Genomic DNA, 72,089 nt, shown 5'->3' with positions numbered 1-72,089 from the left:
ACATTTTTAATTTCTTTAAATCAATTTTCATTTCCCGAACAAAATTGTCATCATGATTCACAGTAACGAAAAAATACTGTACTTAAATATATGTTTAATAGTTAAAGTATGGATGAAGCATCGTAATTTGATTTGATCAAACATATGTGTCATCATAAGAAAAGTTTAATATTTAATATACAGTATGATTTACGATACATTTTAGCTTCCATTTTTTTATTTAATCATAAATTTATTAAAATTTGGATTTTTGGAATTTTTAAATATGCATAACAATTAAAAACTATGTTTTCGAATTCTTGAAATTTTTGTACTAATTAAGAAGTGTCTTGTGGTGATATACAAACTTCTGTTTAATTAATAAAAACAACTGCCTCCCCCTCTATTTTTTACTATAAATTATTAAATATATAATTGTTTTGAACATTTTTATGAAATATCTAATTAATTCAAAATTCAAACGAGTATTATTCTAGTTTTTAAAATGTTTATAGTAACAGTAGTTGTCTTAAAAATAGTTTAACAGAAATATAAGATAGATATAATATTGGATCCAGTATTTATTACACTGGAGCCATTTTTAGAAATTATAAATTTTAATAGATGAATAGCACGTCTTATTAAAATGTTCAACTCTTTATTTTCCTCATATTTTAACAACCATCATCAAGGCCATATTATCCTGAGTACACAATTAAATAATTTAAAAACTATTTTATTCGATTTTGATTTTTATACGTCAACATTTATAGAAAATAATTTCACCTAATGACTCACAGTAAAAAAGGAAGTGCTCATTTGAAAAATAAAAGTTTTTATCTTCTCAAGACGTTTTTTAATTAGTAATAAAATCATAAGAATTTGAAAATATGATATTAAATTTTTTACATTTAAAAATTTTCAAAAACCCGAATTGATTAGCTACATTATTGAATAAAAAAGATCGATAAGTATGGTGGATATATCACTCTGTATGTATCTACATATGGGCGGAAACGAACAAGTCACTCATAGTGACGTACAATTATTATTTACGTAAATCGTTTTGGAATATAACATGCTATAATCTATCGTTACACGTATAGCATTACTAATCGGTTCGAAGGCGCACCGCAGCAATCGTGTATGAAAATCGTTATTACTTATTATTGTAATTGTATGCAACAGTTAACAACTTACATACATTACATACATGACTAGATACATTAATCGTCGATCGATATTTTCTAATTTAATTCCACATAGGAATTCACTGCGCCCAAATGATCTATTCTAATGTGCAGTATAGTTGTATCTCATATTTGTAACCTAACTTATTTTTGACAATAATTTCAACTAAGGATAGGTCAAACTTCAATTTTCAAGATCTCTAACTTGAATTTACTAAAAGTTTTGTTTTTTTCCGATTATTTGAAATTGAACTTAAATCCATTTTTATTTAAACTTTTTTTGAACTTCTCAAACATTTTGAATTTAAACCAGATAACTTCATGGTTAAAAAATTGTTAAAACTAATTAAGGTCATATAAAAAATAATAATAGTGTTTTAGAGAACAGCTATTTATATTTTATAAGAAATAAATTATGTGTATAATATTATTGATAACGTACTTGATTTTTCTCGACTGTTCGAAATTCCCGAATTAAAAGTATTTGATTTTGTGTATTAATTAACAACAAACTTTGAATTGTTCAAATCTCTTAAACTTTTGGATGTTAAGATAAGTTCATAAATCATAATTTTAGTATACATATTATATTATTGATTATTACATATGTAAATATATAGTAACTTACGTTTGGTATAACACATTAATGATGATTTATAAATCAAATAAGATATTAGATAATAGTTTGCTCTGTTTCTTTCTTTTTTTTTTTTAAATGATTAATAAATATTTTATTTTATTTGAATGACGATTTATACAATGAGCATAAATTTGTTATTAGCCACATAAATATATATATATATATATTAGACTTAGTAGTAACGATCACGTGTTAGATCATTCCCCTGTATTGTAATTTAATTTTATATTTTAAATAAAATCGAATTGATCGAAAATCTTTTATTTTTAAATTTCATAATAGGTATATATACTCTAGAATACAGTCTATTAGCATAACGCATAAGTAAAGCATTATTAAAATACTATTTCCTATATATGTTTATATATATTATATTGATTCATTTTATGAATATCGTACCTATACATAAATTAAAATATGATTAATATATTTTTATCGCTTTCGCAGGTAATTTTAAAGCCGGACCGGAACCTGGTACAATTCTCAAGAAATTATGTCCTAAGGAACAGTTGTGCTTCCAAGTGCTAATGAAGGATGTGCTTAGACCGTACGTGCCCGAGTATAAGGGCCACTTGACCACCGATGACGGAGACCGTATCCTTTTTTTTTTTTTTAAATAAAAATCAACTATTATAACATTTCTATATTATAGTGCATAACACTAAATCTTAGGCAATTGCCAATTATTGCTGTCCAAGTAAAGTATAAATTAATTTTGAACTCACTTTTAATAATTCAAGTACGAAAATCATAATATTGTAATATACTTTACGGCTTTCAATGCGATAAAATAATTAAGATTTTAAATTATTGGTTAATTATTGTCGCTTATCACGTGTAACGCATTATAATAATAATAATATATTGTATTCGAGCGTTTTCATATTCATAAGAGAATGTACATTAAAACCACTAATGAATGCTGCTGTGACTTCCGAATTCCAGTTAAAAAAGCTAGTATCTATATATTTATTGCGTACGTTAAGTTTACACACACGCAAATACAATAAGCTCATTGTAACGTAGTCGTAGCTGCTTAATGGGTATATTATAATAATACTATTCTTTTTTAAACTGCATTTCTTTTTTTTCTTTTTAAACATTCGATAACTAAACAAAAATATAAAATACATAATTTAAATACCAATTATTATACTGTAGAACAAATGTTGAGTAGTGATCTTTGTCAGACCGAGTTTTTTTATGTCTTTACGCACGCACATGCATACTCACACACATACATAGTTATACACATCAAACACTGGGTCAGCCCTATCATAAGTCCATGACCTACTCTGTATACTATATAATTGAATTAAATACTATTTTTTTAAACCAATGGTGCAGGCAGCGACGAATTATGTTATTAATGATTATTATTAATCGTTAGAAATGTATTCGTTGAAATATGGTCGTTTTTCCTTGCATCCAGTTTGACGGACGTGCGCGCCCACATCCGCACCTAGTCTGATACGATAAGGATGCGTAAACCGATGATATAATGATATATATGCGTTGTCATCGCAATAATAAAATATAATTTATCACCTCAGCCGATTTTTAATCTATATTTCTTACGTTGACTATATCTTGTCAGAACACGTAGCTTTTAGATTATAGATTTTAGCTATGTGTCACTCAAGTTTCCTATGTAAAACTATATAACCTAAGTATATAACTTGTCATTATAATATTATATCAACAATTTATTATGTTTCGACAGACTGTATTCACTGTATTACTATAATTGAACCCCATGTACCCAAATTGTCTAATAGTTTTATCCAAAAAATAACTGAATTGAGTATGAAAAATAACACCCAAGTTAGTAAAAATAAATATCAGGCGTGTTATTAGACGTAATTATTCAGCTATAAAATACACAATTTTAAATTTAGGACTTAAGTGTTTAACTCTTGTACAAACCTGTGACGGAGTGGTTTGGTTAAAGAGATAGTTTTTAAATATTGATATGTTTTCTTTAAAATATACTGTTATAGTATTTTGTAACAGCAATTATTTGAAGAAAATATTTGTATTTTAAAAACACAGCAATGAATTTCTAATATATTAAATTTCAAATAACCTTTGACAAAGCACTGGTTAAATCGTTTTCTACCTTATAATTTCAACAGTGTGGAAGTACAAAAACTGTTTTCGCTGTAATATAATATACTCTGCTTGTGTAAAATAGGACGATCAGCTAGATAGCATTATGACTAGAAATAGGATTTATATACAAAAAAAATATTGTAAAATATGCATTTGGTTTATTAAAAATATGCAAAGATATGCAATTAATATAAAATTTGATAAAAAATATGAAATATACCTACTTAAAAAAAATTTAATACGTTTTAAAGTTAATAAAATAATATTCTTTACTATTCATGCTATTCAAATGTATTATACAAAACAATTACATAGTATTAAAAATGTTCAAAACTAACCGATATTCTTTTAGATTTTAATATGTTATTATATAGGTATTTTTGAATACCGTCAATGCTGAATACATACTGTCCACGATAAAAACGTCTAGTAATAAAATATACCATAAAACATGCATTTTTTGCGTTTTTATACTCAAAATTTACAATAATCTGAATTTTGTCCAATATATGCAAAATAAAAACACCACTATTTATTTTATTATGAGGTGATTTGTGGACATTATTGACAAAAGTAATAATCAGAAGTTGCAAAAAGATAATATATACTGTTGCATATAAATCCTATCCCTAGTTATGAATAATTTTATTTCACTATTAAGCCAATTCTTAAACTTAAATTACTTTTTTTTTTTTTAATTTGTGATTAATTTGTAAAAAAAATGCTATTTTAATTTAAATTTGAATGAATATCATAAAAAAAATTGATTTTGATTTCTTAGTAGATTTTTATCGATATTTAAAATTTATTTCAACTCCTGATTTAATTTAATCTAACAGAACATAATATAACCATCACAATAGATGTGTGGGCTTTAATAAGAAACAGTTATGACTTATGATAATATGAAATATCCATTTTTTATCATTATTCATTGAAGTACGAAAAATATTGCAAATATTTTTGGACAATTTTATTATTTTTGTTTATTAGTTAATTTGTATTGAAATTTTAAATACTTACCATTTGACCATTTCGTTAACAATTTGATTTATCTGAAATAAATTTAATTAAACCCACGCGTATTTTCGATTACATGTACATTTTTTTTTAAATTTATTACTCGAAAAAGATATTATAAATAATCGATCGCTTTCATATAATTGTTTATTTTATTATTATTATTTTAGTTGAATTTACTGATCATCTAACTATCGCAAATCTCCACTGAATTCAGATCATACTTTGTATGCGTATGCTTAATAGATTTTTTTTCTGACAAATTTCGTGTCGTACATTTCACGTTACAGTACTTTGGATACCCTTAGCAAACAATACATAATAATATATAATTATGTTACTATAAGAACCTCGTAGATACAATTTTTTTTAATCGTATAAATGTTTCAATTTCATTTATTCAAATTTTTTTTTACACCATTATAAATTATATTAAAGCTCATCGTTATTAATATAATTATTTAAAATTTATTATAATGACTTCGAATTCTAAACGTCTGAAGGCCCATTGCCAACATAAAATATCTATGATTTATTATTTTTTTCCATACATTGGAGAAAATGTCAAATAGCTCACTATATTTTATAAACGCAATCTTCTACACAATTTAATTTGAAGTTTGGGCTGATGCTACACAAAATATCAAATAATAGTTTTCCACGAAAATTTTCCTTTTTTTATTAACGTACTTCAGTATACGCAATAAGGTATGTTTACATAGGTAACTCTGGACATATAATATTGTCATGACTTTTTCACGTTAAACAGTATTTTAAATACTAAATGTATAACTTTGATATTATATTCTGTGTAACCTTGACGTTCGATTTCGATTTCATAATTTGTTATCGTACAACGATGAGAAAACATAAATATTATAATATAGTGTGGTGGCGTCTGAGCGTCATCGCGTACCCGCATTTACGGTTGTTTTAATTACCTATTATAATATTATGAAATGTTTTAATCCAGTTTTAATCATATTTATTTTACTCAAGCCTTGACGATAGTTCTATTTTACACTTCGATGATATTCTTATTCAACCGCGAAGCCTAATATGCATGTTTGCGTAGAAATAAACAGATTAAATTTTTTCCGCATTTTGTATCTGTCACAAGGATTGGACCGATACTACAAAAACAGATCTCGATCACTCAACTAACCTAATGAATCATTTGTCATTTTTAATCATCGTTCAATTAATCTCAATCACTTACGTAGTATAAATCTGTAGACAAATCATAAATTATAATTATAATAAAAAAATATGACAGGATAGCTTAAAAAATGGAAAATTCCGTTATTTATTTTAAATTATTTTAAAAACTGAAGTGAGTTAGCTTAATGTATTATTTTGTATTTACTACATAAGAATATAATAAAGTATTAATATTGTTACCATATTGTTTATAGCCAATTAGTAGGTACCTTTACCACCAATTACATTGAATGTCTTAAAATGTAATTATAATATTATCTATTTGTCATGCAACAAAGTGTTAAAATGACTAAAATATTAACTAAAAGATATAGTAACACAAGCGCACCAAAAAAATTAAAAAAAATATATTTATTGATTGTGCCACCCAGTTTGTAACATTGGACTCCGACAATATTATATAATATAATAATAATGTAAATGCGTAATTAGATACCTATAACGCGTATTCGCGTGGTCGGAGAATATTTATTTAAATGTATATTACACATAGCGGTGACAACAACGATGACGAAATTCTAAATTTCTGGTGTATCGGAATACACGTCACGAGAATAGGTAATCCACGTATGTAAACATATACAGTTTTAAAGGATTAAAAATCCTATATTACAAAATGTATACATTAGACAAAGTACTGACCCCCCACGTTTATCTAAGGTGCCATAAAAAATGTATTGTACATTTTGTTATCAACACTGCAAATCGTTTAAACTTATTATTGTAAAAAATGATGCCAATTTGGAGCCGATCAGACAAAGTCGGAATGTCAACTTCACGTACGTCATTAGACAGCCCATTATAATCGACGATCAAACGCAAATACGCAATGGTCTGTCGTTAATCTTTCATCATTGTATAAACTGCATTATAATAATCTACATTATATATATATATATATATATATATATATATAATTTTTAAGGAGGTAATTAAAATAAATGCAACAATTACTTATGTATATTAATATAATTACGAGTAGTACGATTATGCTCGTATTTTCGTATTTATGAGCCACGATAGATCATAATAAAACAATGATATGATTATGATAATGGTAATAGTATGAATAATGTATTTTTTCCTTCACTCCCAAATTACAGTATATCTTCAGCTGGAAGACTTATTGGGTGACTTTACTTCACCGTGTGTCATGGATTGCAAGATTGGCGTCAGAACGTACCTGGAAGAGGAACTAGCGAAAGCCAAAGAAAAACCTAAATTGAGAAAAGTAATTACAAGCAACTTAGCATTATTTTTTATTGTTAACATTTAAGTCTTTTAATTTTTTTAATGACGATTTAATATTTAATTTCATATTCTAAAACAAAATATTATTCAAATTATTTTTGTTATATTTCAAACGAGTATGGTCTTGTCTGAAATTTGATTCATTTAAATCGTACTACTTTATTATACTGTTCTGTTTTGAAATAAGGAATCATAAATATATAAGAAGGTCATTAAAAAAAAAGCTTGAAAAATAATTTTTTGAAAAAATAAGTGTTTTTTAATAAAATAATTATCCAGTTTAAATTAATTTAATACGTAGGCTCGTCAATATGATATATATATTATAATTACTGTTAAAAATGTATATCTATGTGTGTGTGTGACAATGTTTAGGACATGTACGAAAAAATGATTCAGATTGACCCGAACGCGCCGACAGAAGAGGAACATCGATTGAAGGGTGTGACAAAACCGAGGTAAGAAAATTACCGACAAACATACTTGTTTTCAAAAATCTTTTTTTGCAATTCATAATTAATAATAATTAATATAATCTACCTATATCTATATGGCTAAAATTGAACTATATCGTTATGTATTGTTATATAAAACTAAATGTATTGTAATATATTATATGTTTCGCGTGTGTGTACAAAATATGCGATTCTCTCAAACACACGCACACGAAAAATCTAGAAGTTCGCGAGTCTTATAATATATACGGTTATAATTATATCGTAATTTATAGTAGCCGAACGAGTTTGCGTGTAATATAATAATATATATTTTATAATATAATATACGAGGCCGGTTGCGCCGTCACCGAGAAGAATGATTTCTAACACTTTTCTTTTGATCGAGAAAAACTCGTCGTGCACAATTATAATGATAATGTGATGTATAATACAGTCAAATTCGCTTATAACGATCTTCGAGGGACCTAGAGAATCTGATCGTTATAAACCGATCTTCGTTATATCTGGATTATAAAAAGTAACTGCACATGAGATATAAAACCAACCAAATACATTGCATGGAATCGTTTTACCCGGAATATCTTCATAGGTACCTATACGGCTTCGCTATAAGCGAATTCGACTGTATTAAAATGCAAATATAGCAATATTCGTTTCAATTGCTGGCTCGCGCGCATGTATAACAATTACGCGTGCGCCACACTGCTTTAGTCTATATCGGGGGTGGCCAACGTGAATAGGTTCACGGGCCACATAGATAAATACAATGATATCAAGAACTATTAACACATTTTATGTAATTTGATAATTTTTTTTTTTTTTTAGCTAATAACTAAAAACTTAAAATTCATAATAATTTTAAATATATTTTGATTTCGTAAATAAAACACGAGCTGCGTTTGATAATGATGAGAACCACAAGTCAGCCACCTGTGGTCTAAATTATTGTAATAAACATAATATACACTCATATAATATTATGTTGTATTTAATTATTGCCGTAATAAAATTAAGCGCAAAATATATGTTTTAATTACCCGCAAATTTTTGTATTTTTCGAAAACTGCACGTCGTATATTATCTTAAAACATAGCTTACAGAAGTTCAAAGAGTTATGCTCACATAAAGATATCCATATCTGTATCCAAAATTGTTGATGAATTTATATTTACCTGTGGTCATACCGATTTGGTATTTCTAGTTGATTATGATACATATGACGCAAATTATTTTAACATCAAAATTAAAAATGTTTACATAAGTAGTCCTTTAAAAATTATTTGAATCGAACCTTAAAAATGATAGAAAAAAAATAATGTTAAAATTAAAATATTTTTGTAAGAATTTAATTACCAATTTATTATACTAAAGTCTATTTTTTAATAAATACTTACAACTGTATTTATAAGAAAATTGTTTTTAAACACAACAATTCATTTGAAAAACAAGTATTGTCAGTTAAATAATATAGATCAATTATTTATTTTTAATTATATTATCTAGCCGTAGCTTAACTGTATAACGCAATAACGTCATCTAACAATATTTCTAATTTCTAATGCGTATTACGTAATCACCATAAGGTATAAAAAATACTTGTACGTATACCGCATACGTACCTATATATATATCATTATCGGACAATAAAAATATTCAGTAACTTATTAATAATATATTATATTAATTATTAGGTATAATATTAATGTGAAATCGCTGTTTACTCTGATAATATTACCTTATATAGGTATTAATAAGTGATATATACAGCATTGTTTAATGGAGCCTGCTTATAGTATGGTTATTATATTATTTTGTACATCGTCTTCGTTAGTTTCTGTTCAATACCGTTTGACTTAAAATATCGATCATAATATTTTAGGTTTCCGCGTAATCTTTAAGCACGAATTTACCGGATTAAAAATATAAGATATAATCTTATATGGGACAATCTGCATATCCGATATCATCTTCTCTATAAAAATCGAAAAGAAACTATTAAAAAAGCCTAATAATAAATCAGTTAATGAATACCTACAATTTTAAATTTTAATTCAAACTTCCTTAAATGTTTTTTTTAATTTTTAGTAACATACAAGTATACAACTAAATGTTGATGCATGTGATTTCAGATAAATTTTCTCCAAAGATTTCAGTTACCTCTCAAAACATTATTTATATTTTATATACAGATATATCTGATTTATCAATTTTATTATTAATATTTTCTATTGTAAATTGCTTTTACATCATACATCGTTTATTACGAGTAGATCACTTATGGGTATTTTTTTTTCACATTATGCTAAAAAGATGTAATTTCAATTGTCAAAAATAAAATACGCATAACATACAAATAAATTATTCAAAATCCAATTTTCAATAACCAAAAATTTTAAATATTCAATTCCAGCACTTGAATTCGATATAACAACATTTTCCGTTAGATACTTGATATTCTATGAAACAAATAGTAAGTGTCGTAGAATGGTGTTTTCATACCTATTTATTCTTGAAGAGAAATTATTCGGCATAAACGATGCAAATAGAAGAGTACTAATAACTATTTTATTTTCGAAATGACGTTATAAATTACAATAGTATTTAATATTTATGTATGTATTTGTGCAATCAAGAACGACAATGATAACAGACTACAGCTTAGATGCAATAGCATCTCAAATAAAAAATACAATAATACAAAATATGTCGTTACCTAATTACTGTATTTAATCGTAATATTTTAATAGAATAATAATATTATGACGTTTATTTTTTCCTCCGTCGTTGACTGTTTAAATATAGGTAGTATAATCTCGATTTATACAGAGTGAATCACTAAGCATGCTCACCTCATTTGCTTAACTCAAATCCTAAATTTTGAAATTTTCAAGCATACTCTAGGACCACATTTTAAAATACTTCGACCTCTTTAAACCATATTATTGTAGTGATACAAGCTTATTTTTTCAAATTAAAACCCACCTTTTTTTTAATGTTGATGTATTTCGAAAGAGTAGCTTATAGACTAAGAATAGTCCTAAATAATGCTTTTACAAAACTATAAAATATACCAAACTGTCATATATATATTTAATCTTGTACATATTATACTTAGTTAAAATGTTGTACAAAATATAAAATGTTGATAGATTAATATTAATTTTTATAATTTTTAAATCATCGTAGCCTCTAAACCTAATATCTTTAATATTCTACAAAAAGTTATACAACTTCATTATTACTCATTTCAATATTGATTTGGATTCATTTGCTTAAACGTTTACGGATAAAAAATGTGATTCTCATTTGAAGAAAAAATGGTATTACTATATGACACTCCTTAAATGGTATATAAAATCCAAATAGTAAATTAAAGATAAAATCATTAAATACACTTTCAAATTTCAAAAATAAAAATTTTAATAAATTAATATTAATTATAAATAAAAGGAGGCAAGCATGCTCGATGAATCACTCTGTATATTATGCAGTTCGAGTGCGAGCGCATACTAATCACGTGATATAGACGTCGCACTATAAACGTACATAAATATGAAATTACGTTTGATGTATACCTTTTATATAAACATGTAACATATTATTATTATTACTACCGATATTTTATCTCACCTTATTTGTACAAGTGTGTGTTATTGTAGCCATCGTGTTTAATATTATTTACTGTTAATTAAACCTAGGTACCTACTTCCACAGATGACGACGATGTGTTGCTGTGACGGCTACCGAAAAAAATTAATAAAAAATAATAATACCTAATGATAATTATAACATATAAGTATTCGATCGCATAGTAGGTGTACTTATAAAATATCCATATCATGAAAATTAGTTAAATTACAAAAAAAAAAAAACTAATTAATTGTTACTGTGACTAACTTAATATATTTTATAACTAAAACAGCAATAAAATAATATATTGGAAAATATTAACTATTGTTAACATAAAAGAATCAACTTTGAATTTTTCATTTTTATAAAGTTTAAAAAAAAAATGACAACATTGAATTAGAATTATAATAAATGTCAAATTGTTATAGGTTAAATAATAATATCCTAAATAATTATAAACTTTATTATTATAATTATTTGGTAACGTTACATAATATTACATGTTGATAGTTTATTATTAATCATAAAAATTATATTTAACATATTTTGTTCAATATTATTCAAATTTTTCTACTGATTATTTGTATTTTATTTTTCATTATACAGTCATAAATTATAAAAAATGATGGTAATAATAATATAATTCACTGTATAATATTATGTACAGCACGATATGATATACATAATAATACATAATGATGCATATGCATTATACTTGTTTTTAATAATGTGAGCATCATAACACATGTTGTATTTTATTTGACTACTCGAATAACATCACGTTATAAATATTAGACTTGTTAGAGAGTAATTGTAAATGCAAATAATTGAGTCGTGTACTCAAAGTCGTTATTATATAGTAGATCTCCTTGGAACTACAATGTTCAAAATGTCATGTATTTCGTACATCATTAATTGTACCGATTGTACCATCATTTGTATCACTCATATTAGGATTTCTAAAAAAATTTCTGAGGGAAAATCGTTTTCTTTTATGGATACTAGAGAAATCTTTTTCAACTCTCGGAGTTACATCAATAATTGAACTTTTCCATATTTTTTTCACACCATTAATTTTGTCACACATAATTTGTACCTATATGATGACTGATGAATTTCCGCAAATGGTATAAATCCAAGAGCTTAAAAATGGTTTTTTTTAACACCCGTAAATGAAACCCAATTTTTTTTTCATGTAAAATTTGGTACTAAAATTTTTGAAGTGATTAGTACAAAAAAAAAATTTTAATTTTCAAAAATGTGGTGCCAGGAAAATCTACTCTGATTAAAATACATATAGCCTACATATTGCTCGAAAATCTCCGTACAGATGATTATATTGCATAGGTATTATCGACCGAATATATGAATATATCCGAATGTCTTCCTACTGCTTTTATAGCCTGTCTTCCGGCGCAACAATGCAAACGTGTATGTGGGTATTTAACCATAAGGTGTATTACGCCTCTTAACCGCGTGTAAATAAAATATTCATACATCAGTATCTTGTAATTATTATAATATATAATATTTGTTACGTAGGTACCTTTATTTACAACACTGAAGTATCAAAGTTCACTTTATTCACCAATATAATATGTATAGGTTAAGTTAATTACATAATAAATTAATAACTTATGAGGTGAATACGCATATACTTATATGTTTATTCCCATTTTTCTTTGATAGTTGATTTATTCAAATTCTGATTTTTGCAATCTTCAAAATGTATATACCCACCTATTTAAGGAGTACCCTGTGACGATATCTACTTTTATTTCTAATGATAATCATCTTTTTTCATATTGCGATATAGTTGATAATTATATATTATATTCTCGACGGAATTGCAAAAAGTAATGTGTATCTATATTAAATATAGTAACAAACGGTAATATTAATTAATTTATAGTGAGTATAAGTATTAATAAATTTATAGGAATTCTTAACAAAATTAAATTAATAATACTATTTATTTTATTAACAATAATTTTATCAAAAAGATAAAAAAAAAAAATCGCTTATAATAAACACATAGAAACAAATAAACTAGCAAAGAAAATTATTTACTTATTATTAATTTCTTCACAAAACAATAATCGTCATCTAACATGAATCATAAATAATTCATTATAACAATTCTAACGTACATAATAGGTTAAAAAAATGAGTTCAGATTACCTATGGTTTGTATTAATATGACGATGCCACCATCAATATAATCTAAATGTAATGGCTTCGATTTCTTATCATCCGCTTATTTTCGTTTACAGATACATGGTTTGGAGAGAGACGATTTCATCAACAGCTACGTTGGGCTTCCGAATAGAAGGGATCAAGAAAAGTGATGGCAAATCGAGCAAAGACTTCAAGACCACTAAGAATCGCGACCAGGTGATCGAAGCGTTTCGAGATTTCGTCGCCGGATTTCCGCATGCTATCGTAAGTATTACCTATATTAATATGATATCCGTATTCCTAGTACACTCAATAGAATGTTATCTTTAATAGTTGCGCGTTTTGCGCACATTATGTATTGTAGCCCAAGTACATCGCCCGGCTGAGAGCAATCCGAGACATGCTGATGGAGTCAAAATTTTTCACCACTCACGAGGTTTGTCACAAAATCCGTATACGCGCCTATTTGGTGTTGTAAAATATTTTGAGTATTGGTATCCAAATCATTTTTTTTTTCGAGTATCTATTAAACAGTATCGATCAATAATCTATTTCAGATATTATATTTTACAATTTAATTCACCCTTTGAATATTCATTATCAAATGAATGAAAACAATAAGTAATCGTTGTGTTATTGAATAGAATTTTTTTGTATTTTCCGGAAACGTGTATTATTAATCCGGTTCTAACTCAAAGCAGACATAGACTTTGTTACAGATTTTTGAACTGTTATTAATTGCGTAGATCGTTGTGCAAGGACCGGTGCAAAATCTTCAACATTTAATGTCATGTAAAACAGGTTGTTTTAATACGTGATTTTATACAACACACTCGCATGTTTATATGACGTGCGTTCTAAGCAATGAAAAATATTTACCTAGGTGATTTTAAATTAGTAAAAAAAATAAAATTATTACTTCGTCGTATATAAAATCTATTAACATCGTCTAAAACTGATGTTTCTCTTTAAGTCCGATGAAAATGTAAATTAATGAATTTTATTCTTATAGAATATTTCAGTAAAAGTATTAATTTTCAAAAACGAAAAAAAAAATGTTTATTACATTTCATATTATTTATTATAATTATAAACAATAAACATTAATAATCATTATATTTATTTAATTTATATAAATGTTGTAAAGTCCTATCACTGGTGTTTTATTTAGTTGCTTACTGTTATTACAGACATATAAAATAGTCATTAATTAAATTAATTTATTATCAGTATAAAATTAAGTAGGAAGTACAAAGTTGTATTATACGTCTTGTATGTGATATTATAATATTCAATTAGTTACTACAAAATTATTTTTACATATATTAGAGTCTTGTTACACCATACTAGCCCATTTTTGGATCAATTTAAGAAAATATTTTTCTTGACTCACTAGCTGATATTTATTTAGGAGCCTCAGTTTCAAATAATTTCTTTAGTCACAACAATATTGGATGAGTGGAAGTTCTCCACATAATTGTATTAGGAAATTTATCCTAATAAATTAATATTCCTAAACATACCACTATCATTAATTACTTAAGTAAAAATATACACTTTATGTAATATTATACAGTTGGTATGCACGTAAATTTTACGTTTAAACACTATTTTGACGTGAATATTTTTAATTTTTACTATGGCTGTTGGTGAAAGTAAGATAATAATACCTAACACAAATATACTAACTCGTAAACAATAATAACACAGAAAATAATAGTAAATAAAATATGCATTTTCCTTTAAACATTTTGTTCGCTATTTATAAAAATAATATACAAAAACAAATCATAATACCACAAACACCTGCAATTGTGATGTTCAATACGAGTATACATTTTAAGAAATTCCGTAAAACGTATTTAAAAATAAAACAAATTTTACCTACCTATCTTGTCCTTCGTATCCACATAACGTTGTTAAATGCGCAATAGTTAAACCATATTATTGTGAAGTCGTCGTCGTAAAAAATAATCTGTCGATACTGCTTACAAATTACAACCGTTCAGTTAGTTAAACGTAAATAAGAAAAAAAAACGATAAAACGTGGTTAACCTTAGAAAATAAATATAAAAAAATTGCATTGTCAAACTCACGGTATCGTGGTGTCCTATTGTTTGCATATTTCAATTAGCTGAGTGGCCACGGGACGTTGCTTTACCTATCTATACACTTTTGTTGTTTACAATAAATACTGTATAATTTTTTTCCTCCAATAAAACATTTCTTCCAAATTAACTTTTATATAAAAATTAATAAGTCATAAGTAAACATAGACGTTAGAGGTACTGTTTAGCCAAAAATAACATATGATAATACAAATGTATTTAAAAAAAAATATCTGTCATCTATAAATGGATGAAAATTCTATATGAATAATTTTTCAACTACAAAGTACCCGAGACCGTCAATTGCGTTCCAATAACAGATACCAAAATCAAAATATTTTACCCGTTTTAATTGTATGCTATTATAAAGTTGATAGTTAAATTACACTATTTAAAATAATACGAAAAAATGTAATATATCTACAATTATTGGTATTACTATGTGTATTATTAAATAAATGAATTGAGCTGAACATTATCCATAATATATCATAATTTATTGCATTGTAGTTAAAATTGGTCAATTTATTATTTAAATGCATTTGTACAAATCAATATAGAATTAAAAAATAAATTTTTTCATCGATGTTATTAAAAATAGTTATAATACAAAAAAAAATATATTATAATTAATATATACTAATATTTATCATAATAAATTTATTTTTAGTGAAATAATTTTAAAATATTGTAGAGGGGATGTAATTAATTTTTTTTTTTTGTTTATTATTTATTTTTTTTAAATTTTTTTTTCTATATATTAATGGTATTAAAATTTAACTTGTCATATTTAAATATATGTGAACGCTACACGACCAAATATGTTAAAGATTGTCCCATAAGAAATACTGACACTTACGTATTATTTTTAATTTTTTACTGAGAGACTCAATCAAAACAGGAAAGGTGTAAAAGATTAAAATAAAATGCGATGGGATAATACCTCAAAGTATAGGGTGACCTATAATGGCCTACCCTAAGGGGCTACTTCCCATGAACACTCCAATTAAATATATCTAAATTATTTATTTATTTTTTTTTTTACCATTAATTACTGTATTACATATCAATAATTGTTTCTTTCCATATTAATAATTTTAAAATGTATACTTAAATATTTTCAAGAAAAAATCAATGTATCTAATAAGGTTCCGCAACACCACCTATTGTGAAAATTAAATTTTCTTTTTTTTCTATAATTTGTTTTTTTCTTAAAAATATTTTCGTTATTCTATAACTATAATGGATGATAAAATAAAGAAAGTAAAATTCAGATTCTGGATTATGCTAGGGTAACTTACCATAAAATAAAAATACACTTGAATATAATTATTTTGGCTGAAATTTTATCAATTTTGCAATATTTATTTTTCATTATTGTTGGCAAATCTGACTAAACGTCATAATTATGACGTACAATTCAGGATTTCGCTGAATTATGAAAATTATTTATATAGTATTATTGTTTTTAATTTTACCGTGAATTAGTATACAAAATACGAGTATATTACCCGATCAGTATATAAGTATTAGGACGCAAGACACCGTAAGAGGGAGGATATTTTCAAGTGTGCTTAATAAATAAAATGTTTTAATCAGTTAATGTATTATTTATTGCTATTGTCATCGAGTTATAGGTACCTCATTATTATTATTATTATTATTATTATTATTACAATGCAATGATAAAATACATTTTATCGAAACATAATATGTGATAATAACATATTTTGAAAACATCCCTGGACGTTCTGCACTGCTAATATATTATTGATTGGGCGATATACGTGATTTTTATATTTTGGACGAATTAACGGTAAAAATAAACACAATAATATTATGTAAACAATTCACATTGCGCACCATTATTATAACGACATTTATATCCGCAGGTAATCGGCAGCTCGTTGCTGTTTGTGCACGATAGCAAGAACGCCAATATATGGCTGATTGATTTCGCCAAGACGCTAATACTTCCACCAGATATCCGGATCAACCACACGTCCGAATGGGTGGTGGGCAATCATGAGGACGGATACCTGATCGGTATCAACAACTTGCTGGACATATTCACTGAAATGAACGCCGCGACCACGTTCCCGGTCACGCTCATTGAAGTCACCGCCCCATCCGAAGTCGCCTGAACGTCGCCGACCACCGCAAACTCCATGCCGGTATCCTAACTTTTGCGTCCAACCCGTCGATAATATGATAAATATTTGGCGCAAAAAACCTAAAACCATTTTAAACAAAAAAAAACACTTTTTGATGACCAATAATATTCTGACGTTTTCCATACCTACTGAATAGTTTGTTTAGGTTGTGACGAGATTTCAATCATATTTTATTCTCCCTATTCTCCCCCCCCCCTAAACTCGCGCACTAGAGGATTTGCCATCAGTATTAAAACAATGGTCTATATAATAGACGATAAAATATAAATATTATATACATCATTGCGGTGTGTTATGTATGTATTATAATATTAAAATAATATGGTAATGTGTATTTGTGTGGAAATCCAATAATATATAATAATTATTATTATATTTAAATATGTGTACGATAATGGGACTACTACGTGTGATTCTCAATTAATAAATAAATTATTTAAACGTACGTTTTTAATTCCAAACGTATATGACGTGTATATAATATAATATAATAATTATACTGTGCGTGCGATATATAATAATTTTGTAATTCATCAATCTTCCATTGCAGTATCGTGTGGTTTTTATTTCGTTTTGTTATTTTATCACTATTATTAAATCACTATTTTTGTTATTATTATTATTATTTATTTTTTTTTTGAGAACTTTATAATATTATCAGTCCCTTGATTCTCCATTTCACTGACCAGTCGTCTATGTATTACACAAATAGTACAATATATTTTTAAATATTATAATATACCCACATTACAACGACGATAATAATAATAATAATAATATTAATAGTAGATACCTATACTTTATTATTATTTTATGAGAATGAGACGTGCTCATTTCGTTTTCCCGTTACAGTGTGTGTGTAAAATTTTCGATTCAATTTTATTATTATACGTTTTCCCTTTAATTTTTATTTATTATTATGATTTTATTTTATTATTTTTTTTTTTTTTGTGTACAGAAATATTTAAATAAGACTTGTGAAAGAAACCCTTGTTATATTATATTATTTTTTATTTCACTTCGCACATGTGTAAATAATAAATCGTTATCGCCTATTTGTCTACCCGTTGTTCAATTTTTTATTTTTACTTCAAGCTGTGCTCTCGGTGTGTGCCGTTGAACAGAAACGAACCTTTCTGACGACGTGTCAGTATCATATTATTATTACTACATTGTAGTGATATGTGTGATCTGCAGTTTAACTAGTTAAAAATTTGATTATTTTTTCAAATTTTTTTATACGACTAGTTTGATTGACAGTCAAAATAATTTCTTTATTTTAAGTTAATTTAAAAATTTTACTTTTATTTATAACACTATAGTATTTCTGTTATGTTTCCTGATTAAAAACAATATTGTATACATATTTAGCTATATGAAATACTCTTTATGTGATCCACGAACTAATTTTATTTAAAAAATTAGTAATAGTTAATATTTTTTTCCGTGTTAATTTTAAACACAGTGATTTAATTATTTGTTAATTATGAACTTTTAACTTGTTAATCTTGTATCCACTTAACGTAACTCTACTTGAATAATTATTTTCATTAACTTTGCAGTTCTATTACTTCTAGTCACTAGACTCATATTATACGATTATGCGAACGATAACAGACTAACGACTTCTGGTGATGCAAAAGATCTTACGAACACATGAAATCTATATTTATTGTATTATCCATAAACAATTTTAACCATACATATTCTACGTTGATTAGAATTCTTACGTTTTAATTTTATTGATTGTATTATATGTGTGTCATACTAATTGTTATAAAAATTTCAACGGATAGTCGTTTATTAACTATGTATGTAGGTGAAGTGATTTTATTTATGTTTGTAAATAATTTACTAAAACAGAATAATATGTAATCAAACAAGAGTATATTGTTTAAATGATGTTTGTGAATTAGGCTTGAATACGATTTAATTTATTCTACACGTTCAGCCAAATTGTATTGCATTTAACTGGACTGATAACAAAATAAAAGTATTATTGAATATAAAGATTTTAGAAGAGATGAATCCGTAAAATTACGTTAAAAAAATATCATGAGCGTAATTACGTAGAACATATAAAATCTTACATAGACATCACGACTATGACGCGTTCTATTTACATCAAAAATTGGACAAAAGATTTACTGTATATAGTATAGGTATAGTATAAACTAGTTTTGTTGAACCTATATATGACACTTTTCAAATATCCGTAGGAAATTTGATAAATTAGTCTAATGAAATCGTTTTTATATTTTAGTTTGCCAACGAAAACGAAATCCAGCTTTGTTTGACTTTTTGTTTTTGATACTAGGTACTAGGTGATGATAGTTATGGTGTAATTTTTGAATGGCCAAAATATGCAATCAATAACAATTATTTGCACGCAGTTAAATAAAAAGGTTTGTTATCCATGCATATAAACGATAACTATAACTTATCGTATAACTATAATAATTTAACTTGCTGTTAGTAACTTAATTATTGTAAGTTATTGAATTGTCAGTTCCATCATTCGTGTAAATAACGCATAGTATAGGTATGTAAAGCATCATTAATAATAATAACTTATTATAAAAATTAACTGATATTTTTCAAATTCTACGAATCAAATACTTAGATAAGTGAATCATATTTTATTTAACAGTAAGTAGAGCATTTTATACACAAAAAAAAAAAATGTTAAATTCATTAGCCATAACAGAGATTACAATTATTTACTTTTTGCTCATTTAATAAATTGTTTTATCACAGTGGCGTATATAGAAATTAATTTCGGGGGGGGTTAAAAAAAATTTATTCACCTAATCAATATTATAAACTAACTTTATTTTAATAATTATAGACATTTAATTAAATCATTAAATTGAATTGTAGGTGATGGCCACGATCATCATCTGTTGTCAGAATGTTTTTTTAACAAAAAAATAAAATAACAAAATCAAATATTTTAAAAGCATAAATATTAAATATACATATTATAACAATTCGCCGTACGCGCCGGACTAGACGGAGACTGAATAATAATATAATATCAAAAGTTATTCATTGGCGTTATCGTTGTGATCGACTCACGCCGATAACGATACAGTATGAAACTATAAATAACATAATAAAAAAAAATTATATATAAAAATATTAAAGAAGTGGTTGTCGTCATGGTCGGCCCGACGCACGGCGATAACGCAAACGGAGAATATGATACACGATATAATAATAATATGAAAATCATTACAGAATCAAACACATAGGTATATTATATATTTATATAAGTTAAATTAAAGGACAAAATCTAATTTTCGAGGCAAATTTGCGAATTCATTTATAACTTCTTGAGTGTCTATTGAAATACTTCGATGAATTGACATGAGGGCTAATCCTGTTAGTCGATTTTCGCTTGTACTATTTCTCAAGTACGACTTCAATCTTTTTAACGTTGAAAAGGATCTTTCAGATGACGCAGTTGATACCGGTAAAGTGACTAATATTGACATCAAACACCATATATTTGGAAAAAAATCAACTGATACTTTATTTAAAGTATCAATAGCAGAATTTGGACACTGACTCTCGGGAACATTTTTCCATTTTTCTGTCCATACTTTGAATTCGGGTTCAAATGTATTATAACTGGGTAAAACATTTTTATAAAAGTCTATACATTTTTTCAAAATCATTAAAACTAGGTTTAAACTTGTTAAGTAAATTTGGAATCAACTTTTGTAAGACGGAAATTATTTCATTATGTTTGGAAAATCGTTCTATTAATTGATTTTTAAAATAATCGATAAATGGTATAAATATCGTTCGCTTATAATACTGTTCTGGTGATTCAGCTGGCATATTACTTCGAGACGATTGACGACTAGTTATTCGAGGTATTTCAATACTTTCATTCAATAAACAAATTTTTTTTTCGACTTCTAAAAACAAATTTTGAAATTCTTTATCGGCATTATTGCGAATAGAAGATACAACGTTTATACAATTTGCAACATTTTCACAACATTCAGATAAATCACAATTTATTTTTTGTAATGCATTACATAATGGTAATGTAATTGAAAAAAGTTTTTCTATGACATATAATGCTATAATAAATTGAGACGAGCGATGAGTTTTAGATAACTGAAAAGCGAGTTGTGATGTTTCTAAATTATGATTACTTTCAAGATCATTTAATGCATATGCTATAACTTTATATAAATCTTTAAATCTTAATACACTTTCATGACGGTCTATCCAACGTGTTTCACACATTTGTATAAGACTACTTTGTTGAGTACTTGGAGTATGTTTTTTTATAAATTCTTTTAAAACCGCAGATCTCATTGGAGATTTTCGAAAGAAATTTATAATTGTGGAGATTGACCCAATACAATTTCGTATTTCAGGAATGGTACAAGATTTTCCGATTGCTAAATTAAGCGAATGAGCCGCGCAGTGAACATAAAGCGCATGTGGTATTTTATCTCTAATATGCTTTTGGACACCATTATACAACCCACTCATTGCACTCGCCCCATCGTAACCCTGACCGATTAAATTTTCTATTTTAATTCCCAATTTTCCTATTTCTCGAATAATTGTACATGCCATACCTTTTCCACTAACATCATAAATAGGAATAAATGCTAAAAAGTCTTCTTTAATACAACCATTATCAATATATCTTACGCACAAAGACATTTGTTCGATACGAGATATATCACACGTTTCATCTGCCAAAATAGTAAAAAATTTTGCTTGGTTTATTTTCAACACAATTTCTTTTTGAATAAGAGAGCCGCATATTTGTATTATTTCGTTTTGTATCATAGGACTTATATAAACTGATTTTCCCGACGAATTCATTAAATGATTTTTTAATGTTAAATCACCACTTAAAGCTCGGAATCTTAACAGAGATCGAAAGTTGCCATCATTGTTATCTTTTTCACAGTTAAAAATAGGCCCACTATCGTCATGACCTCTCATGGCTAACTCTTGACGACCACAAAAAATTATTGTTTCAATTATTGAAATTAATTTTAGACGATTTTCGATAACCTGGGCTTTTCTAAACGAATCTACTTGTGTAGCTACATCAAAAGTTTTATTTTCTACTATTTTAACAAACTCTTCAGCTCTTAACGTTGATAATTTATGATAATCAGCATTTGAATGCGTTTTAAAATATTCAATAGCATTTTTCCATTTAATAAATGGCTTATTAACTAATAAACCAGCTTTTGCAGAGCTGCCTTTCCCAAATGTTTCGTTTGCAAATAGTACACACATTTTACAAAACGCGCCTTCTAATTTTTTAGAATATACTAACCAGGAGAAACGTGTGATCCAAGATAATTGAAATTTTAATTTTCTTTTTGAAATTACCGGAAAGTTGTATGACGTAGGAGGCTGCCATGGTTTTTTCAATAAATCATATTTCAACTTGTTGTCAGATATTCTTGTATTAATATATAAACCAATATCAAGAATTTCATTTAATTCATTTAAATCAGTATTACTATCAATTTTGCTATTATTGATAGTAGTGGATGAACAAGGATTATCATCATGTTTTTCAGGCTCAGTCACAGCTACTTTTTTATTAAAAAAATGTAATAATGAAGGTTGTGATGCCATATTTAATAATTAATACCTATTTTGTTACACACGCGACACTTAACGAAACAACTGACGTCCGAAAACAAACTAAATTTTGTTTGTCTGGTTCTTCATAATAATTAACAACCAAATAATAAGAAATAATAATATCGATAATTTCGTCTTTAGATTATCGTCGTATATTGAACACACACTTCTATACTAACTATATATTTTATATGTATATAGACCGTCGACGACTCGCAGCAGTCCGTCACGACTTACGACGCGTCGTTATCTTGTAGTATTTCATAGAAATCCTGACATTATAAAATAATAATATTATAACAATCAAAATCAAGGCCAATACCAACCATACATTTCGGGGGGGGTTTGAACCCCTAAAACCCCCCCCTATATACGCCACTGTTTTATCATATAGGTATAGTAGTATGGTTGTTGCTTTAAGTTAAAATAACACATTATTATAAAGTTATACAAATATAATAAATATAAATCATCAGTTAAAAAAAATTACATACATTTAAATAATAATAAACAAAATATATAAGAATTAAATCACGTCGCTCACCATACAACAAATTAAAAACGACTTGTATCGACGAGCGTAAATTTTTCTCAAAACGTTCTGCAACGTATCTTATATTGCCTATACATCTCGGCACACAACACTTTACGAACCAATTCCTATATGATCATTATATGATAGGATCAATCAAAAATTAAGTTGCATTTGGCCATATAATTTTCTCAAATAAATATTTTTCGATAAAATTAGGTGCCAACACTGAACTATTCTTTCAGAGTTAATTTTGTGAAATTGAACTTGGTTGAAAATCTTATCAGTTGTTAGTTAATCATCATGACTATCATTGCAGTTACGTCTTCCAAAATGGAAATTCGCGTAATAATCAGATTTTTACTGTTAAAAATTGTAAGCTTGTAAAAATTTGTAAGGAGGTATGCAAAGTCGTATGGCAAAAAAGTAATTTTAGTCAATATGTGGTGCGGTTTGTTTAAGAACGGCAGTAATGATATCACCGATGAATACCGCGCACGAAATTGTCCATGTCAACAACTGAAAACATTGCGTGCGTTGATGAAATTATTTGAATTAATCGGTAAGTATTAATTTATTCCTGTAAATTTTTGAGAAACTGGCCATTTCTTTTGAAACAAACTCAACAAGTCATCATAGAACATATCGAAAATAGTAAAGTTTGTGCAAGGCAGATACCGTGATTACTGACTGATGAACACTAAAACCGTTACTTGCAAACGTTAAATTCGTTTTTGTCTCAAAAATGAAGGTAATGTATTTTTAAATAAAATTGTGACTCGTCATGAGACGTGATTTTGACAAAATAACTCAATGTACTTTAGCATTAATGATGGGTTGCAAATATTCAGTTTGAACAAAAAAAAAAAAAAATGAATGTAACTTAACAAAATTGAGTTACTTTTTTATGTAGTTTTCGAAGAGAATCAGCCTCTACCACGAATCACGAATACAGCCGAAACAATTTTAATCAGCGAATGACGATGGAATAGGTAAAAAATAAAAACTATTTTGTTTTATAAACTTTTAAAATTTTGTTTTTAATAGTATCATACGCGTCGCGTGTGTTGGTTGGATAACATATCACATTGTATACATAGTTAAGTAAAATAAATAACACGACGGTAACAAAATAATATCATTACGTCGTGTGTTGTAATCGAGAAATCGGTTTTTCAATAAATTATAATAATAATTAATAGTGTAGTAAAAACGTATAATAATTATTATGAATATATTATATACATAAACGTTGCGTGTAATTTGTATATATTTATTTTTCTTTATTTTATTTTATTTTTTTTTTTTTTTGATCGACGGCAGTGGACGATGATTGATCAATAGCGATCGATGCATACTTCCAACCGTGAAACAATAATTGTTATAGTATTATCGTCGATGGGTGGGTGGGTGATGTTTGCTGTCAGTCTTCGATGTTGAGCCGGACTTCTCCTCCGCCAGCTCCTATAAAACCTGCACCCGGTTCCACTATAGCTCCTCTTTCCTTAAGGTGGTCGGTGTCATCGGTAGTGCCATACACGGTGTTGTTGGTCCCGGACGTCGTTGTCCAACACCGAGCGCCGCCGTTATGTTCTGCTGACCCCACCGTCGGCCTTATCGAGAATCTTCTAGCGCGTTTCTTCCTAGATCTCCTCGTGGTCGTTGCAGCCGCGGACTGATCGTGAACCTGATGAGATAATGATAACGACAAAAATTATTTTCGATATTTCCACCTAACTAATATAACCTGACCATTTACGGGATAAACAATTAAATAAATCTCGATGTAGTTGTATATTCACCCGTAAAATAATGATTTGTTTTGTTCTCAAACGATTTGTGTTTTATCATAGTAATTTGACAAGTATTAATCGTAAGGATTTAAAATAATCTACTGTTATTCAAATTATTTTTTTTATATTCAACGAAATTTCCACAATATTTAGATTAATTTTAAGCGATTTGTAGGTATTTTTAATATTCGTTTATATGTATATATATAAATATTTATAAAAAAATTCAAAAAAAATAAAATTTTATGCCCAGTCAAAAAGCTTGAAAATTTAAAAAGTTTCCTAATAAGTCATTAACAAAATTTTAAAATAATAACTATACTATTTTTTCTTTTATGAACATTTGAATTTAAAATGTTGACAAAATTAGATATTTAAACAAACGATAACGATTTTATTTGTTTTGTTATCCTACAATATTTCGGTACCATATTTTAATTTTGCGTATTATTATAAATAATATCTTATCTGGTATCGTTGTAATTTATTAGAATAACAATGATTAACTACTTAATAACATCGTGTACACTGAGAAATTTTTGTTTAGTATGCGATTCATTCGTATTTTTTGGCACGGCTATTGTCACTATTTTTTTTTATAGTTAGAAATCAGTACAGTTAGCTTATTATCTACGCCTAAAGTCTGCACCTAACTATAACTAAAAAAACAGGCGTGTTAACTAGTTTTATTTTTACTGCCATTGCGCACGTTCCCCAGACTTGGAGAAAACGATATAAACTGGATAAAGTCAAATTTTATTATACCGTTCAATATTATTTATTACTTTATTATTATCTATTCTGATCACGGAGAACATTTCATTCCCAGTATCATCTAGCTGATATGCTCGTTTGTTTAGTAACTATAGCACCGTAATATGATATTATATCGAATATTTCACTATCAGTGTGATGCAACAGCCAAATAGGATCTGAAATTCATAAACTAAGTTCTTGGATTTTAAAAACTTAAAAATAAATATTATACAAATTTTAAGTCTAAAGTCTAGTCAAGCCCAGTCTTGTAGACTGTGCGTGTATTAAAATACGTATCAAATAAATATTATATTTGGTCGGTACACGTACGACGAAAATAAATTAATATGTCTAATGGGTTACGAGAACAAAATTATATATTCGTGTCTTAATGTCCTGAGAAAACGACTTATTATCAGTTTAGTCGAATGATAATATGTATAATGCGTATTACGTATGTCTAATGTCGTATTCACCTACGCATCGACTTTTTTTTTTCTACGATGTACTCGTATTATCATAAATCATATTATTAACTTTAATAATAAGTACGTTATCAATTATTATTAAACTGATGTCAGCGATGGTAATAATATTTTTTTTAGAATATTAATTATAATAATTGTTATTATCTTACGGTTATGTCATTGCAATCATAGATTATGCATTTGAATAAGACTATTTAAATGAAAATTGCATTTTTTTTTTTTTTTTTTTGAAAATCAATCTAGAAATTTATAATGAAATTTTTATTTTGAATTTACGAATGGATATCATTTGATAACAATTTAACGTAACTCATTAAAAATAAAAAAAATTAATAGGTATTGTAGTATGTTTATTTTACTTCACTATGTAATATTCGTATTAGCTATATTTTTACCTATACCACACAAAAGCGACGGCTGATGATAATTACGATATTTCTAACTCATAAGCAGATAATATGCTGCATACAAAGTATATAAAGTATACAGAGATATAATTATGTCGTTTTATGTTTTCGAATGTATTTAATTATTAATTAATTAATTAATTTAATTTTTTAAATTTTATGAGACTATTCTGACGGCACATCTGGATTTTGTGTTCATTTATTTTTACTGAAGTAATATTTATTTTATTTTTTTCCCAAGAATTCGTCGATGACGACGACGATTATGCTTTATTTTAGCTTATCTTATCTTTCTATAGAATGGAATATTTATAAATGTATAATACGTTACAAATATATTCGCTTTATAAAGATTGTGATCGATGCGAATTCACAATGAATACTACAATAATATTATTACGTTTATTTGACAATTCAATAATTATTTTAAGATTTATCCGTTTACAATATTGAGTTAGTTGATAGTTTTTACGTACGCGTAAACTATTGATTTTATAAAGTTTTTCTTGTACACATTTTAACTCTATAAAAGCAAATGCGGTAACAGCTATTATAATTATTTGAACTGGAACATTTTTATCTTAAACTCAACTCGAATAGAAATATAATCGCGTATTATTGAGAAAATTAATTTATTCAAAGATGTTTAGCAATAGTGTAAAAGTCGTTTATTTTTAGGACTGCAGTGACAGCGAACTCAATTCGGCATAGGTGTGGAAAATCGTTAAATACGCCCCTGTTTGTACGCGCTGCGAACGTCGCAAACGAAACGGACAAATCGCGAACAAATAGATCGAATAATATGATCGACATTACAATATTATAATAATAGTTACCGGCATTGCGGTACCGGCGTCCGTGGCCGGCGCCGTCGTCGTGCTGACCGCCGTGACGTGGGACGACAGGTGGGACTGCTCACACGAGTTGCCACGATCTGCGGACTCCGGCGCGGCTGGCCAGAACAGCGAAGGAGCGGCAGACGCGTCGTGCGTGACGTATGAGCCAGAACCCGCCGCCTGTGCACGTCCTCGTCCGGTTGCCGGGGGTGGCGCCGGTCTCGCCCGTCGCCCTGACGAACGCAACCAGCGATCCGCTAACTGTCATCAGGAACGGCCAGAGCGATGGTGTGTGGTAAGCGGAGCACCGTCGGATTCGATGGAGGCGCCGTGTCGCGGGTGTTCGGGCGCCGACGTGCCGAACGCTCGCGCGTCTGCACCACTTGAGGCCGTGCGACCGGCGGGTGTGCTGATACGGACGCGGCGCGGTCCGGCGGTTCGCCGCCATGCCCCGTTGACGTGGACCATGCCCGTAACCGTGGTTGCTCAGCGACAGTCGCTGTCTCGGGGTCGTCGTCCCTGGTTCGCGTTCGCCGCTCCGCGCCCGTCGGCCAACTGGTCGGCCAGCCATGGGCGCGATGTTGCTGGACAGAAGCGAACGCGGCCTGCCGACATGCGAGCGACAGCTTCGCACGCGGGCGTTTTCGGCGCCACTGTGTTTCGCGTACTCGTTGAACGTGAAAAGCGAACGGCGTCAGTGGATCTGCGGGTAGGCGCATGGGCCGTGGCCCGACGAACGCGATTGCAAACCGCTTTTACGCGCGAACGAGTCAAAATGCGTGGTTTGTTTTGGCCCCAGCCAAAATGCAAAAGCGCTGACAAAATGTCGCTCGCATCGCAAACTTGGTTCAGACGTACGCACTGCCGCAGGGGGGGCTGAGGTGAATTGCGGCCCGGTAATATTTAGGCATAGGCATTGCAGGCCTGAGTTATTATCATTACCTAAGTTATTTATACATAACTAATGAAAGATTCACAGGTATGATTTCGGAAGTTATATTTTTATATAATACATTCTCAACCTTTTGCTACTGTTGCGCCCGCGGACCACTTGAGAACTGATACTGCCTGACCACCTCAATGAGAACTGAATTTTTCATACACATTTTAAAATTTAGATTATAAATAAATAAAAATAATGAAATTCCTTACAACAATCTTTAATGTTTATAATTGATAATGTTTTACTAAAGCTTAAAATAATTAACAATTTAACACAAATTACTATTCTAAAAAAATGTACATTTTAATATTATATTTATATAAGATTGTATTATTATCAATTATCATTATATTATATTATCAATAACATTTTAAATTTAAATGAATATATTAGTCGTATACATTTATACTTAAACTAAACTTAAAAATTTGCTATCTTTTGTTAGATTTGATAAAACAGAACTAAAATAACTATTTATACAACACGCGCATGTCGGCACAGTGACTTGGTAGCCTATTAGTATATTATTGTATTAAATTATATTAATTATAATATTTGTCATGATATTTATGTCGAGATCTTACAATAATTATACACCCACCCGGACTTGGCTACTGAAATATATGGATATTTCAAACATGAAGCAATTGCTTCAAATAATCTTACATCCCACTGCCACATATGTATATATGTAATATATATATACATTATTGTATGGCCGCGATTCGTACGCACCCTTTATAAACCCGGGCCGCAACTCGTACGTTATTTTGGGACTGGGGCGCAACTCACCAACACCAAGGGCGGGCATGCGTATATCATTATAATGTTATCACGTTTTGTTTTTCGGAAATATCGTGATAAATTTATTATTTATTGCATGTCGGCGAGGCGATGTTTCAGAGGAATAATATTGTTCATCCTCGTAGCGTAATAGTTAAATATGCACTGCTGTATGGATGTATAGGTACACCGGAGGGGGTACAATTTTTTCAAAACGTCCATCGAACCACAATAATTACGCGTCTAAAATAGTATTCGTACTGTAAGTAAAAGTCTATAACAATGTTTCAATTTAATGTCGTGATATCGCGTTATTATACATCGCGCGTAACCGGGAAGTCGTCAAAGCACGAAAGTATTGAGTTTCTAATTTAATAACAATAACAATAATACAAAGCGGACAACGGACGCGTGATTTGTTCGGATATTCGCATCCGACAAAATCGTAAGGTCATCGGAGATGTTAAGTCGTTTGAAACCGAAGGCCGTACGTCAGACGGCTGCGGTTGTATAGAATTTAATGGGTATCGCATAATGTATGCAAAAGAATTTCAGAGCGGAAGATTACAATCGTTTAAAGGATTAGGAAAAAAAAATTGAACTTTCACGTAAATATTATTCAGTGACCTCTTACAGCGAGGCGAGTACATTTTTTTTTCTTCCCAACAGATACCGACTCGCCGAGTCTTTGTCTGCAAACAATAATAATTACGGTCAATAACTATTCGTATATACGTTCATCGTGATGTATGCAGAGCCAACTGGCAACTACTGTCGTCGACCTTACCGAACGTTACTGCAGGCGATAATAAAAATAAAATACACACCAAATCATTATTATCGTTATCGTTTTTCATTAACATAATTAATTTAATATAAAACATGATTTTATGATCGTTTATTTTTCAAATTATAGTACGTGGTTGTGGTTTCGATTTTTCGTATTTCATTTATCTTTTACGTATTGTGAACGTTTCTGTGATGATGTTTTACGTTTTGTGAATTTTTCAACTGTTCAGTGTTCAGTTTTACGTTTTGTTTTTCTGTTACGTGAAAAACATAAATTCGAATTTATCCTTATCGACTATAAGTCATAACGAGACTTTGATGATTTCGATTCCGTTTTCCGATTCATGCAGAAATCAAAAATACTCAACCTGAAAATTCTCGCTTGAACTTTTATAGATTACCTGTACAGGAGGCAGTGCATCATTTTATTTTAGCTACTATTTGTACCTATTCAAACTTCAATATTGTCTATTATTAAAAAAGATCACGCTGTTTAATACGAAAGAAAAAGTGCGCTAAAAAGATTTTTTTATAATAATACAACAAAGTATGTGGATGTAAAATATATTTTTTAAATTTCTCCGAACAAATAATCATCGATATTGTTGTTGTTGTATGTTATGTTACCTTTACAAGAAAACCATTAGAGTTAATGAGCAAGTTTCGTCCAAATCGTATTTCGATTACCAGCAGTGATAGTAACGTTTAAAATTTGAAGTCACGACATATAAAAACCATACTGACAACATTCTGGTAGATAAAGTTCATTGTTATTGTAGTGACAATCGACAATGTCAATCGTGAAATCATTAATTTTCAGTAAACTTCAGTTATCGACTACCGCAGTCAAACGCGTATAAACAGTAATAATAATAGTTATACAATAATAGTAACAATTCACTTACTTTTTGAAATTTTGATTGTCAGCTCCACCCCACGTGTCGTACTCGAAATACGAATTTCTATGTTTAGGCGCGAACGCGTTTTCCCTGTTCAGCATATCGCCGCCGACTGTCCACTCATTTTTTTCACCGGCTATAATATCCTCGGACGAGAACCCTTGCACGCCCTCGGAGAACGATAACGCTTTTCCCTTGTTCTAGTAGTAAGAAAAAACGATATATTTTAGAAAAAATGACTTAAAGATTCTAAAGATTTTTCTCTATTTTTCTAGCTAGGATTGATGATGTAACAAGTATGAAAATTAAATAAATATTCTTCGTCGCTCTTGCACTCAATGTTTAATTTCAATGACAGTTTAAACGTGAAAAAGTGACTTTGTTCGTGAAACGGATTTAAAATATTTTCCTCTTCCCTGCAAGTGAACTATTCGGTATCAAAATCGGATGAACGATGAACAATCGGTTACACGAAGCGTTTACTCTGGCACATAAAAATATATTAGCCTGTAAAGGCGGATTATTTCCGAGGAGTTTGTCTGATCTAGATACCGAAAACGGTAAGAACCGTTCATTACGGACTTCCGTAGTATCGATAGGAAGCGTTTTCGGAAACGACAGTAACGAATTACCTCTTCTCTCCTCTCCTCGATAACGCATAATCATTCGTCCCCCCGGTACGATATACACTCACCGAATTTGCGACGTCCTGATGCAGATGGTGATGGACGTGCTGCGATGACTGGTGCTGGTGATCGCTCTGCTGGTTAGGCACGGCCGTCTCTAGGGCGTCGACCACTCGGGAAAGGATCTCGTAGGACGCTATGTCAGCGCCGAACGTGGCATCCTTGTCGATGTGCGCCAAATCTATCTCAGACGTAGCCTTAGTGCGACGGAGCAGCGACCGCATCTTGTTCTGGGACAGGGCCCGCCGACGCTTCATCCGATGCTTCTCGAACCGCCGGCGCACCGTCTCCTCGTCCTCGTCGTCAGACGTCCGACGCACTAACGGTACCTTTGCTGGCGTTTTGCACAGAATCGGCCACTCGGTCAGGTTCGGTGCGCTTCGGCTCCGTCTAAGTGGTTGGTCGCGCGATAACACCTCTTTCTTGTACACCGGCTAAACGGAACACATTTAACGAGTGCACACGTTGTTATAATTGTTGTACTAGATTGTTATTGTGATGTAGTTGAGCGAAACTGTTGACGTACATTTCATTGATATCCTCTCCCTTTTTGGAATTCGGGTTTTCTAACCACTCATATACATTGTAAGTTTAAGATTCGTCAGAGAAATCAAAAATTTTATTTGTATTTTTTTTTTTATTATTATTATTATTATTATATTTTAATACGATTTTTATTTAAAAGTGTTTGATTATTTCTAGAACCAATTCGACGTACTCACAGGACTTAAACATCGGAATGGAGGACTGAAGAAACCCGTTAAAAAAATGTGTAAACTATTAAACAAATTAAATTAAATAATAGCGTTCTAAATTATGAAATTAAAAATAAATACATATAATTACAGCTTTTGATTTCCGGAGACTGGAGAAAAGTTTCTACAGCCCCCTGATATTAAATACAACTGTATAATTTTTGTATGAACGTCGAGCAATTTCTGGAAGCTGTCAAAACAAATTCAAACAAAATGTATACGTGGTTAGAAGTTCAAAATCCAAAAGTAGAGGATTAATGAAATGTACTTTTAGTTTGTTAGTATGCAAAGTGATACATTATTAAGCTACAACACACTTTGCGTTTACATAAACGCTTATTAATACACTATAGTCATAAAATTCGAAGTATTTACGAATAACATAACTATAATTATGTATTCATAATTTTTTTTCCCTAATAGTTTTTCAGGTTTAATATTTTTTTAAATTAAAACTTTCCATCGTTTTAATTTTGTATAATATATTATTGATAATTTTTTAAACATTTAAATTAAATTAATTAAACTTTAGACGAAAAAAGTGAAATTTGAAGGTATTAGATCTTTACATTAAATTAATAAAGGAGCTAATAATTAAAAATATAACATATTATAAATATATAAAAATATATTACTGTGTTTACAACTATAAAAACAATAAGTATAATTTGAATAGTAAAATTCAATATAAACTAGTTTAGTTTAATATCTAAAATAAAACACTGTAAAAAATACTTTTTTTAAAAATATATTTAAGAAATTACTACAATCAGTTAAATAGATCACCCTGCGGATTTATATTTTAAAAAACATATATTTATATATTACGTACAAATGATAAAATTAAAATTTAAGTTAACGCACAATATTCTTCAGACTAGAGAGTGTCACGATATAAATATTAAATATTTTTAAAAAATGGCACAGTAACGTTGTATTTTTCTGGACTAGAAAGTTAAAGTTCTAGTTAAAACAAAAACCAATAAAACAGTTAAAAACATTGAAACAGTCCTTTTTATATATATTTTAATAGAAAATCACTGCTTGTGATATTTTTTTTTCAACATGGCATTTTGAATACTTTACCGTATGTATTCTTTAGACTCTTTAGACAACTTTAGAGCATGCTTTAGAGATATTTTACAAATTTTAATCGAAAGTCTTGAATTTTAAATTTTTTAGCTATAGCAGGATATTCATCTATTTTATATGTCTATATTTACTTTTTTTGATAAAAATCAAAATATCAATTAACCAATCATATTATAATTTTAATAATTAAGATCGAAAAAGTAAACTAATAAACCTGTTGTTTCAAATTTATATGAATTAAATATTGAATGTTGGTTTTGTTAAGTGTATAATTTTAAAATTTTAAAATCATAGTTCATAATGATAATAGTAATTTTTTGTTTAACTATCTCACATAATATATACAAATAACTAAACGAACTTTAAACTTCAGCAGGTACGACTCGTTGAGCACACGTCTTATATACACGACGTCCTTTGTAAACTGATGCCAGATTTTCGTGTGGGTTTGCTTAAGCCGTTCCAAGAATAGGTGCTCGAGCGTCTTGGATCTCATCGCCCTCGATATGAAACTAAGTATCATGAACAGGTATCCCAGACCGAACATAATCCAAAACACTAGGAACACTTTATACGCATCGTACCATATATTTGTGTTGACGGTCTGCCCTGAAACACGCGGTTACGCAATCGTCATCCGGTTATAACTGGGTACGTTTGTTATGCGGAGTGTTCAAAAAGTTTTAAAATTAATAAATGCTAATAAACTCTTTAAATGGCTTTTTTTATATATATAATTTTTATGAGCATAATATACAAATGTCCTAGTTCAATTATTTACGATACAAAACAAGCCAAAATTTTATTATATATATTTTATACATAAATATTAAATTCATTTCAAATACATAATTATGCATTTTTTTTTAATACTGTGTATATTAATGCGTTTAATATTAAACTATTTTATGCATAGATACATACATAACTTATAGAAAGAAAATGACACTGAAGATAATTTTATAGTAATTACGTATATTTCATTAAAAATTTATATTAATTAATAGTTATAAATGAAAGATTTTAATGTTTAGATATAATTTAAAATGCACGAGAAATTATAATTTTTACTACCCTCATCGTATAAAAAATTAAGTTTACAGGAGTAAAAAATTATTATACAACATTTTAGGTAGTTATTTTTGAAAATATCTTATATTTTTTTATATTTATATTTAAATAGTTATATAATTAATTAATTGTTTTTTCGTTGAAATATATATTAGAATATATATGTATATTCTGATTTTTTATTTCATCAAGATTTTTATTAACTTTCACTAATTACTATTGAATAGAATACCATACCGGCAACATAATCTCCGTAGCCGATGGTGGTCAATGTGACAAAAGTGAAGTATACACTCTCGTCAAACGTCCAATCTTCAAAATAGGATATAATTCCAGACGGGATAAAGATGAAAACAATTATACCGGGAATCAAGTACGTAACTATATCCAAGATGAGGCTCAGCTGGGGTCCCATCATCCTCTGCGTCTTGTAACTGTAATGAGCTCGGAGAATCTGTGGAGTTTTTTTGGGAAAAAAAATTCAAAAATGATCGTGAGTAAATTTCGATTATTATTTATGCGTAACGATAAAATAAATAAAACCTTTAATACATTATATTTCAATCGGAATGCTTTTTTCACTACTAATATTATTTTATATCGTTTAGCAGTAAAAAACTATTGACTTTTTCATTTTATAATTCTTATACATTTTTTTTTTTTTTTAACTATTTTGTGTTATGACTTACTTATTCATGAAAAAGGCATAGTTAGTACAGTGAACTAACCTAATTACGTTTCCATTGTTTAATTACTCAATATTATTCTAGAAGTTTCACACGCCATCTTAATAATTATCCTACAACTTCATACGACAGACTATATTTTGTGTATCTTAGTCACCTAGGCATAATCAAAAACAATTTGTCGTTTTTCGTTTTTCATTTTGATTTCAGTTTAATATTCGTTGATCTATACAAAATTTCGTATAGATCGTTGTACTCAAACATTAAATCTGACCATTATAGAAACTATATTACGGTATAATAGAAATACGACGAACTATACGTATAGTAAACATTTGATATAATATTTATATAACTTTATGGACAGAAGCAAATCATAATATATGTATAACGCGTCTTCAATTGTTAGAAAATTATTATTTGTTTTAATATGAGTATACCTACAGCCTATATCTTTTAATAATAATACTAACTAATATGACTCTTCACGTGCACGATATGCACGTACAGAATTTTATCTTGAGTAACATCATCGAAAAAATAAATATTAGTTTGAAAATAATATGCGATATCAACCAAAGAGTCGACGATCGTAAAACAATATAACACCATTATAAATTAAACAATCAACACGACAAACTTCCGTTGGACATCTTAAAATTTTTTTTTTAATATATGCATATATAGGCGTGCCAATATTGGCGAAACTAATAAAATAAAACGTTAACTATATTTCTATCATTATTATAGCCTCGTTGACGTATATAAGTTTATGATGTTTATATATTATTTAACTTATTACTTGCGCGCTACTATATGTACACTGTACACGCTCATCGGTTTATCTCGCACTTAATTTTGACGTCGATTTTTTTTTTTTTTTTTTTTTATTCTAATACATGGGTAGGTATAATTTCGAACACTAAAGGTAACTATTATTGAACGAGAAAAATTCGTTATTAAAATGATTAATCAATCGCCGTTTTTTTTTCCACCGCTTTAAGAGTTCGGACGCTTTACAATGCCAAACAATTATACGATATTTAATATTATGACCGTATAAACATTTACCATAGATAATGTACTATATTATTTAAACATAATATTTTACCTACGCAGCACTCGAAGTGAACGCACATGGGGACAACAATAATTATTATGCCGCGGGTGTGTGCGCGACCACCGTGTAATTGAACGCGTCGACCGTGCAATAGTATTGAATCGGTGCAATAAATGCCAATTTAATAGTATACCTAGCAAGTATCGCGATGGTGTCGCCGCGGTAATCGATCCGGCCGCGATCTTTCACGCTCATTTTTGGCACAGGAAATTGATATCCGGTCCAACGGGTCGACCACAAAATGCGTGTCATATAGTTTTCGCAATGAGCCACAACGTCAACAATTGTTTGTTATTTTTAAATCACGCATTGTTTTTTGACCGTGTACGCAACACTGCGTATTCTCGATTATTTGCGCGCCGTGGGTGGGTCTATGCATTAGGTATTGTAAATTCCGTAAAAAACTGGGTGGAACAAAATTTCAAACTTATAATTTTTCGCGACAAATCAAAAAGGTTAATTTTTTTTTTTTTTTTTGCTATAACAACTTTAGATAGGATTTTCCGCTTTACTACAAATAGGTACAACACTTTAAATCATTATATTGTATAATATACTCACTCTGGACTCGAAAAAGCTTCCTAGTTGCGTCAACACGATACCGTTGAGGGGGATGCCGATTAGCGAGTACACCAACACTAATATACGTCCGGTACAGGAAGTTGGATGTAAATTTCCATAACCTATAATAAATATTATAATATACGACATAATCATAGTTAATAGTATTATTTAACAGTGTTACAATCTGACTAGAGAGTATGACGATCTTTTTTTTACATATTTTATTTAATTAATATTATATCCTTTCTTAATTTTGTCCAAATCATTTGCATGACGATTTCTTACAACTAAACGTGCATTTATTACTAAATCTGGAGCAGTCGGTATATTATTGAAATCCAACAGCAGAGCCCATTTTATCGTCAATCACTTATATTTTAAAAAATAAAATCATAGGCCATACGTAACAATTGTACACAATTTTATAAGTAGTAAGACATTTTATACAATACATTAAGTGTTTTCGTAACATCGTAACAACAAGACTTGTGAAACATTAGGCGAGTTCTATTTTGTCAGATTATAAAATATGCATTAGCGTTTAGTTTATAGATAATATTACATACATGGATAATATATGTATTTTATTTTATTCAAGTGTGATTGGAGAGCATACTAGTTATAAAAGTAGTGACATATGCGATTGAGGTTGTGGTATCCTCATCACCACTACTTATAGTATTTAACACATCACGACATGTCAAATATAATTATAGTTGTTACAATAACTAATAGTTAAAGAAAAAAGAAAAAAAATAGTATGGAGATCGAAACTTGAAAAATATTGAATTGATAAAATGTTTTGCATAAACCGTGTACATAACCGTTTATTACAAGAACTATGTTAACTGAATATTAGACTTTTCGATCACGGTATACGTACTATGCGTGTTTTTAAGAAACAGGTCCTACTCATTTTTTTATTAACTATAGTACAGATCTTTGCCAATTTTCAGTGCACGTAATATTGTAGCTAGGCACTTATTATAGTGTCATAATACGATATTAAACGGTGAATACACGTACCTATAATTACACTCATTACGTAGATACGCTTATATAATAAGTAAATTACGCTAATTTATATAATTATGATATAAACTGAGATAAATCGTTTTAGTTTACCTTAAACTACGGTGATTAAGATGCAGCGTATGTGTAATTGCATGCGTGTGTGTCCGGGTTAAACAATGATCGTAAAAAACCGAAAATCGGTACGCAATGAGGCGGCGTTTTGCACGCTGGTGTTATGTATATTATGTAACTACTTGTATGTATAAATTGTGGTCAAAACTTTGTACATAGAGACAACACTATTATTAATGAAATACTCGATGGGGCGCTAAAACATAATTTATATTTTATGTATAAACATTTTACGTCATTTTTACTATTTTTGAAGGTCATTGTTATGTATGACATGCTATGCGTATTTTATATATGCTGTATATACACGTGACTCGCTATTGGTTTCATTGTTCAGGGGATGACCAAATCTCTCCCATACATGAACTCGTTTTTTCCAATAAAAGTTGAGAAATTTCGAATTAAAAATCGTATCATTTTATAATGATTACAATAATTTATCTCTTATATTATCTCTTTTAATTACCTATTTTTATCTAACAGACTATCGACATCATTATAAAACTGTATGATTATTTTATCCAAGAACGCTATCATTATTTAAAAGTATAATTTTTGAAAAAAAAATACACTTTTTATTCTTTGTTTTAAAGCAGAATTATGTTTTGCATAGTAGGTACTTCATAACATTAAAATCAAATTTTGAACGAGCGTGTTATAAGCTAAGAGTATTTAAAGTTTAGATGAGTAGAATATTTGATCAACATTTTATGATGTTTATCTATTCATGACGTACTACCAACTCATATAAACTTTAAATATATATAGTTATCTACTTGCAGAAATTTGATTTTTTTATGTCGAAATACTTTAAGTACTATTTTGCTTTCAAATATTTTTTTTATTTTTTTTTCCTTTATTGTTATATACACAATCTGTACCTCAAGGGTACAATAAGAGTATTGACTAAAATAAATATTGCTTTCAAATACGAAACTAAAAATATATTTGATTTCTCAAAATATTTTGTTAACTATATTTTTAAGTCTTTTTAAATACTAAAAAATCATCTGGTATATTTCAGTTATAACGAAATCTCTGATAACGATTCCACGTTAACGTTAAAAAATATTTTAAACAAATACTTTAAAGTTAAAACGTATTTTTAATTTATGCCATTGTATTATTATATTGTATTATACGATGTTAAAAATATTAAGTAAAAAATTACATATCATTAATAGGGACGTTTAAAAACTTGAAAATTCATTGTGGGCATTTATTTTCGAAACACTTACCGATCGTGCTTAGCGTGGTCAGCGCGAAAAAGAAAGCGTTGTAGTACGTCCATTGGTATTGGTGTACTTCTTCGTTGTCTGGTCCTTCGTCTAACACCGTTTTGTTACAGTACGCGTTCAGTTGTTGGACAAATTGCTTGCGCACATGGGCGTTTACTTGTGCATAATGTTTTGCTAGTAGTTCTGTAATAAAACAAAGTACTTTTTAGATTTACTTAAATATTTTTTTTAGTTTTATGTGTCTAACGTGTATGGTTAGATATACGAGTCTTAAATCTTAAGCATCAGGCAGATAAAATATTCACTTAATAAATAATATTAGAATTAATTGTATACATCATATAATATATATATATAATATACGAGGAAAATTCGTTGAGACACCATGTGTATATAGTATATATATATATATATTAGTGAAACCTTCCATTACGTATACCTCTATATGTGTAATAACAGACAATTAAAAATAGCTACTGTACCACAAGGCCCCTACAGAGATGGCGGTTGGCCTTAAATGGTGATAAAATAATATAATAAAAATACTACCCAGACACCATCTCAATAATAATTGACAATACCAGTAAAGGACAGGTAACCAAAATTATTATACAATATACGCTCAACTTTTCAATGCACCGTTGTGCTACAACTATATAATGATATAATGTTATAAACAGTTGTATAAAATGCAATATAAATAATAAAAAAAATACTAAGATGGGCGCCCAAATAAGAAAATAATATAATAATAACTAATGTGAAACACGTATATATAATAAATAAATAAATACTATTTTTTTAATGTGATAGTTATTACAGATATCACATAACGTAAATAACGATATCGTCCGGTCGTCCGTTTTACCAACGCCTGGGTCATGGAAAGTTTGACCACTGGGGCTGATTATAAAATAATGATGTATATAGGTGTCGGATTCTTAACCTCCGAATTCGCGTGTTTAAAAATATTACGTTGACGACCTATTTCACTATCACAGTTACGCGTATGTTTCGACCAATATTATACATATAATAATATAATACGGACGTCCGACAGCCCTGTTCTTAGAAATGAGGAAAGGGTTTTGTTTTTCAACACGATATCGTCATCAACCGCCGAAGAAGAGTAAACGTCGGTCGAAGAGAACAAATAAAATCAAGAATAATATATTTTAACAGATACACACGCGTGACAAGAAAGATTTTGCACAATAGCGTCACGACCCAAGGGTCAGAACCTAAGCTCACTAGTATCCAGCACAACGACACAAAAACGTCCAATAACGACAACACTGAACGCCACACACACGCGACAACGGCGACGTCTCATACGACGGTCGCGCGAGAGAGAACTCAACTGGACTTATCTTACGTCCACTGCTGGACATACGTCGATTTCGCATAGCATAGACAAGAAGGGAAGAATCCGACGTTAGAGTTCAACGAGCTTATCGCGTACAAAGGTCGATGTGTTCGGTATCGAAATATTGCAGAGTAACGCAATAAGCAAAATTTATCTTGAACAGATACAAACTGAACGATTTAAATAAAATACTTCTCAATGGTAAAATTTTAAAAATTAAGTGTCCAGTATTTCAAATTTTCACTATTTATAAGTACATCATCTTGCGGGCGAACCAATTTTTGGCAATTAATAAAATTATCAAATGTATTACACGATTATTATCAAAAGTCATAGTCAAAATGCTTAAAACATCTTAATTTCAATAAAATATTTTTGTTATTACAATCATTATTATATAAATACGAGTAACCAACTATTGTATATTTGTATAATATGATTATAATAATATGTCATATTTTATTACATTGTATCGAGTGCGGAAGTGATAAAAACGTATAGTACTACTCGAAAGTCTGCAGCCGTTTAATATATAATTTTCTGTAACGTAATCATATCGTCACGATAATGGATGTACCATGATATATTACAGGGTGATTCATCAAGCATGTTAGTATCCAAACAAAATCGTTTTACTAAAAATGGTTAACATGGAGTTATTTAAGAGAAATGCTGATGTATCTTTATCGAAATTCGAACGAGTAATCTATGCATGAGTTGTTGAAATGTATTTACTATACAAAGATGATATTTCTTAAAAAAAGATTTTAAAATAATATAAAATGTATTATAATATAATAATTTATCTAGTTGGTACTTATTATATTCAGAATATTTTTACTAATTAAAAAATATAAATACAATAATATAAGTTAACAATCACTATACTTTTCAAATCATCATCACTCCCATATCCTTTTCATAATATCATCAAATTTCCAATCTATTATCACGGATTCCTTACCCAAAGTTAAATAATTAAAAAGCTACTCGATTAAGTTTCGATAAAGGTATAACAACACTTTTGAAAAAGTAATTTCCTTAATAAATTTACATGAAGAAGGATGATCGCATTGGTAAAAATTTAATTTGAAATCACAGGATACTCTTAATCTAAGTATTTGAAAAAATAATTCTTATTAAGTATTAAAAATTTTAAAACTTACAATTTTAATTAATTGATTGTTTAAGGAAAAATCGAGAAGATAAATCTCCTTGTATTATATGATTATATGAAAAAAAAATATGAGCGTAGGTATATAAAATCAGGTTAGGAGCAATAATGGACCTTACTACAGCTCTGAGTTGGCGGCTCTGGATATGTTCCACAGTGAGATCGCTGCAAGGTGTCGTTTTAGCGGAAAATTTGGGCTATCCGAAACGCGAAACGTATCAACAAGTACGTGACATTGCATTATTATTATTATTATTATTTAAAACATTTGTGTATTTGTAGTACGATTTACGGTGATTTGTTACAAAATGTCGTTTAAGCGTCGTCCTTGAACTGAATCCCTAGGTATAACATTTCAGCCGGCCGCCAACAATGATAAATATTAGGTATATTATTATATCACAATATCATTATCAAAATTTTTAATAGGGTTTCAATATATCTCGCAAAAAAAGAAATTACAATAATAACCGTATTCGCCTTGGGATTTTGGTTTTTTTTTCTTTTTTTTATTGTATTATAGACAGTATTTATTATATTATTAAATATATAACATAGTATACTTATAGTATATCATAAAAATGTTATAATATTATAGTATACAATATACATGTGATATACACCCGGGCCCCGCGGGTTGTGAAACCGACTTCTCGCATAAGGTCTTATATACTTTCCAATTTATCTGTTACGATAATAATACTATACTTATGTTAAAAATGTATATACGGTGAAAAATTATAATTCGGGAAAAAACAATTTGCCGTCACGGGTATACATTACGTATGCAGTGTTATAATAATATGCGAACGTCGCCCGATAATAAACGCGAGACTTAACGGTTTTTTAAGCGAATATTATTATATTTTATTTTCACTACTCCTCGTGCGACGACCGGACCACCGATAATAACGGCGAACCAAATACCCTCTTACAAGACAAACGACAAAGGATTCAAAGACATAGTGTTTATCGTTTTTTTTTTTTTTTTATTATTATTAATTTTGTATGTTAGCACGATGCATTAAAATCGAAATGACATTAAGTTAATTTTTTTTAATTTATCGACATGTGCATACATATTAATTTAAAACCGAGAACTTGAATTAAAATACGATCGTACGGCGTTCGTATGTACTAATTCGACTGCGACTTAATGAATTACGTATCGTCAGCTAGAACCATCGTGAACTCATAATATTCGAAATTGTATCAACCAGGATGCGATAAATTAATAAAATTGAATGTTTTATTCGAGAACTTGCTATGAGTTATAAAACGGCGTTCGATTTCTTAAATTATATGCGATATATTACTATTATTATTATATTGTATATGTACTTAATATTATATTAGTAAGCCTCAAATATTTTTCACGTTATTACTTGTATTTAGAAGGTGTATTACGTAGTATTTACTAAAAATTATATTATACTAGAATTTTAACATTACGGAATTATTTTTAAATCCATATTACATTAATATATGTTAAAAGTTTTTTGTATTTGTATATGCTAACGGCATACTACAGTATTTAAATTATTCTTCGTAGTGTTTGAAATTTCTTTTTTCTACCTTGTAATTATTAAGTGAAAATGTATGTTATAGTAAAAAAACAAATCAGAATTTATTATACTCAGTATTTTTTTTATTTTTTTTTTTTTACTTTTTATCGTAACATTGTGTAATACAACGAAAATGATAAATCAAATGCGCGCGCACAATAATAATAATAATAATAATAATAATAATAATAATAATAATTTGCTTCAATGAAATGTATTTTACAACGAATAATATGTTTATTACATTGTGCGTATCCAATATCCATATTATATCTTTGAAACCATCATTTATACATTTCGTGTAAATCAGTTATCGATATGTTGGTACAATTTTATAATGACTATACTATTATGAACTATCAAGTTTGACTTGGACTCCGAGACTCGTCCAATATAATATACTATGATACATATGAAATAAACGTAAGTGATAAATAATATTATTATGTATAAAAAGTAATAACTGATAAATTATAATATTGTGTTAACATAAGTGCTAGTGTAACAAAATAACTATTTGAAAAATATGACGAGAGCTTATATTATGTACCCAAATAATAATAATAGTAATAATAAAGATTACACATTTTCAAACCATAAGCGATAATAGCAATATATTAATAGGTACATATTTTTTTAATCTATTATTTGGATATATACATTATATTATAATATTATATTTGTTTGATTTAATAATTTTAATATTGTTTTAAAAATATTTAAAACTCCTATAATGTATAGTATTCAGTTAAAGGCTGATAAATAGCAAACAATATTATGTAATCTAACCTATAAATTTCAGTAGTTTTAATGATCATCTCTACCAACTTATTATATAGGTGCTATTGTTTTATAAATCCTATTTTTTATCTTAAAAATATATTTCTATATAAAATTAAAACTATACAAAAATGTCTTTTTCATCATAATAATTTGTATAACTTAATAAAATTACACATTATTATATTCTTATATATTAAAATAGTTCAAAATAGTTCACTAAGTACTCGCCCTCCCCCCAATTTTTTTCTTTATATTTTCAAATGATTTTATACAATAACAAGTTATTTTTATTAAACGATTACCGGTCTTTTATACTGTCATTAGATAATTTTTATAAAAATGCTGATGTAAATATCAATTTAAATTTAAAAGAGTGCATTTTAATTATGAACTTTATGTACTAAAGATAAAAGTCCATAATATTGTTCTATATTATTGTTTAAAATAAAGAAGAATATAATAGTTTTAAAATATTATAGTAATTAATTTTTAATTTAAATTGATTAATATTTTCAAAAAAACCATGTACTTAACAATTTATAGGAAAACTTTTGTATTACCATGGGACGTTCCTTTAACAGTATAAAAATCAAAATATAAGAAAGTATAGAAAATCTTTAAGTACCTACCTATTCTTAATAATTCCTAAAATCAAAGTTTTAATAAAATGAATTATTGGCATATACAAGGGGAAGTGAAAATGTCAAGTGAATCACTCTGTATAGATTTACTAAGTAAATGCAGCATACTTTATCAACGGTCGATATTTTAACACGAATAATACCTATTAAAATCATTATGACATTGTATATTATTCTATATACATAGAGTATAGATAGATCGTTGCTATTATTATCAATTTAAAGTCCAAATTTTCTTGTATTGAGATGATATTGTACTGAACGCTAGCGCTGATGGTGAACAGTCGAGAGATTAGACACGTAATTTGTAGAAAAAAAATTCTATCTTGCATAACATATAAAATATAATATAAAATGTTATAAACGCATATTATAATATAATGTTTACACGATGATTATGAAATATTTACAATGTTATTATTACTCCTTTGTCGAGACGAGTATGTTTGAAAATGGTAATTCGTCCATTCGAAGATGAATTATAATATAGTTATAATTATTATTATTATGCTATTGCAAATAATTTAGATGAATAGTAAGTATCATCTAAATACCAAATAAATTAGTAAAAAATACATAATTCTTGAAAACATTTATAATTTCTTAGTTTTTATAATAAATGGCGACTGTCGTATTTCTTTCAAACTCGCTATTAGTTTCTTGTACATTGCGGTCGTCGTTTATATTGAGGGCATTTGACGACAGTGTGTTTACAACCAAACAATAAAAATTATAAAAAAAAAAAAAAAACGAATATAGTTTTTACATAACATCTGAGTAATAATATTAATAACTAATAAGCAATAATAATAATATTAAAAATAATATCGCAACAATAATTTTTCATAATATATTGAAGATACATTTGAATTTTAAAATTTTCTGACGATAAAATAAATTGAACAGGTAACACAAGTAAACATTTGTCAATCAACAAACAAAATGGGTTTTGGTGAATTTAATCATTTTATCAGTGAGTCAATTATTATGTAAAAAATTCATGTTATCAGAGCAATATTGTAACAATTAAAAGTGTAACCACAAACGCACACAGCCACTATAGCGCTAGGTAATAGATATACTATTGTTAAAGAAATTAATATTATTTAACTATTACACGTCAAAGTGAAAACATTTTAAGATTTGGTTAGATCCCAAGAAAAATCAAGTTAAATATATGTGAATGTAACCTATGTTTGTGAATTTGTTTTCAGTTCTATCGGTTGCATCCAAAAACTTTTGAAAAACATTTTGATGATTTTTTACCAAGTTTTACCAATAAATATGTTTACTAATTTTATCTTATCTCATCTTTTTACTTATTAAAATGACAATGTACATTTTTTAATTATACATTCCATGGGAAAATATTTTTTTGAAAATTTTCATGTTAAAAAATCGAATTTTAAATGAGCAGACAGCAGCTTATACTAATTATAACTAACAATATAATTTAGATTTTTTTTTTAATTAAAGTTTATTCTATTAGCGTAGTAGAAGACCAACATTTTTTTAGATGTACCACTATGCCACTCCACTCTTGTTATCTAGACTTTGAATACCTTAAAACAGTTATAACTAATATTTAATTTACTACTTCGATATTTAACTTAGAAATTCTCTAAAGAACATTAGAGTATTAAGTAAGCAGTTTTCTTGTATGTATATAACTAAACATCACGTTCTAGATTAAATAAATAAAACACTTCAAGAATAAAATTTTCTCTCAAGAATACGTTCATTTGTCATGATTCTGTTAATTATGCAAAAAGATATTTTTAAAAACTTTAGTAGATACTTGTCGGATAATGAGTGTTAACTGATAAAAAAATCACCCAGTATACAGCACACACAATAATAATTAATATTTTATGTCCATATAAAACGCGGGGACGTACACTGTAGCACTGAAGAGTTGTGCGGTTGTGCGCGTACCTAATTGACTTGATTTCCAACTCGTCACCATCGTACAGTTTAATAAATACGTGTATAATATAATGTATAGTACATTGCTCAGACATGAAAACGAGTTGAAAATGTTTACAAACGAGTTCTACCCGCAACAAATATAATATAATAATTGTGTTTTTGTGCGCGTCAGCCGTTTGACAATTTAACTGGATTTCTTAAAAATATTAAAAACTGTGAGTAGACACATTGTTAAAACGCTACAAAAATAATAAATGGTGCACTGGTCTAATGGCTAACATTATATTATTATCGTACTTAAAAGTTAAAACAAATGTAGGTACCTAAACTTATTTTACGTATGTTATTAACCGATTTGTGATATTTACATCTAACGTCAATAACACTTCACAATGTATATTATTATATGGTATACTGGTAAATGAATATACGATAATGTTAACCGATTATTCTAAATTAAAATTACAGCTGCCCTACCTACTTACAACTTACTTGAATTATGAAGTAAATTGCAGCGATTTACGTATATCATGTATATGATTTTGTATTAAAATTGATTTTAGTGTATTAACGATAAATATTAAATACTATATTATGTAATACTAATGTATACAATAGGTTAAATTTATTGACGTACATCGTCATAGAATATTATAGGTATGTATAATATAAACAACATTATATCCGTTTGGTCGCAAACGAGCATTGATGTTTATCATACTTAATTATTCACTAATAATTCTTGGCAAATAAAAAATTATGAATTGAGTTTTCAGAAAGACAAAACCATAGTAGATACTGACAGGAAAACGAGTGAGTCTTATAGGAATTTACCAATTGCGTTTATATAGTAAATACACGTGGTGAATCAACAGGTTAAACATACATACAATTTTTCCGTAAATTGCATTGCATTCATAATACAATTTACTCGATCGGTCGGACGAATAATATTGGTCGGATTAACAGTTAATAGTATCATATTATAATATATTTATGAGTAGTCAGTTGAAAATCATTGGCAAGACGTGTACATACGTTTTGTACGTGCAAAATATGGTTTTTAGCAGAGAAAATATTGGTATATTTATTATACAATTAATATTTCTTGATAATAAAAATATATTGTCATTATTTTTGATAAGAGTGATATATGATTCTGGGGAAGGGGGCATATTTAACAAAAGGGTGGGATTTAAATCAAAACTCTCCCATTTCTAAAAAAAAACAGCGCCCTTATTCGCATTTAACTCATTTGAGATATTCGAAATATTTTTTTTTTTGAAGTCGAGATTTTTTTATTCTACTCAAAATATTAAGCGACAGTTTAAATTGTAGAATTAGTTTTCATTTACTTATATTTTAGTTTCTACGAATTTACTTAAAACTAATTTTTTATTTTCAACCTATAATATTTAAACCTTTTCATCAACAGGTAATTATCAGTGCAAATACTAATGTAATTAGATTTTCATCTATTAAACTCCGCGTTTTAGAAAATCCCCTTAACGCAATTAATACCTACGTGATTAGCTCGAAAATCGAAAACATTTTTTAAACCGTGGTAATTCATTTAATCAATGATAAAATGTTTGCATGTCTGGTATTATTTTTATCAACAAAAAATAAATATAAAATGCACAGGCAAAAATTATTGTTAATCTGATTAAATATTATAAGTAATATTGTATGTGTGAAAACTCTGCAATATATATAAAATTATAAATTTTATATTTAATAATTTTAATAATGAATATTAAGTTATGAACTTTAGATTAAAATTAAATTTCAATGCAGTTAACTGGTCAAAGTATTATTGTTACAGCTATAACTGTATTACATCGAATCCAGATTGTGGAAGGATACAAATACGTTCAATTTTATTAAATATAGATATTTATTGTTATTTTTAAGTTTTACTAACTAAACTAAGACTGCGATTAGATATGGAAACTAACTTACACAAATTTTATCATAATTAATAAATATTATCACTATTTAAAATGTATAATAATATTTTATGTACCTAGTTACTAGTATTTTTCACACAGGGTTCGTTGAAAAACTAGAGAGGTAAAAAAAAATATGTTATATGTTATCGAAATAGTACTGTGCTGCACTTTATGGTTAAACATCATTTGAAAATTCAATTATCTTGGCCTTTCGATGAACGTGGAGGGTTGTATATACGCTATACGTATGCCTGCTGTAAGAGTTTGTTTTAAATCAATGTTTTGGGAATATTGTTATGATCTACACCTACCCGCCTTAAATTCTTAATACGTACACATCGTTGCAAAAATGCCGACTATCATATCGTATATATACGGTTACTATACCACAGAGGCCTGCATGTGCGATTTTGGCGTTAAGTCCTAAACATCTCACGGAAAAATTTGTTCAAAACTCCTGACTAGCACGTGCAAGTCTCGTGTACACCATAAACAGTACAATACACACGTACGTCTCACCTTTGAGCTCGAGCCGTTCCAAAATCTCCAAGTAATGCCTTTTCTCCTCTTCCTTGCGCTCGATTCGGTAGAACACGAATGCGCCCAGACACAGGTAGCCCACGAACACGGCGAACCCGACGAACCATCTACCGATCATTTTATTGTGTACGGGTTCGGCCAGACCATCGCCCCCGACACTAACGCAGTTTGTGATTTACACAACGGTGAGGAGCGCGTCGATGCGGTGGCGAGTCCGACCCCGGAAGATAAGATCCTGTAGAGGGTTTACGTGGAAAATCGCACGGATAGTTGTTATGATACGGGTACGGCGTACATCGCGACGGTAAGAGTAAAAAGTCGAAAATTAAATGATAACAACAATTAAGAAAAAAAAAAAAAAATGATAATATAAAAATATATAAAAACGATAAGAAAAACCGCGGAATGGAACTCAAATCAATATCACACACTATGATTTTGTATCGAGTTTGAGTCGTTATCGCCAACGAACGGACGGACGGACTGCAGACTCGCGCTTTTCGTTCCGCTGGTAATGTCGGCCGGCAGTCGTGTGTCGACGACGACGACGACAACAGCAGCAACAGCAGCAGCTTTGGCGCGCATATCATATTATATTAGTATATCACTATGTGCAGTGCGGACGATGCGTCGGCGGACGACGAGGCGTGGCGGCGGAGATAAGGAGAACAGTAATACACTGTAATAATAGTAATAATAATAGTGATATATTATTTAGCAATTGAAAGAGGAAAGAGAAACGAAAACTCGTCTTAATCGCGGCCCGCAGATAAAAGGTGACATAATAACGCGTATTGGCTTCTAGACCGCGCGTAGACAGCGTAGAGCCCACGTGCACATAAGTATAATAATATGTAAAATATAAATTTTACACTTCTCTGAGAAGGTACATAATATTACCTTCCTTACGGTTATAAATTGTATATATGTGTGTGTGTGTGTGTGTAAATAATAAACCCCGTGTATAATTATTGTTATGATAATAATGTTATATTATAGCATAGGTGTACCTACGTCAAAACCACGATGTTCTAGAAGCGAACTATTTATTCTGATGAGCGCATGCGCTTCTCTACGACAACTGTACAACAACAGGTTTTGTTTTTTTAAATTATAATAATTATCATTACGGCCATTACAGTTATAACAGTAGTATAGATTATCACGTGAAATTAGTACGGCGATATCGATCAAAATAATATTTAACAAGTTCGCATTTTTTCCCAAATGTACACCGCGTGTTCGTTATTATTAGGTTTTTGATTATTCCCGGTTTTAAATAAATAGATATGTGTTTGTTTATTCATACTAATACGTCATTTTCGATTAAATTTTAAGTAATACGATAATAGAAAAGCCAAAAAAGAAACTATTAAAATTTTAAAAGCAACATGATATATAACTCGTTCAATAATTTAAGTCCTATTTCCGGCTTATGAATAGTTATGACAATATGTATGTGCTAAGCCATTGGCGGCATTTACTATGCCGCACGACTTATTTTACTTAATATCATCGTTTTTTGTTTAATGCATAACGGCAAACAGCAACGGATTTATGCTTATTAATATTATTTTTTTTATTCTAACCCTTCAATTTTAACAAAAGTTATAGTTTTAAAAAAAAAACTTTATTTGAAAACTACAATATTAAATCGATTGGTATATCTTTTTTTCTTTTGAACCGGGACCAAGAATAGCGTCGCACCTTCACCTTCTCTTTGTAATCCACTGGTCAGAGTCGTATTGCATAACACTGCCAATGGTCCAATACGTTATATATTATTGTATTAAGTATAATATAAATAAGAGATAAATTTAAGCCATTTGTTCGGAAAAAAAACGTAAGTAAAATCAAAAAGGAAAGTTCAATTTGGATTGTTACGTTTCACTGATCTCTATGCTGCACAATATGTAACTCATTAAACGCTCGATATTAAGCCGATGCGCATCGCTATACTCTAACATCTCCCTTAAAAATTTCGTATGTCTTAGATATAATAATAGTGTTGATGTGCCGTCGTTCAATACACTGTTTATGGGTACATCGGAAATGTATCGTGTAAATCGAGTAGTTAAGTGCACGTCTCGCATGCATCTACAATCGTGGCGGTTCCGGAAAACAAGTAATCCATGGACGACGAGTTTATTTTTTTTTTTTTGTTTAGTATTTAAAAATATTATAATGTATAGAAGGGCTTATATCTCCACCGCGGTCGTTGCCAGCAGATGCAGGTCATGCTTATGTCATGCAGATGATTTTTTTTTATTTACTCTCAACAAATAAAGACCTTTTGATCATCGTCACCTTGAGTTGTCACCCAGTAATTTTGTCTTTAATTTGTCTAGTCGTGACCGCTCTCGCAACATCGTACGTTCGTGTAATACGGAGCCGGATATTCGTGCTGACGATATCAGTACAATATATTATATCGTATGAAATAATAATTATATATTACCGTGTTGGATAGTCTATACGTTTATTATGTTAATGTAAGTAGTACGAACGTTTTTTACTCGTATCATTGTTATATCTTATATATATATATACATTATATTTCTTTATGATATATAGGTAGAGTGAGATGAAACAAACGAAGATAATGACCGCGAGTATAACACCACTTATTGTATAATAATGATGTTGACGACAGTAATAATATTAAACGCTAAATGGTATAATATTATTATTTATTACTTGAAAATTTGGACCCACGATGCAGTCGATTTACTCAGACTCCAATCAGATGACCTATACATTGTGTGCAACAATAACGATTTTGCATAACATACTTAAACTCCCTACAAATTGTCATAAACTTCGGAAATATACTTTATAAATTATATTGCGTTCGACAGTTAACTTTAGTTGAGAAAATCATTTCCCTTTCAAAACCCTTCACACCGATCGTTTAAGTTCCGTGATATGAAACACGCTTCATAATAGGTAAAACATTTTAAATTTCTAGTTTTATAATTAAAACAACTATAGATAAACTTGATCAATACGCCATTTTAATCATACATTACAATAACATGAATTCTAATTAAAGCACATATTAATACTATTATTACCTACTTACCTATAATGATAATAAAATGAGTAATCATTCACATCATAAAATATACTAATTGAACGAGAATATTTGTACTATTCACTACAGGTTATGTAAACGCAGCTATACCTATAATATTATTACAACTTCTTCAAATTTCCAATGCGCGCTAATCAAAGAGAAAATCGAAAACATATGAGAACTAATATTTTTATACATATCGGCATGTTTTAAATCAAAATAGCGTAAGTATAAACACTACAACTTAACGATTTAGCAGTAAAAGACTTGTCTTTAAAATTTACAGGGTGTGGCACTAAAATGTTCAACTTTCAAAAATAAAAAAAAAAACGAGTAAAAATAAATTACTACTTATTATAATGAACTACATAACTTGGTATTTATTTTTAAAAATAATTTCCTCGAAATGATGACCATCTCTTTTCAAGCACTACTCATCTAGCCTAATTCGTATATTTTCCAGAGGTGTACTGACGATTTTTTCATAATTTTATTTTATATTTCATAAATATTTCGAGGTTTCTATGCATAGATTTCACTTTTTAAATCGTCCTTAACCAATGATCTAGAATCATGGCGTTTAAGATTAAGATGAAAACGAAATGAACGCTGTGTAGCTACGTAACTGCCATTATTTTTATAGTACAATTTTATTGCAAAAGCACGTTTTTCACCAATCCACTGTTCCGTGTTTACTAAATTACATATTGTCTTTGAACTAATAATATTTAGTGACGATTCTTATCTTAATAACTATTGAGAAAATCTGTTTTTAAAATCAGCCGTTTTAGTGCCCCGTCTTGCATAATATTATGCTAACGAATAATCAGATTTCGTTCTAGAGTCTTCTGGATAGTTCTCGAGTTAAAGTTTCAAAAAAAAGGATAGGCTTGTAGAGCTTAGTCAACCTAAAATTTTAACAAGCTCCTCAAGCAAGCGATGTACAATAATATAATATTATAATATATAAATGCATGTATCTTTTTTTTTTTACTTTTTCCTGACTTTTTTCTACAGGTATAATTCTACAGTAATATTTAAAAAATTAAAATTTCTCCCACCAGAGAATTTTACCTATTATTTGTGCAATTGAAGTGAGGATAAAATTTATGATGGTGAAACCATAGTGCCGTTATTAAATTTATTGTCTCACGTTCCTCGAATAATGTTAAATATTTATATGTTAAGATGGACATTGGACAGTTGTGGAGTATCAAATCGAAGAATTTATTTGCATCCAATTAATCAAGGATATAATACATTAATTCTCGAAAATAAAACTGATTCATCAGAACTTTAATCGTTAGCTTAAAACAATAGGATATATATTATAATAAACCATAGATTAAATAAAGCGGTTAAAACTAAAAGGAACTCTGAAACTGATAAGAGAAAATGATGATAAGACACCAGTATAACTATTATGTATAAAATAAGTCTTTGATTTAGTTTAAAGTCAATATCGAAAATTCGAACGACTTTTAATATATTATACGAAACACGCACATTTTGTAGAATTAAATTTATTAAAACTCGCAGAAGCTTAAAAATTAAAATACTTGTATATGGGACTTTATATTTGCTATAATAGTTATTATAACTTAATTTTAACACAATATAACATCAATTGCAATGTTTATACAAGTATAAAATAATACCTAAAGTGCGACACTTTACACCCATAGTATTATGTAATGATATATTACCTTCATTTTATGTGTTCGACGCACGTGGCTTGTTAGGCAAAGATGACAACATACGCGTATATGATAATATTATCATTTATCATTATTATATGATCGCGTGAAAACGAAACGAGACAGTAAAAAAATCCACTAGCATACGAGTGTCACGCGGCGGATGTAGAGAAGCGGCCCACTCTTTCCGGGACGGGGAACAGGACAAAACGAATAGAATTTAACTTTGGATTAGAAAAACAAAACTACAATTGTACGTACGTAAGACATAATATATATATATATATATATATAAATATTTATACACTTATATAATATACAGGGTGATTTTTTTTGGGCGGCACGTTTTTATACTTGAATTTTGATTTTTAGAATTTTAAGTGCTTAGATTTTTTTATTGAATATTTAAAAGATTGTCTTTATCTTGACAATATAGCGTTTTCTGAAAATTAAAACTGTTTTTTTTTTTTATACATACATAGACATCATGCTCTCGTTTTTAAGTTTTTAATTTAAATTAAATGCGATTCATTCCATTATCTATGAACCATAGGATATAAAGTTACCAATAATTCAGAAGTACCCGTTATTGAGATGTATGAAATTATTCGTTTTCGATAAATATTTACATAGGAAATTCTATAAAAAAAAAGTATATGATATATTTTAAAATTAAAATATTTCAATGAACAAATAACATCTTGTCGACCGTAACTTAAGGATCACCTTGTACAAGTATTTCAACATTATGTAATATTATTATTGTGTTATTGTAAGACGTGTTCAGATTGTGTACACTTTTTGCGCGTCTTATACCTTTTGGTTCCACTCGATTCAAAAGCATAAATGTATTTAATTAAACGAAAAAAATTTGAGTATCAACAATGCTGAGAATATTGTATTTTATTTTTCATGAAAAAATACCTGAAATAATATCGACCCTTCTCAAAATTATTATTATTTAGCCACATTTATGTATGAATATTATAACATACAATAATCAGTGTTTACAAAACATTACTGTTATAGTGTATATTTCTATAAATAGCATTGAAAATTAAAAATAATAAATACAAAATACTGCTTTATAATAAACAAATAAATCAATAAAAATAAAAAATAGTAACGGACTTATGGCGAAACTGATGATGGAAAATGTATGTAGAGTAATTGATCTGGTATTGACTAGAAAAATATAAGAGCGAAATTGTATATAATATGAAACTGAAAGATTTTTTACAAGTATAACAAACATGTTTGTAAGGTTCATTGAAAATACACGAAAATCTCTAAATACTGGACACTCTCAATAACCAACATTTTGTCCGCTATTTAGAGTGTCCACTATTTAGAGGTTCCCGTTAATGGAGGTTTCACTATATATTTTATACGCAGAAATAAGTCAGATTTCGAGAGAAGCGAGAGTAAATCATCTTAATTACTATAGTAAGAAATTAATAAATTATTTAGATAAAATTATATATTGGTACTACTAGAAATTATTGTAAATATTAAATATTTAAACAATTTTTTCGGTCAAAGCTAGAATTTTGAAAATTGAATATATTTTTGATTAAATTGTTATCGAAAATTTTTTTTTTTTTTTTGTTATATTTATTTAATTTGTACAATCTGTATAAAATATATTTTTTACAATAAGCACAATAGATGGAAGGATATATAAGCTATTCAGTAATAACACTTCATGATTACCGAATGTAAAATATTTTTAATTTATATTTATAATGCGCAAAAAAAAAAAAAAACATAAGACATAATAATTTCACACAAACTAAATATCATATTTTATTCACTCGATAACAATATTCGTTTAGTATGTATGATATCCCCAATAATTAAAATATCTGTAATTTTTTTGAACTGAAACCTTTCATTTTTTTTCAAATGCTTTTTGATATTAAAAGTTCTAATTTTATTGTTTTATTAAAACATAATTGTATAACAATTTTTCAAAAAGACCGAAAACCATGAATTTAATTAATATATTTAAATTTAAGTTTATTTACATTGCCTATTCTAAACTCCTTAATAAGAATGTATTACAGTTTTTATAGTAATTATTATTGTCATCATTTTTAAGAACAATAATAATTGATTTTACACTATAAATTAAGTTTTGTTCAAAATTGTAGAAACCGACGATAAATAATAATTATCGTCATTTCATATTTACTTCACTTTCGTTAGGACTACTTTAATATTATCACATTTTAAATACATTCAATCTGCAGTTTGACAAAATCTTATTTTTCCGCGTTCCCAATCACTTTAATAAATAAAATGAATTAAAACGCTGAATGTTATTGGTTGCTGATTGTTAACTTATAAATATAGATAATTAATTATATTTTAACTCGTGATAATAGATGATGTCAAAATATGGCAGATTTTAAAGCAAATTAAAAAATGTATTTAAAAATTAATTAACCTAACCTAACCTGCGCTATCGCCTATTATTAACAGTATATATAATACATAATATATTATTCACGCATATTTTGTGATTTATAATACTCTAATTCCAACAAATACAGCAACAAATTGTGGGTTGATTAATTTCAATACTATGCATAAGTACAGCAGTTAGGAATCGAGACGTTTATTAAGTATATATCTATGACGTAGCTTAGGTGCCTTGCGCGGAAGAAACGATAAAAAAAATTTAATCTTGGTGGATGGAAAATAATATAATAAGAACAAATATAGTAGATTTACAATAATGGCAATTATTCCGTAACTCTCGTTATTACGGAAAAGTGATTTTACCTGTCACTGGTATAGTTATTATTTTAATACTATTATATGATTTACGGACGCATGTTGTGCAGCGTGCTGGAGATTCACGGAGTGAATTTACCTTTGCCTTTAGCTTTAGTTCTAATAGCTATCTAACTTAAATAATTCAAAAATCTTACGGGTTTTACATTCAAATATTGCCAAAATCCACATAATAATAACTACTATGTTGTACTAAACGTACCTACTATTATAAAAAAACTGTCACAGAATAAGAGTGGAACAGTTTTATGATATTACTGCTGTTCATTGCACTACGCGTATAATATAACTAATTACAATATTACGTAAAACTGGAATATGTAAATAAACTCCATTTTACAATAATTTAATGATATTATCATAATATTACATACCTTAACTACATTTTTTTTTTTTAAACGTTACGAGACGCGCAACTATATTTACATATATAATATGTAGGTGAAAATACACTACCGGAAACGGTTGTTACTTGTTGTTTGTTACGGTAGCACAAGCTTGAACACGAAATTATTATTATTACCTATACATGCGAATACACAACTCAAATTTTACATAAGACGCGTTTCTAGGTTGCGATTCAAACAGTTATACTAAATATATTATACGAATCGATACATAATAATATTATAGTCGCATTAAAAAACGTTGAATATGTAAATGAACGATCGCTTAAATTTTTAGATTATTATACCTATTTTATTCTATCTTATACTCGTTGAGTATGGTTAAACAAATTTTGGACAATAAAAGTATTTTCCCGAATTCCTAACACAAAAAAAAAATTAAGAAAATTTATTAGAAAATTTTAAGCGTACAATTAAAATAATATTTATTGTCCAATTCATTCTAAATTTAAAGTACAACGTACAATGCGGACCATTTATACGATCTTTTCGTTTTATAAAAATAAATAACAAACCATCACAAATTGTATAGTTACACAATAAATTGATTTTATTTTTTACTCAAACAAATTATACAATAGTATTGTGTAATAAGAGGTACTTATCACATATAACATTTAAACAAACGTAATACTAATAAAATGTCGATGTTGCATTTTACTAACCTATACAGCAATGCGACAACATTTACGTTTTTCAGCAAATAAAAATTAATTAGATATTTAATTATAAGATTTGTTATGTAATATTATGATGTAACTACAATAATCAAATCACCATATAACTAGAAAATATTTATTTTTCAGGTTTTGCGGATAAAAGACTTTTTTTGACGTTGAGGCACAAAAAAATACATTGGTTTATATTCCATGGGTAGTTGATTTTGAGAGAAATTATTATTTTATTTTTTATATTCGTTGCTTTAATTTCTCATAATTCACTTACCTATTTCTTACGATTAATATTATATTATATTATTTTGTTATTTACTTTTATACTTAAGAATATTTTTATCACCATCATTGGCATAAAAAAATAAATACCATGTGAGATGTAAATACATCAAATTTTCACAGTAAATTTCGATAATATTATTAAAACATTTTCGAGAGACAATCCAGGAAGAAATCAAAATGTTTTGATTGGCATTTTTTTTTAACACTTATTTACGTATTTTTTACTATAAAAATAATTTTTAAAACTAAACATTTTTTTTTTATCTTGTATAAAAGAGAGTTATTTTTTAATTTAAGTTTTGGCTTAGAAATTTATACGATAATCTTTTACACGTAAAATAAATAATAAACAAGAGCAGACAGCAACCGATCTTATTAGCCCATTATTACACTCTTTATAATATACATACAGGAAATTGCAGGTATCTTGCTTATATTATAGAAAGCTAACAAAACTAATATGATTGTAAAAAAAAAAATCTAGTACGAAAGTGTAAAATTATGTGTGGGTTTATTACGATTTCATGGTATTTACTTGAAACTCTCAAGGAACGTTGCATACGTATAAGAAGTAGTCAATCCATGGCATATTTGATATGATTGAACAGCACACTAATATCAGATACAACAATATACGTATAATTACTAATTAAGCATATTGGTAATACTCAATTTTCAAATATTTATAAAATATTATTTTCAATATTATTATTTCATGAAAATCGTAAATATTATATTCCACAAAAGTTGTATAATAATAAAATTTATCATGATTCAAATAATAGGTACATTTTAAACTTGACTGTACTAGTATTTAAATTTAAATTAGGTAAACGTAAAGTAGCATTATTAATCAAAATTTACATTAAAAGATAAATCAATAATTTATTTATAAATAGTACACAAGTGTTATTTGATTTTGACACATCATATTTTCGTGGAAAAACATTGAAAAAAATGTCGACCGAAATAATTGTAGTCGACGACACTCACGTACTTCATATCTATTATCTTTGCAGTAATATCGGTGTGGAATAATTTCAGAAACATATATTTTAGTTTATTCTGCACATATTTTATATAACCAAATCTCTCTCGCTCCACCAGTTGTTTATTCATCTGTACTTTTGATTCATATCTAATAATAGTAATATAAAATATTATATTTATCACGTAATACTGTGAAAAGCTGTGTTTTGAATTGCAAGGCTACCTTTAATTTTATTACGTATACACATATACGTATACATAAAAAATTCAAGTTTAGAATATCAAATCCTTACTCACGGACCACGATGATACATTCTTTTTTTCATTGGATAAATTTTCCACGGCATATATGTCCATTGGACGCAACATTACTTAATATAATATACAGTTTATACATTACATAACGACTTAATTAATGATATAAGGATGATATATTTTGTAGTACATTGAACTTAGGTCATCGTACCAATGTAAAGTGCGTAATACTGCAGTACCTACCTACCTATTATAATTTCTTCGGTTTTCAATTTTTTTATCCAACCAGTTGTATTATTTTCTAATATGCTTCAACTTCATCAGTAATTGTTACATATAATCATATATTTATATAGTAATATTTTATACATATATAAAAACGTACGTGCTCTAGAAAACATTTATCGTTAATATATATATATATTTTTTTTTTATTAATGGTAAAAGTTTCAATTACAAAGATTGCTAGCTTAGGAGTTAATGTACAATATATCTAGGGGTTAGAAAAACATGATATTTATAGTTTGTGGCTTAGATTTACATTGTGAAAAACTTTGATGATTTCAGTGGTGTTTTCTTCTTTGAATGCTTGGTGAAGTGTGAGAGGATTGCTGAGTTTCTTTCGTGCTTCTCTATATTTGGAGCAGTTTATGATTATGTGTTCTATCGTTAATATTTCTTTTAAGTGTCGTATACTGGTGCTGGTTCCTTGTTGATGAAGCATGCGTGGGTTAGGTGAAAATGGCCTATTTTAGCTCGGGTGATGTTTATTTCATCTCTTTTTTTAATGTTAGTAGGGTACTTTAATTTTTTAACATTTAGTTTTACATTTATAAGTTTATTGGAAAGAGGAAGGTTTAGTCAAAATGTTTTCCATTTTTCCGTAATTTTATAGCAATATCGATAATATTATATTAGCAATGCAAAACTTAAATAAAAGACAATACACTATATACATAATAATTTATCTAAGTCAAATATTAATAATGAGCATAATCTAGTTAAATCTAAATCATAATCAAGTATAACTAAAAATGGTTGAGAAATTAAAAAACTTAAAATACTTGGATTTTTAATATACTATCGAATTATGAATAACTTTTCCAGTTAATATAATAATACTTAAATAAATATTATTATTTTTACCAGAACTAATATAAATTATACATATCGAATACGCAATAGGTAACATAGTTTTACCATTCGTCCACATACAACAGTTATTTAATTTTTGATATTATGTTTAAAATTTAAAAATTATTTAAAATAAAAATAATATAATATATTTTTATTTTTATTATTTAACTATTTTTTATTTTTCTACAGATACCGGCCGAGTTTCAAGTCCAATGGTATTATATATTAATATAACATACAAGTATATCATTAAAAAAAAAAAAAAAACACATAATACACTATAACTAGTTTGCAAAATTTTTATTTTAACATAATACACGAGTATATCATATTTTTGAGCTTCACATAACTTTTTTTTTTTTTAATTAAACAAAAATCACAATTTTATCAATCAATTGTAATTAGATTATGTCATAGATCTTATATACCTACTTTAAAGATTTCACATATGCTATTTAGTGTTACAGTTGCAATGAAAACCAAACATTAACGAATAAATTAAAAGTATTTTTCATTACGTGATAATAAACCGTATTTTTCTAAAATATTAAAATTTGTTTTGAGCTTTATTTATTAGGTACATTAGAACAGCAACTACAAAAAGATATGTATGATTCAATATTTTTTTTTCTATTTAACGGAGAAAACATTAAATACTTTATTACATCAGTTCTAAATGCGTTTTACAGTTTATAAACCACCCAATACTCTGTTAATAACTCTTTTGGAGGTTGCTTATAATGTTATCAAATTATTTTAATACCAATATCAGTATTGTTTATCTCGACCGGAGATAGTTGAAAATCGGGTAGGTCACACGCTAAAAATTATCATTCTTAAAAAGTGCTATACATATTTTGTTCAGCTAGGTCATCACGCGATAAACCAGTGCAATTATTATTAATACAATATAGATTTATTTTTTATTTTCAATATTTTGTTTAATACACGTGCGCAAGTTCAAAAACAACCGCGAATTACACGAGGCCTAGTCGATTACGTAAGTGTTGTTATATTATTATTACAATACAATATTTGTTAAACCGTCTTTCGACCACGATATCTATACATATTTATTATTATTATTACTCATTAATGTCACGCGTGTTTACGTGCACAATTTTCTGAACCATCATTTACATGTGTTTATGACATGTGTTATTGCGTAAAGTTTAACTGTTAAGTTTTTTTCGTTTTATACACGACTTGTGTGTTAAGCGTATTTTCGGTATACCTCATATGATATAAGGTCTATAAATATATGAGAATATCTCGTTTTTTGATACTTGGGGGAGGGGGGAGGGAGAAAAGATAAAAATTTTACTTCAACTTATTATAATAACGATGTCTTCACTTCTTAAGATCATCAATTTTAACTATATACCTATATAGGTATACGAGTTTATAGAATAGCATACGATGAAATAATCATAGAAAAAAAAAGATTTTAATTGAAAATTATATTTCTTTAATATTAAAATATTATGTTCAACGACAGTTAAAAAAAATACTAATTAAAATTTCAATATGACGCGAGTGAGTCGGTCTGATAAGAGAAGACTTCAACAGCGATTAACAGTCTGTCGGAATTTAATTTGCGATTATATGCGATAAAAATAATATACCTACGTAACCTACAAGTGTATAACTCCAATAAGTATTAGTATCCGTGCGTTGATTAATACACCTATTGTCAATTCGATTTTGTAAGTTATACGCAGATAAGTACTCGTACGATATCTTCAGACAATATTCATTTATAATTTATACATTATAAATAGATATTAAATTTAAGTTCAAGTACTCGATAATAATATATACTCATTACTCAATATGTAAGTATTAAGTGCACTGTATTATCTTTTTAACATATATAGCGATATGTTCAAACTATGAAATGTTCGATTATATTTTATCATGAATTTAAATTTTTTTGGAGACATTCCAGTCAGTCAAACCCTCCTCGTGGTTATGGTAAAATTAATAGACTGGGCTATGAACAATGAGAGACTATTATTAATACTATATCTATTATCTACTATGACCTATACCAAATTTGTTTGATTTTTAACAAATTATTAAAATACGCTTGTCACGTGGACCCAACTCATGTAATCACTTTAAAACAAACTTGAAAATCAAACTAATACAATCGAAATTTGTATTTAATTTTAAGAACATAATCTTTGATCTTGTAATAATTATTATAAAACAAACTGAACCCCATCACCACCCCATCACCCAATAGAAGTTTTAGCTTAGAAGGAATGAGTACATTAAGATTTAGTCCTAATAGGTATATTGCAGTCGTGTTGAAATCATTATTGATAATTTTTTAAGCGCGTGCTACCTTAATAATATAATTGCATATAATATATTTTGTAAAGAACGTATTCGCCGTTTAAGATGTTTAAGATCGATTCGATTAGGCAACTTAACACATTTGCACACTTTGATATCACATAATTATTATTATCGGTTTGACGGACGTACAAAGCAGTAGTTAAGCCCATTGTAGTGTTGTGCGATTTTTAATCGCTATCAGTCTACGCTATAGCATTATAGGTTAATAAAGAGTTTTTTTTTTTTAAACATTCTTAATTGAGATGGTTTTTATTTTCTATTTTTAAAACAGTACAATAAATGTAATAAATTAATATAAAAACTTATAAATAGACGATTTTCTTTTTGCAATACAGCATAAGTGAAATCTTGTGTATGCATACATAAAACTATTAAACGTGCGTCTTAAACATAAACATATTATCATGAACGACATTGTCAGTCGTCACACACGTGGTGTAATAAATTTCAACTATAATTATTTTTAATATATTATAGCGTTGTCATAATATCATTGTTATAGCATATTCAGAGCCGTTACGCGTCGAGGAACTTGTTCAACTTGGTGCCGGATGGGTCGTAGATCTTGACAAGTCTTTCCCATTCGGTTGGCTTTTTCGTCCTCAAGAAGTTAAGCGCCTTCTTAATGGTGGTCATTTGCCTTTCGGTACATCCGTTACAGCCGTTGTTGGCGATCACTGGGATGACTCCTATTAAAAAGTACCGAAAAAGAAAAAAAAACAATCAATCAATAAAATATAACTTCCGAATGAGCATAGGAACACATGATATTATATTAAAAACATGATAATAATATACGTGGGTAAGTAATGTTTTTTATATTACTATTATTATTATTATTACTTCGTAGGGAAACTTTATCGTTCGTAATCGATGAACGTTCATCGATCACACGCAGTGCATAATTATTAATTTTGCGAGAACCGACGGAGAATAATATTAATGCCTAGAATAATAATCTTGCACGTAAGTTTCTTACGATAACGTGTTCGCGAAATAATATTATAACGTCGTTATACTGTATTATTGTTTACTCACGGGCTACGACGATCGTTAGACTAATAATATCGCAATAATATTATTATGCTCTGACTGACCGATTGGGCACAGGGTGATAATATTAAAACGACGTTACACAATAGGCGTATCGGATGTCAGATTCGGAACATAATAATTAGCAATGGTAATCTATGCAAAAACAAACTATGTACGTGAAAAATGATAAAAATTTAACGTAACATTAAATGAGCGTATAGTATAAAACATATCATACCAACGATAATAATTACTATAATTGTTATAAAACCAACGATCTAAAAAACACGTTATGAATTAATTGTGGCGGCATAACTGCCACGAAAAAAGGATTCGCCGCGTTAAAGTCACTATTTTTATAATATTATACAACAGTACCTATCCAAAACACCCCTACACTACGCATTAAATAGAAGTTTATTTTAATGTGACTTTGGTAAAATGAAGAATAAGTTGGAGATCGGTCGGAAATATAGACTTGAAATCTTGAACATATAAATCGTAACGAAAAAAAACGCGTTTCGTGTAATTTAAATTTTATATATAAATACGTTGAATAATACGTAAGTCAACAACAATAATAATAATAATAATAGAATGTTAATATTTTTTTATGTGATATTGTACGAAAATGTCAGCAAAAGCTACCTATATCCAATATATCGATAAGTGTATAAAAACAATTTCATAATTTGAAAACACATTTTTTTTTTTTTTATTGCAAAAAGGTTTAACATTAAGCATAGCTAAGCCATCTCTCGTGTCACTTTCAAAATTGAAACTCAATCCTATCTGGAAATTTCGTAACATATCGTGGTTAATGAACGTATACCACCACGATACCAGCTATATGTAACGATACTACAATTGCAACAGCCAATCAGAACACGATACAAGACACACGACAGACGACGACGTCTGTGAACAACTCGACTTAGACAGATACATTCGAATATCATATACATATACCTAGAAGATGATTAATTATTATATAGAATACAACGAATAACGCCGTTTTCGGCGCACTCACTCTTCAGGTCCCTGGACTGCTGGACGCACGGGCCCTCGTTGAGGAAACACTTGAGATGGCTGGTCAGGACGCGGTCGTTGTTCAGCACCTGTTCGACGTTGAGCTTGTCGAACCGCTTCATGTAGGCCGGGAAGTCCTTAATCTCGTCGTCGGCGGAAACAGCGGCAGTGCCCGCGGGACTGGCGTGCACGGCGTACACTGCCATGCAGCACAGAGCGATCAAGACTTTGCAGTACATTGCGACGCGGGTGTTGTTACGGGTGAGAAGAGCGTATTGAGTTCTTGGAGTGTACGCGACGGAGTGTGGCGGACGAGTGTTGATGGCCACGGCGGACCGGCCGGCTTTATATAGCGGCGCTTTGTACGTGCCTGCGAGGTCCGACGCGACGGCGTCAGCGGTGGAGGTATACGTATACCGCGGTTACCGTGTCGGGTATATAGACGGACGGACGAAAGCGGTGTCTGTTTTCTCCTGCACGCCTGTGCTCTAGTATAGGTTGGCCAGGTAGGTAGATACGAATAATAATAATAATAATAATAATAATAAATTGTGGTTTATCGTATTACAAGTGAATAATATTATACCTATATAGTATATTTTATATATATATATACGTTTATTATTGCAGCTTAGACCAAAGTCAAGGTCGCCGAGTTTTAAGCATCTATCGCGACAACTACCGGAACGCGATTTCGGTATTATATTAACAATATAATATTGTATTTTATACCTACAAGATATTTTATAAGATAACACACGAATTATCTGAAAAAATATACGTATGCTCTGCACGTTCGCGTAACGAAATATATTATGGAGTATGATAATATTGTAACATGAGTCCAGACTCCAGAGTCGTTATTATTATAAATTAAATATGATATATAATAGTGTAATACCCATGTTGATGCGTTTATATTATTTAATCGACATTAAATTATGTCCCGAAGATACGTATAGATATCAATACACGTAAGTTATTTAATACAGTTTAAACATATTTTTATCACATTTATGTGAACAATTATTACTACAACAACATGTTAAGTTAACAAAAAAACTAATTCTATACACAAAATGTGTAAGGTACCTACTTATGAATAACTAATAATTAAATATTTGGTAAACATTACAATATTTGCAGTATAACAATTATCTAATGGTATATTTTGCATTTTTGCAATAATTGAAATTTAAAATGTTAATATTTAGTTGAATACAAGTATAAGTTCTTGTTATTGAAGGATTCGTTTCCCCAAAAGTGGTGTTGCTTTTATATTTTGTCAAATTTTGTCAAATTCTGTACATTATAATTGTATGTCTTGAAGTGTACCTACGAGTACAACGATCAATAATATTATGCATGAACTGATAAAGTAGTAAACGAATTTTTTCGTTTATAAATTTAATGAAATTCTCGAGCTTTAAGAGTAGACGTTAAGTATAGTACATTACACACTTTAAATATTTTTGCAGCCGCACGTGCAGTCCATCCCCAACACAATATCGTCGAAATTGTTTCGGTCGTCCGCACACGCCAATTTCGAGTATTTATTTATTTTAGAAATCGCATCGTTCGCCACGCACAGTAGGTATACATCATGGGTAGGTACGCGCGCAAATAACTATTATGAATATAATATGGTTACGCAACAGGTACGTTTATAAAATATAAATCGTACACCTTACAACTATTAATCGCGAGGCGAGCGACAGTGCGACGAATAATAATAATGATTACATTAATTCGATAATAATACCAACGCGCATAATATGGTTATAATAAATAATGTGTAATATATACGCACGATTTCTGTCTCGGGTCCCAATTATTTGATGTGGGTAAATTATTATGAGACCCACACGCGCGTAACGCAGTAGCAACATAATAGGCAATTCGTTTTCGATATATCACGCGTCATTCGCACACTGCAATAATGATATATTATTTATATTATTGTAACAGTTATGTGACTGTGTAGTTTGTATATAATATTATTTTAAAATATTATGTTATATATCGTAATATATTATATTTATGACTAGCAAAATACAGTCAACAACGAACGCGTTTCTATCGAATAATAATAACGATTTTACTATTATTATTATTACATCTGTCGCCTTGACTATATATTATTATAATATATTACGGCACGCACGTGTTCGTGATTCTTAGCGCAAATTTATCAGTGATTTTCGTAATACCTTGTTATCTGTATCAAACGACCGTCAGACGAATTTTGTTTATACAACAATATTGTTATAATCGATGATGGATCGCCTACAGCTTTAGGTGTAAAATGTAAATGCGTGATTCTCGGATCTCCAAACGATTTTCGAGGTTTATAAGGACACTCTTGACGCGGAAATACCTTTTACTCTTAAATCTTGTGTGATGTTGTATGATGTTGTCTTTATTTCGGGAATTTGATTGAAATCGCCCCACAACTCGCGAGTTGTCATCATCTTGAGACGTCGACATTATAATATTATATATACGCAATGCATTTTATAAACATAATGATTTAAAATACTCGTAATAGTATTTATTTTATTTTTTTCTATCAATAGTGCTGGCATTAAGCTTTGGCTATCTAAGCCGTTCTAAGATAATTGTTTACATATATTTAGTACAATAATAATATAATATCACAAACAATAGTAATTAGATGATACGAATGCACAATGTTAAGGCCCGACATCAACATATTTGCTGAAACTTAAATACGATACCTATACTAATAATTATTGTATTGATGGGTTTTAGTAGTTTGTTTGTTGATCGCCGGAGAATTGATGAAGGAATTTGAGGATGTTATTTTGATTTGTGGCAGTCACTGCTTTTCGGTATTCAACGGACATGTATATTTTTATGATTTATTATGCTCCGCTGGCTGCGCATTGGGTTGGGTCATCTTTGGACATGAGGTAACCTTGTGTGTCGCAGTGTCATTTATGTCTTATATCAGACGCGTTAGAATGTGATAATAGCATCTTCTTTATTATTTAAATATATTTACTATTAATAATAATTATTATATTAATATTATCGTTATACACATACCACTAACTTTGTCATATAACCACAATGATAATGATAACATTATGTGTTTTATCTGCTGTTAGGATTATGATTTAAACATTCATTAAATAATGTACTTACAGTTATACTTCTTGATGCTTATAGAGATTACGTTGTTTAAACACCGACGAGGTAACATCTATCAGTATGTATGTTTATTGTTTAATAAATACATATTATTGTATATTGTTTTGTTTAAAATATATCATTTTTTTTTTTAATCTTACACTAACCTACTTGTTGTAGCAACAATAGTTTACTAATACCTATATAGGTATATTAAAATAAAAACTAATAGAAATCTACGGAATTATATCCATTATAAATAAATTAATTGTTCCGAAAAAATCAATTATGACTTAGTAATAAGTAATAACTAACAATATTATTTTATATATCATAATTGACCAATCATTAAAATTAGTATGATAGTATCATACATTTTATCGTTAATTACAAAAGAGAAATCTAATTATGCGATTTAATATGTATATATTTTTTTTTCTCTTTTAGAATTAAACGAAATTTATTTGTATTATTAAATTACGAATTTAAACAGCTTAAACGATACTACTAAGTACCTATACAATATAGACTAGATATTATAACATTTTCAATCATTTTAACATGATATGATTTAAACTAAAATATATTGCATTCATCTACAGTAGAATTTTAAGTAAAATATGTTATTATGGAGAAAAATGTACGATTGCCGTTCATTTATTTTGTACTTATGTAATTAAACATAATATGATGTTAAATTGCTAAATTATTTACATATATTTAAATAAATAACGATTGTAATGTATACTTAATATAAAATCGAATCATTGTTTTTTATTTAAACTTGATAAGACTTTATTTCTATCACAGGTAAATTTTTTACTTTTTCTTCCCAACATATTAATATTAATATTTATGCCTTAATTATATAATGGTATATTATTATATTAATGTGTTTTACTAGCTATAATTTTTTAGTTACCTTTTATTTTTAAATTAATTTCTAGATTTTCATGGACAAACAAGTCTTGTTCCTGATAACGAATATCATTATCTTAATACCATTTTTAGCTATATTTGCTGATATTTCAATAAAAGAATAAAAAAAAATACTTTTTTTACAAGGTTAGCGTTTTATGATATATATTTATTTAATTTATCATTTTTAAATGTAACGTCTCCATAAAATATACCAGAGTATTTTAAATTTTAGATAAATTTAAAAATATGTTGCAATTAACAATTGATCCAATTTATGTTTATCCAAAGTTTCAACTTGTTACTAATATAATAAAATAATTTTTATACACCAAAATATCCTTATCAAATAAAGAGAGAGAGAGAGAAAAATCATTTATAAACAAACAATACACTGCTAATAATTCGTTTGATACAATGATACATTAAGTAATTATTGGAAAAAAAATTTTAAAAAATCTTAACAGTTTAAAGCATTTTATTGTAATGTTTTATATCAGTTTAGGAAATAATGTATTTATAGTTTACTCTCTCATACGATTTCTGTAAAAGTAAATTTGGAATTTAAATCTGTAATCTTTCGAGAATGTTGTCCAGATATGGATTCACATTTCTTAATTTTGAATAATAAAAACAAAAATGTTAAAAAACAAAAACAAGAATAACACGCATTTAAAATATTCAATAATATAATGTATAATATATACATATATAGGTATTTATATAACACACATCGTGTACGGTAAAACAGCGATTGACCTTCGGGTTTTTAATATCGTCTGAAAATATATTATGTTTGGTTCACAGCGTTGACACGCTTTACACACACTTCCGAGGTCTTCTACTCTTTAACACATCCGATTCCAATGCATATAATATTATGCATGTAATAAACAAATAAATATGCATTGAGTATACGCATATACTTGTGTATCTATTAAAGAAGTTCTGGTAATTTAACCAGGAAACGAGGAAGTAGTAGGTTTATAAGATGTTCTACCTTAGGGATTATTTTTTTTCCCATACTAACGTTAATATATTATAAGAAATGCGATTGTTTAAATAGCAATTGTTTAAATTTAAGTTTTTAGAATATTTGTACAATAAATTGTTAACTTACAATATGCATACGTTTATATAATTATACAACTTACAAGGTGATTCAGCTCACAAGCTCGCCCTCTCATTTTTTTTTTTTTTTGAAAATGATGATACATCTAAATTTCAATTTTGATGAATAACTTCACTGCGGTAATTATACCATATTCAAGCAGAAATGTTCTGCTTAAAAGCTTTAATTTTACTGTATGTACATCACAAGAAAATTGCAGTCTTTAATCATCAATCCGTACTCGTGTAAAAAAAAAAATTGATCGTATACACATTATCATACATATTGTTATTTAAAAATTCTTAACTTCCCAAACTTTTTATTTTTTTCAAGTTACACAAAATCGCAAATTTTGCAAATAATAATTTAGAATTAATTTATTGTATTACATGTGAAACATTCATTAATCATTCTGTTGTTTTACAGTATAAGACGTATCAATCGTACTTCGTTATTCAGTGAATCACTGCAGGACTCAGAGTCGTATCTAGAAGGGAGAGGTCAAAGAGGTCCACCCTGAAATTTCTTAAATAATTTACAATAGTTTAAAACAGCGTTTCTTAAACTGTGTTCCGCAAAATCCCCAGGGTTTCACAAAGCTTAAGTGTTTTTTTTTTTAATTTCCAAGAAAATTACTTAAAAATATTTAACTAAAGTTTAATAGCGCTATTTGGGAAAAAAATATCTGTACAACTTTCATAAAATAAAGCTCAAAATTAAGAATATTTGAAATAATATAAATCAATTTCATTTATCTCATTAAAATTGAAATTTAGTAATTTAAGTATTATTATATATAATAATTATTATTTTTGTTTTAGCATATTTTTTAAATACCTTTAACCCATTATTATCACATGAATTAATTATAATCCTAAAAAAAGGTGGGGGTTCTACGATAAAATTGGACATCAAAAAAGGTTCCATGCATAAAAATGTTTAAAAAATGCTGGTCTAAAATAACAATTTATTTTTAATACCAACATAAAATAAATATTTTCAGTCATAAATAGCTAAAAATCCAATT

General features: G+C 28.4%; 4 protein-coding genes across 4 annotated transcripts in view; 1 reads left to right on the top strand and 3 right to left on the bottom strand.

Annotated features, from left to right (window-relative positions):
* LOC112604056 overlaps window positions 1–18,871 on the top strand; it is a 221,759-nt gene extending 202,888 nt beyond the window's left edge. The window contains exons 4-9 of the mRNA XM_025352921.1: window positions 2,257–2,403; window positions 7,266–7,393; window positions 7,789–7,871; window positions 13,775–13,943; window positions 14,044–14,115; window positions 17,680–18,871. Of these exons, the coding sequence (XP_025208706.1) occupies window positions 2,257–2,403; window positions 7,266–7,393; window positions 7,789–7,871; window positions 13,775–13,943; window positions 14,044–14,115; window positions 17,680–17,931 (851 nt within the window). The 3' untranslated portion in view covers window positions 17,932–18,871. The remainder of the gene's footprint in view (window positions 1–2,256; window positions 2,404–7,265; window positions 7,394–7,788; window positions 7,872–13,774; window positions 13,944–14,043; window positions 14,116–17,679) is intronic.
* A 2,371-nt stretch (window positions 18,872–21,242) lies between these two features.
* Window positions 21,243–22,941, bottom strand: LOC112604050 (52 kDa repressor of the inhibitor of the protein kinase-like). Its single transcript, XM_025352916.1, has 2 exons — window positions 21,896–22,941; window positions 21,243–21,594 (listed from the first exon to the last, which is right to left on the bottom strand). Exons 1-2 carry the CDS (start codon window positions 22,939–22,941, stop codon window positions 21,243–21,245), a joined length of 1,398 nt encoding a protein of 465 aa, XP_025208701.1.
* Window positions 22,942–25,147: 2,206 nt separating this feature from the next.
* On the bottom strand, window positions 25,148–50,699 carry LOC112604049 (open rectifier potassium channel protein 1). Its single transcript, XM_025352915.1, has 10 exons — window positions 50,115–50,699; window positions 40,186–40,368; window positions 37,799–37,920; window positions 35,669–35,885; window positions 34,722–34,969; window positions 32,522–32,947; window positions 31,834–32,027; window positions 28,891–29,090; window positions 28,414–28,646; window positions 25,148–25,820 (listed from the first exon to the last, which is right to left on the bottom strand). The coding sequence occupies exons 1-10, from the start codon at window positions 50,251–50,253 to the stop codon at window positions 25,557–25,559; spliced, it is 2,226 nt and encodes a 741-aa protein (XP_025208700.1). The 5' UTR covers window positions 50,254–50,699; the 3' UTR covers window positions 25,148–25,556.
* A 13,354-nt stretch (window positions 50,700–64,053) lies between these two features.
* Window positions 64,054–66,219, bottom strand: LOC112604042 (putative odorant-binding protein A10). Its single transcript, XM_025352902.1, has 2 exons — window positions 65,882–66,219; window positions 64,054–64,505 (listed from the first exon to the last, which is right to left on the bottom strand). The coding sequence occupies exons 1-2, from the start codon at window positions 66,117–66,119 to the stop codon at window positions 64,333–64,335; spliced, it is 411 nt and encodes a 136-aa protein (XP_025208687.1). The 5' UTR covers window positions 66,120–66,219; the 3' UTR covers window positions 64,054–64,332.
* Between the last annotated feature and the right edge of the window lie 5,870 nt (window positions 66,220–72,089).

The sequence above is a fragment of the Melanaphis sacchari genome, unplaced genomic scaffold (assembly GCF_002803265.2).
Source record: "Melanaphis sacchari strain LSU unplaced genomic scaffold, SCAv2.0 Contig118_pilon_pilon, whole genome shotgun sequence".
In the NCBI taxonomy this organism is placed as follows: domain Eukaryota; kingdom Metazoa; phylum Arthropoda; class Insecta; order Hemiptera; family Aphididae; genus Melanaphis; species Melanaphis sacchari.
The sequence above is the reverse complement of the archived record's forward strand: the minus strand, read 5'-3'. Positions and strand labels throughout refer to the sequence as shown.

What these genes read in the sequence shown, in the direction of transcription:
- LOC112604049 (XM_025352915.1), bottom strand. Translation starts at nt 50,253, where the DNA reads ATGATCGGTAGATGGTTCGTCGGGTTCGCCGTGTTCGTGGGCTACCTG. An exon ending in CTACGGAGATTATGTTGCCG is followed by an intron (nt 34,970 to 35,668) that starts GTATGGTATTCT and finishes CGCGTGTTTCAG; the next exon opens with GGCAGACCGTCAACACAAAT. An exon ending in ATCAGGACGTCGCAAATTCG is followed by an intron (nt 32,028 to 32,521) that starts GTGAGTGTATAT and finishes TCTTACTACTAG; the next exon opens with AACAAGGGAAAAGCGTTATC.
- LOC112604050 (XM_025352916.1), bottom strand. Translation starts at nt 22,941, where the DNA reads ATGAGAGGTCATGACGATAGTGGGCCTATTTTTAACTGTGAAAAAGAT. An exon ending in GATAAAGAATTTCAAAATTT is followed by an intron (nt 21,595 to 21,895) that starts GTTTTTAGAAGT and finishes TGTTTTACCCAG; the next exon opens with TTATAATACATTTGAACCCG.
- LOC112604042 (XM_025352902.1), bottom strand. Translation starts at nt 66,119, where the DNA reads ATGTACTGCAAAGTCTTGATCGCTCTGTGCTGCATGGCAGTGTACGCC. An exon ending in GCAGTCCAGGGACCTGAAGA is followed by an intron (nt 64,506 to 65,881) that starts GTGAGTGCGCCG and finishes ACTTTTTAATAG; the next exon opens with GAGTCATCCCAGTGATCGCC.